Source organism: Mobula hypostoma, unplaced genomic scaffold, assembly GCF_963921235.1.
Source record: "Mobula hypostoma unplaced genomic scaffold, sMobHyp1.1 scaffold_45, whole genome shotgun sequence".
Classification (NCBI taxonomy): domain Eukaryota; kingdom Metazoa; phylum Chordata; class Chondrichthyes; order Myliobatiformes; family Myliobatidae; genus Mobula; species Mobula hypostoma.
Window position 1 is genome coordinate 245,968 of NW_026948238.1, and position 61,533 is coordinate 307,500.

Consider the following 61,533-nt stretch of genomic DNA (forward strand, 5'->3'; position numbering starts at 1 on the left):
CAGCCAACCTACTGGTACACCAGCGAGTTCACACTGGAGAGAGGCCATTCACCTGCTCAGACTGTGGGAAGGGATTCACCTTGTCATCTCAACTGAAGGTACATCAGCGAGTTCACACAGGGGAGAGGCCGTTCACTTGCTCAGTGTGTGGGAAGGGATTCACTCAGTCATCTAATCTACAGAGACACCAGCGTGTTCACACTGAGTAGAGGCTGATCTCCTGCTCAGACATTGGGAAGAAATTCTCTCAGCCAAATCAACCAAATGTGGATCATTGAGTTCACACTGGGGAGAGGCCGTTCACCTGCTGTGAAAGTGGAAAGCGACTCACTCAGTCATCTAACCATATGTAACTCTCGCCTCGGCTAGCAGCTTAATATTGGGGGTGATAGCCCCCCCATCCCGGCCAAACTTAAGAAATCTCGTTTGGTCACTGGGCATGGGAGGAGTTTCTTCTGCTGCACATTCACTTTTAATGTGACTAGAGTTTAATATTCTGGATCTGAGACAAATAAATCAGTTCTATTTTAATCTCCGGTACTCAGTGAATTTATAACACAACTAGTGTACGGTAGAGAGTCAACTCAGGCCAGCTGGACCCTGCCAGTGATTCTGTTCCATAACAGTCCTTTTAAATCCTCCCCTGCTGTTCCTCTCTCACTCTTCCTGTGGTGACGGGTTCCAAACAGTCACCACTCTGTGGGTGAAGAGGCTTCCCTTGAATTTTCTGCAGACTGAATAAGTCGAGCTGGCTGTAGTTCTGTCTAAGATGTGCTTCGCCCCTCTGATCTCTGGGCTGAGGAACAATGACATTGGTAGTTCACCTCCTGATGCACGGCTCATTTCCAGATTATTGGTCATTTTCCCTGCTTCTCAAGTGTTGCTGTAAACATCACTGTCCTTGAAAAACTGAAAGCAGAATGGGAAACCATCAGTTGGATGTTCAACGGAGCAGGGTCAGAAACCAGAGGCCGGTCTGCACAGGGCAGAGTTTGGGGCTCTGGACGATGGTCAGGGTAAGAACGTATAATGAGGAGAAGGGAATCAGGAGCGGGGCATGGCAGAGAATGTCAGAGTAGCAACATTTGGAAGCTGATTGACAGAGGAAGTCTTTCAGTTGTCTGACTGATGACACAAACAATACGTGTGGTGAGGTGCTCCACTGGTCGAGGAACGTGTGTGCTGGGAATGTTTTTATCTATTGAGGGAGTTGTTCCTGCTTGTTTATCCTGTAATATTATATCCAAATGGTTATTATGGATTGTCCTATCTGAAATAATGTATTGATTATCATGTAATTTGTAAGATTTTGACACTAAAACTGTATCAGGCTTGAATTTATGGTGCCCTTATGAAGTGATGGAAGGCATTCATGAGTTTGTATTTTAAAGCAAGATTTTGGTGAATGATATTTTCCACTTAATTGTACCTCTCTAAGTAATCAGATTGAGTTAAACTGCTGCAGGATCCCTGAATGTGTTGGATTGTGTCTGGTTTCTCTTGGCATTTTCTGCATTTACTGCCTTGTTTGTTTGTATTTCATGCATTTTCAATTTTTTTTCCCCCTTTGTTAACCACCTTGTCCTGTATTTCTGCATGGAACTCCTCTGTTTCTGGGAAGAGGTCTCCAACTCTCAGTCAGGTGCTCAATTCCTCCTTGTCACCATCTCGTCTGCTCAGATCATTGGGATGTCTCCCATGGAGGGTCATACTCATTCCACTGGTTAATGTTTTCTTCCACAGTGATTATTCATTTTTCCGAGTTGGCCTCTCATTGAAGTTTTCTGGTCTGTATTTCTTATCACGATTGCATATACACACATGGAGTGCTGAATTCTGTTCATTTTTGATGAAAATATACACTCAGAAGTTTTATCTGACTGTTGTGTGATTTTCTCTTTCATTTGTGTTATTCCACTTCCTCCTTCTGTCCAAGGTAGTGTTAATCTAAGTGGGTTTGAGTGTAAATAGTCATTTCTAAAGCTGTCATTTCAGTTCTTATTGATCTTTGTAAACTTTACTGATTGAAATGGGACCAACATATTTTCATTAAAAAAAGTCAATGTCGGTTTTGATGAAAGTGTTTATTGCCATTGTTGTATTTGTCAACTATTGAGCTCTATTTGTCAGGTTTTTTTTGAGCCTTGAACTAAATTTTGTCAAAGGTTTTCCCAATTTTGCACTACTTTCTGTTGTCTTTGCTTGTTGATATTCTAGATACATGGGTATAAAGAGTCCCGATGAAGGGTCTTGGTCCGAAATGTTGCTTCCCAACCATAGATGCTGCCTGACATGCTGAGCTCTTCCAGCACTCTAGATTTCTAACATCAGCAGGTCCACTTGTTTCCCAGAAACTTATCTGTTTCTTGAAAGAACAAGCTGGTAGTGGGGTTGTGTGGCTCTGTTGGTAAAGTATTAAATAAAATCATTAGAGAGAAGTGGCATAGTGTTGGAAGGTGTGGAATCTGTGGGTAGGATAAAGGAACAGCAAATTAAAAACAAAAAATCCCTGATGGGAATTGTACAGAGACCTCCAAAGAGTAGTAAGTATGTGGTCCACCAATTACAATGGGAGGAAGAAAATGCGTGCCAAAAGGGCAATGTTCCAATACTCATGGGGGATTGTCATGCAGGTGATTAGGAAAATTAAGATGGTGTTGGTCTCAGGAGGAGGAATTCCTAGAATGCCTACAAGATGCCCTTTTAGAGCAGCTGGTGGTTGAGACCACTTGGGGAACAACTATTCTGGATTGGGTTTTGTAATGAACCGGAATTAGGTCACTTAAGTTCAAGGAACCCTTCGGGGCAAGTGATCTTAATATGATCAAATTCACCCTGACATTAGAGAAGGAAAAGCTCAAGTCAGGTGTGGAGAATTAGAGAGGCATGAGAGAAGAATTGGTCAAAATTGGTAGGAAAAGATGGGATACATAGGTGAGCTAGCCAGTAATATTAAAGAGGATACCAAATGTTTCTTCAGGTACATATAGCGTAAAAGAGAGGTGGAAGTGGATATCGGACCACTGAAAAATGATGCTGGAGAGGTAGTAATGAGGTGGGTGTGCAAGGTGATGGCAGATGAAATGCATAAGTATTGTGCATCACTCTTATCTGTCGAACACACTGGCAGGAATATGGAAGTCCCAGAAGTCAGTGGTCAGAATGTGCAAAGTTATGTTACTCGGGAGAACGTTCTTGGGAAACAGAGATGGTCTGAAGGTAAATTGATCACCTGGATCAGATGGTGTACACCCCAGAGATCTGAAAGAGGTGGCTGAAGAGATGTGGAGGTATTAGCAATGACCTTTCGAGAATCGTTAAGGAAATTATATCCTAAGAAGTTTTTTCCTTCACTACTCCCCCTCTCCCAGTTTCACTTATCACCTACCACTTCTTCAACCGCTCTTGCCCCCACACTTCTTCATCTGACATCTCATCTTTCTTTTTCCCCAGTCCTGATGAAGGGTCTCAGCCTGAAACGTCAATTGTTTACTATTTCCCATATATGCTGCCTGGCCTCCTAGGTTCCTCCAGTGTTTTGTGTGTGTGTTGCTTGGATTTCCAGCATCCACAGATTTTCTCCTGTTTTTGATAAAAACAAAAGTGGGGTCATATAATATCGCAAGAAAATGGTGGGAAGTTAGAGGATTGGAAAGCTTTTACATAACCAACAGGAGACAACTGAAAAAAACACACTGGAGTGACAAGGTGAAGAATTAATGTCAGTGAGCCAATAATATCAAGTTGTTCAAATATATAAAGAGTAAAAGAGAGGCAAGAGTTGATATTGTACCACCGGAAGATGATGCTGGAGAGTCAGCAATAGAGCAAAGAAATAGCGGCCGAGCATAATGTATTTTGTGTAAGTAGCAGTATAAGACCATAAGACATAGGAGCAGAATTAGGCCATTCAGCCCCACCGAGTCTGCTCCGCTGTTCTATCATGGCTGATCCCGGTCCTCACTCAACCCCATGCACCTGCCTCCTCAGCATATCCTGTAATGCCCTGACTGATCAGCAAACTACTAGCTTCTGCCTTAAATGTACACACAGACTTGGCCCCCACTGATGCCTGTGTCAGAGAATTCCACAGATTTACTGCTCTCTGACTAAATAAAATACTCCTTAACTACTCTAAAAGGTCGCTGCTCAGTTTTGAGGCTGTGCCCTCTGTTATGGCTACCCTCACCATACAAAAAGTCCTCTCCTCATCTACCCTATTGAGACCTTTCCACATTTGGTGGGTTTCAGTGAGATTTAACACCCCCCGCACCCCCCGCAACCTGCATTTATTAAACAGGTCAGTGCTGGAGTACAGGCCCAAGGCTGGCAAACACTCCTCATATCCTCTCCTTCTTTCCTGTAATCATCTTCTTGAACATCCTCTGGACTCTCTCCAATGACAGCACACCTTTTCTGAGATATGGGTCCAAATAAGTGCGGCCCATGTAGTGTCTTATAAAGTATCAGCACTATCTCCTTGCTTATATATTCTACTTCACTTTGAATAAATGCCAGCATTGCACTTGCCTTCTTTACCACAGACTCAACCTGTAAATTAACCTTCTGGGAGTCTTGCCCGAGGTCTCCTATTTCCTTCTGTACTTCTGTTGTTTGAACCTTCTCCCCAATCAGATAATAGTTCACTATTGTTCCTTTTGCCAAAATGCATTATTGTACATTTCCCAATATTATATTCCATCTGCCACTTTTTTGCCCATTCTTCAAATTTGTCTGTGTCCTGCTGCAATCATTTTGCTTCCTCCGCAGTACCAATGCCTCCACCTATCTTTGTATCATCTGCAAATCTTGCCACAAAGCCATCAGTTCCATTATCCAAATCACTGACAAACAATGTGAAAAGTAGCGGACCGAATACTGACCCCTGAAGACCAGTTGTCACTGCGACCCAACCAGAAAAGGCCTCTTTTATTCCTACTCGCTGCCTCTTGGCTGTCAGCCATTCCTCTATCCATGCTGGTATTTCTTCTGATTATTATCCTGTTAAGCAGTCTCATGTGTGACACCTTATCAGATGCCTTCTGAAAAGGCAAGTAAATGGTATCCACTGCCTCTCGTTTGTCCATCCTGCTTATGACTTCCTCGAAGAACTCTAACAGATTTGTCAGGTAGGATTTCCCTGTAAGGAGCTATCTTGCCTTTGACTTATTTTATCATTAGTCTCCGAATTTTGTTACGTCCCCATAACATGTTAAAAAACCAGCAGAAATGCAAAACCACCTGGAGTCTGGTATTTCTTTTAACTAAGGCTACTTGTATTAGTGTGGGCACATGGCCAACTGGTTAAGGCATTCGACTAGCGACCTGAAGGTCACGAGTTCGAGCCCCAGCTAAGGCAGCGTGCTGTGTCCTTGAGCAAGGCACTTAACCACACATTGCTCTGCGACGACTCTGGTGCCAAGCTGTATTGTCCCTTGCCCTTCCCTTGGACAACATCGGTGTCATGGAGAGGGGAGACTTGCAGCATGGGCAACTGCTGGTCTTCCATACAACCTTGCCCAGGCCTGCCTCCTGGAGAGTGAAGACTTTCCAGGCACAGATCCATGGTCTCACAAGACTAACGGATGCCTTATATATATTATATTTTATTAGTGGCTAAGCAAAACAGTAATATATAACCAGATAAATCAAACAGGTTAGCAAAGTTCATGGATATATAAGTGTGGAAATATATAAAAGCCAAGATTCTTCCAGCTTAGGAGGTAATTGGATACAGTCTTATGATGGAATGCAAGATAGTTCAGTTCAATGTCAGGTTAATTAATGCAAGATGTTTGTAATCCAAAGGCGAATGTTGTGAGAAGGCAATTATGTCGATATTCCACAGATTCCATGACAACAATACAAAATAACAATAGTAGTAGGTTTTATCTCCGAAGTTGTTCCACTCCACACACGAAGTACCACCAACAGTGATCTTCAACAAATATCCTTTCAACTAAAGTGGTACCACACCCGAATTCAGCTACGGGTCACCCCAAAGTGGTGGCCACAGGATACTCAAACAGAATCCACGTATGGATTATCACCAACAGTAGTTTAACACAAAGGGGACCCTCTTCAAGGGAACCACCACCCAGGCACGGGTCGACACACCGGTAGATTCTACAAGGTTACCCCAAACACACAATGTGATAGCCACTTATCCAGTTCCACGACATATGAAATAACTCCAATAGTGATTTACCACAGGGGTGCCTTTCTCAGTGAACTACCACACCCAGACAAGGGTAACACACAAGTGGTATTCACAAAGGTTTCCCCTCACCAGAGAACCCTCTCCTGTGGATTAACTACGTGACAGTCACACCGTCGTATTCGAATGGAACTCAAACTCACCCTTACCCTTACGGGCTACTTAGAGAGAAAGTCCAAACAGTGACCTCTTTGTCACTAGGTTTCTTCTGTTTCAAACCTTCCTCTACTCTCCGCCGCGTTTTTTTCTGTTATATACCCTCAGGGTGCCTTTTTGCTGTGGACTGTCACTTTAAGGCACAAGAGAGAACTGAGACTAATTTTGGATTTCTGCTGAGAGCGAGGGGGCGGAACTGCCTTTCAGCTCGTGTTTACACTTTTATAAGGACGCTGTTAGCTTGTGGGTTGCCACGGAAAGAGAGAGGGGGAGAGAGAGAGACAGACAAAGAGCAGCTTGTTGGTTGCCATGGTGACCAAGGGCGGCATTACTTGATGGACAGCTGCTGTTCAGTCTGCTGAGATAAATAGCAACACACATCAAAGTTGCTGGTGAACGCAGCAGGCCAGGCAGCATCTCTAGGAAGAGGTACAGTCGACGTTTCAGGCCGAGACCCTTCGTCAGGACTAACTCAGGACTTACAGTAAACCTTGCACTTGTGCGTCGCATTAGACAAAAATGTAACGGACGAATATATATTTTAATTTTTATTCCCTCCCCTTTTCTCTCCCTCTGTCCCTCTCACTATAACTCCTTACCTGCTCTCCACCCTCCAGGCTCCCCTCCCCCTCTTTTCTTTCTTTCTCCCCAGTCTTCCCATCCCATGATCCTATCCCTTCTCCAGCCTTGCATCAGTTTTCCCGATTAACTTTCCAGCTCTTAGCTCTATCCCTTCAGCCCACAATGTTGGGGCGCCCATGTGTCTTACTCTATAATTTGCCTGGAATTTCCCTAGTTCATGGCGCTCTATTTTTTCTAAGCTCTATGTACCTATCTAAGAGGCTCTTAAAAGACCCTGTTGTATCTGCTTCCACCACCGCCGCCGGAAGTGCATTAAACCCATCCACCACTCTCTGCATGACAACCCTAACCCTAACCCTAATAGACATAGAAAATAGGTGCAGGAATAGGCCATTCGGCCCTTCGAGCCTACACCACCATTCAGTATGATCATGGCTGATCCTCCAACTCAGAACCCTGTACCAGCCTTCCCCCCATACCCCCTGATCCCTTTAGCCAGAAGGGCCATATCTAACTCCCTCTTAAATATAGCCAATGAACTGGCCTCAACTGTTTCCTGTGGCAGAGAATTTCACAGATTCACCACTCTCTGTGTGAAGAAGTTTTTCCTAATCTCGATTCTAAAAGGCTTCCCCTTTACCCTCAGACTGTGACCCTTCATTCTGGACTTTCCCAACATCAGGAACAATCTTCCTGCATCCAGCCTGTCCAATCCCTTTAGGATTTTATATGTTTCAATAAGATTCCCCTTCAATCTTCTAAATTCCAACTTTCATCATATGAAAGTCCTGTCATCCCAGGAATCAATCTGGTGAACCTTCTTTGTACTCCTTCTATGGCAAGGATGTCTTTCCTCAGATTAGGGGACCAAAACTACACACAATACTCCATGTATGGTCTCACCAAGGCCTTGTACAACTGCAGTAGTACCTCCCTGCTCCTGTACTCGAATCCTCTTGCTATGAATGCCACAGCCCCTCGGTATCTATTTCGAAGCACCTTAAAACTATGCGCCCTTGTGTTAGCCATTTCAGTCCTGTGAAAAAACCTCTGGCTATCAACACGATCAATGCCCCTCATCATCTTATACACCTCTATCAGGTCATCCTCCGTCACGCCAAGAAGAAAAGGCCAATTACACTAAACTATTTTCATTAGGCATGCTCTCCAATCAAGGCAACAACCTTGTAAATCTCCACTGCACTCTCTCTATTGTAACCACATTCTTCCTGTAGTGAATCTTGAACCCACCCAAACACTGTTTTTTTGCCCCTAAAGCCCCCTCGGGACACGTAACCGCCCACAATGCAAATCACTGCTTAATGGTGATTTTTTTCATATTTCTGGACTGAACTTTCATTTCTGGTCAGTGGTGTGTATTTCTTAACAGAATAGCACATGGCAGCCCTGAGTGTTGATTGCCGTTTTTGTTGATGAAAATATATCCTTAGGGAGGGGGAGAGAGGAGTGTAGAGAGAGGATAGCGGAACCACAGAAAGACAGGAAGAGTGGTGGTAGAGAAAGATTGGGAGAGAGAGACTTGGGGAGAGAGCGAAAAAAGGAAGAGAGAGATTAGGTCAGCGGCACAGACTGAGGAGAGATGGGAGTGGAGAGGCAGAGGCGAGAAACAGGGATGGGAGAGAGGTTGGGCAACAGGGAGGGAAGAGAATAACGGGAAATGAGGTGGCCGTGAGTGAGAAATGAACGGGGAGCAAGAGACAGGGAAAAAAGAGGCATGGGAGAAAGAGAGTGATGGAGGAGAGAGGGGGGAAGGAATAATGGAGGGAGAGAAACGAGGGAGTTAAACTGAGTTAAACTCGGCTTTGGCTCAACAGGCAGAGGCCAGGGTAGGTTCCGGTATGTTTTTTGTTTTGTCTGTTTAGAGGAGAGAGAATGCCAGGCAGGATGTTGGAATGCTCCTCTTGCAGGATGTGGGAAGTCAGGGAGCCCTCCGGTGTCCCTGACAATGACACCTGCAAGAAGTGCATCCAGCTGCAGCTGCTAACAAACCGTGTTAGGGAACTGGAACAGGAGCTGGATGACCTCTGGATCATTCGGGAGAATGAGGAGATTATAGATAGTAGCTACAGGGAGGTAGTTACACCAAAGGAGCAGAGCACAGGAAATTGGGTCACTTTCAGGTGAGGGAAGAGGAAAGGGCAAGCAGAGCAGGGTTCCCCTGTGGCCATTCGCCTCAACAGCAAGTATACCGCATTGGATACTGTTGGGGGGGATGACTTACCTGGGACAAGCTGCAGTAGCCGGATCTCTGGCACTGAGTCTGGCTCTGCAGTGCAGAAGGGAGGATGGAAAGAGGATAGCGGTAGTGCTAGGGGACTCGATAGTTAGAGGTGCAGATAGGAGGTTCTGTGGTCGTGACAGAGAATCTAGGATGGTTTGTTGCCTCCTGGGTGCCAGGGTCGAGGATGTCTCTGATTGCTTGCATGACATTCTGAAGTGGGAGGGTGATCAGCCAGATGTCGCGGTGCACATCGGTACCAATGACATAGCAAGGAAGAGTGAGGAGGTCCTGGAGAGAGCTTGGTAGGAAGTTGAAGAGCAGCACCTCGAGGGTGGTAATCTCAGGATTACTACCTGTGCTACGTGCCAGTGAGGGTAGGAATAGGATGCTCTGGAGGATGAACAAGTGGCAGAGGAACTGGTTTCGGGGGCAGGGTTTCAGATTTCAGGATCATTGGGACCTCTTCTGGGGCAGGTGGGACCTGTACAAGAGAGACGGGTTACACTTGAACTACAGGGGGACCAATATCCTTGCAGGGAGGTTTGTTAGTGCTATTGGGGAGGCTTTAAACTAGATTTGCAGGGGGATGGGAACCAGAGTGCCAGAGTTGATAGTGTGTCTGGGGTGAAAATAAATGATATTAAAAGTTTAAGCAAATCCACTGATAGAAAGGTTGTGAGTGGTGGTAAAAATCTTCTGAGGTGTATATATTTCAATCCTAGGAGTATTGCGGGGAAGGCGGATGAGTTGAGGGCGTGGATTGACACGTGGAATTATGATGTTGTAGCAATTAGTGAAACTTGGTACAGGAGGGGCAGGACTGGCAGCTTAATATTCCAGGGTTCCGATGTTTCAGATGTGATCGAGGCGGAGGAATGAAAGGTGGGGGAGTAGCATTGCTTGTTAGGGAAAATATTACAGCAGTGCTCAGGGAGGACATATTAGAGGGCTCGTCTACTGAGTCCTTATGGGTGGAGCTGAGAAACAGGAAAGGTATGGCCACATTAGTGGGATTGTATTACAGACCACCCAACAGTTAACGAGAATTGGAAGAGCAAATCTGCAGGGAGATAGCAGGCAACTGCAGGAAACATAAAGTTGTGGTGGTAGGGGATTTTAATTTTCCATATATTGATTGTGACTCCCATACTGTTAGAGGCCTAGATGGTTTAGAGTTTGTAAAATGTGTTCAGGGAAGTTTTCTAAATCAATATATAGAGAGACCAACTAGAGGGGATGCAATATTGGATCTCCTGTTAGGAAACGAGTTCGGACAAGTGGCGGAAGTCTGTGTAGGGGAGCACTTTGGTTCCAGTGATCATAACGCCATTAGTTTCAAGTTGATCATAGACAAGGATAGATCGGGTCCTAGGGTTGAGGTTCTGAACTGGAAGAAGGCCAAATTTGAAGAAATGAGAAAGGATCTAAAAAGCGTGGATTGGGACAGGTTGTTCTATGGCAAAGATGTGATCGGAAGGTGGGAAGCCTTCAAAGGAGAAATTTTGAGAGTGCAGAGTTTGTATGTTCCTGTCAGGATTAAAGGCAAAGTGAATAGGAATAAGGAACCTTGGTTCTCAAGGGATATTGCAACTCTGATAAAGAAGAAGAGGGAGTCGTATAACATGTATAGGAAACAGGGAGTAAATAAAGTGCTTGAGGAGTATAAGAAGTGCAAGAAAATACTTAAGAAAGAAATCAGGAGGGCTAAAAGAAGACATGAGGTTGCCTTGGCAGTCAAAGTGAAGGATAATCCAAAGGGCTTCTACAGGTATATTAAGAGCAAAAGGATTGTAAGGGATAAAATTGGTCCTCTTGAAGATCAGATTGGTCGGCTATGTGTGGAACCAAAGGAAATGGGGGAGATCCTAAATCGGTTTTTTGCGTCTGTATTTACTAGGGAAACTGGCATGAAGTCTATGGAATTAAGGGAAACAAGTAGTGAGATCATGGAAACTGTACAGATTGAAAAGGAGGAGGTGCTTGCTGTCTTGAGGAAAATTAAAGTGGATAAATCCCTGGGACCTGATAGGGTGTTCCCTCGGACCTTGAAGGAGACTAGTGTTGAAATTGCAGGGGCCCTGGCAGAAATATTTAAAATGTCGCTGTCTACAGGTGAGGTGCCGGAGGATTGGAGAGTGGCTCATGTTGTTCCATTGTTTAAAAAAGGATCGAAAAGTAATCCAGGAAATTATAGGCCAGTAAGGTTAACATCGGTAGTAGGTAAGTTATTGGAGGGAGTACTAAGAGACAGAATCTACAAGCATTTGGATAGACAGGGACTTATTAGGGAGAGTCAACATGGCTTTGTGTGTGGTAGGTCATGTTTGACTAATCAATTGGAGTTTTTCGAGGAGGTTACCAGGAAAGTGGATGAAGGGAAGGCAGTGGATATTGTCTACATGGACTTCAGTAAGGCCTTTGACAAGGTTCCGCATGGGAGGTTAGTTAGGAAAATTCAGTCGCTAGGTATACATGGAGAGGTGGTAAATTTGATTAGACATTGGCTCAATGGTAGAAGCCAAAGAGTGGTAGTAGAGAATTGCTTCTCCGAGTGGAGGCCTGTGACTAGTGGTGTGCCACAGGGATCAGTGCTGGGTCCATTGTTATTTGTCATCTATATCAATGATCTGGATGATAATGTGGTAAATTGGATCAGCAAATTTGCTGATAATACAAAGATTGGAGGTGTAGTAGACAGTGAGGAAGGTTTTCAGAGCCTGCAGAGGGACTTGGACCAGCTGGAAAAATGGGCTGAAAAATGGCAGATGCAGATTAATACTGACAAGTGTGAGGTATTGCACGTTGGAAGGACAAACCAACGTAGAACATACGGGGTTAATGGTAAGGCACTGAGGAGTGCAGTAGAACAGAGGGATCTGGGAATACAGATACAAAATTCCCTAAAAGTGGCGTCACAGGTAGATAGGGTCGTAAAGAGAGCTTTTGGTACATTGGCCTTTATTAATCAAAGTATTGAGTATAAGAGCTGGAATGTTATGATGAGGTTGTGTAAGGCATTGGTGAGGCCGAATCTAGAGTATTGTGTTCAGTTTTGGTCACCAAATTACAGGAAGGATATAAATAAGGTTGAAAGAGTGCAGAGAAGGTTCACATTTATCCACATTAAATTGCATCTGCCATGAATTTGCCCACTCACCCAACCTATCCAAGTCACCCTGCATCCTCTTAGCATCCTCCTCACTGCTAACACTGCCACCCAGCTTCGTGTCATCCGCAAACATGGAGATGCTGTATTTAATTCCTTTGGCCTTTATTAATCAAAGTATTGAGTATAAGAGCATGGTGAGGCCGAATCTGGAGTATTGTGTTCAGTTTTGGTCACCAAATTACAGGAAGGATATAAATAAGGTTGAAAGAGTGCAGAGAAGGTTTACAAGGATGTTGCCGGGACTTGAGAAACTCAGTTACAGAGAAAGGTTGAATAGGTTGGGACTTCATTCCCTGGAGCATAGAAGAATGAGGGGAGATTTGATAGAGGTATATAAAATTATGATGGGTATAGATAGAGTGAATGCAAGCAGGCTTTTTCCACTGAGGCAAGGGGAGAAAAAAACCAGCGGACATGGGTTAAGGGTGAGGGGGGAAAAATTTAAAGGGAATATTGCGGGGGGCTTCTTCACACAGAGAGTGGGGGAGTATGGAACGAGCTGCCAGACGAGGTGGTAAATGCAGGTTCTTTTTTAACATTTAAGGATAAATTGGACAGATACATGGATGGGAGGTGTATGGAGGAATATGGTCCGTATGCAGGTCAGTGGGACTAGGCAGAAAATAGTTTGGCACAGCCAAGAAGGGCCAAAAGGCCTGTTTCTGTGCTGTAGTTTTTCTATGGTTTCTATGGTTTCTAAACCAGGGATGGAGACGGGGAAGATAAACGAGGGAAAATGGTTTGATATCTCTCTTGGTAAGAGAGCCACCACAGGAATCGATAAGGGCCGCTCATTTTAACTGGAGATGGATGGAAATTTCTGGAATTCTACATCATCCATATAACTTTCTTTGGGATTAATGATGTGTCTATCTATCTATCTAGCTGAGTATACAATCTTTGGGGTTTGTAACCCCCAGGGTGTGAAGGACGCTTGGCTGGGTATATTTAAGGTGGAGATAAATAATCATTTAAGATAGCTGGGGGAATGAGCACAGGAGAATAGATCAGCCACGATCATTAGATTCAGCAGAATTCCTTCTCATGTTCTAAAATGAGGTCCCTCTATTCTGAAGGTGGTCCCCCTGATCTGCACTGTAGGAAACATCCTCTCCACATCCATTCTGTCTCGGCTTTTCAGTATTTGAGAACCCCACCCACCCACCCCACCTCACCTCACCTCATTAAACTCCAGCGGGAACAGGCCCAGAGACATCAAATGCTCCTCGTGCTTTAACCCTGTCAGTCCCGGAATCATTCTTATGAACGTCCTCTGGACCTTCTTCAAATCCAGCACATCTCTTCTGAGATAAGGGGGTCACATCACTAAACTCATAATCACCAAGTTTGGTCTAACCAATGCCATTTCAAGCCTTAGTATTATACCCTGCCTTCTAGTCCTCTCGAAATGAATGCTAACATCACATTTACATAACTTTAAAGGTGAAAGGCCAGAGTGGGGAGGCAAGAGGGAATTATTGGCGTAAGGAAGCCATTACTATTCTACCATTGGTGTCTCCTTCCAATCAACTTTGGTGAGCTCCTCTCTCGTGAATCTGCAGTTCATCTCAACCCACTAATCATGATGAATCTTTTTGAGCTTTGCCTCTCAAACTGCAGAGTGAATTCTATCATATTGTGATTACTGACTCCTCAGTGTTCCCTTACCTTGAACTCCCAAATCAAATTAGATTCATTGCACAACACCCAATCCAGAATTACATTTTCCATCGTGGCACAACCACAGGCTGTCCTAAAAAGCCATTTCATTGGTATTCCCCAAATTCCCCCTCAAGAACAAACACCAGCCTGATTTCCACAATCTCCTTCCACCCTCCCAGCTCATGGACAGCTTGTCCCACGACCATCAGGGAGGAGACTACATAGCATGAACATCAGGACTACCAACTCTGAAACACCTAATTTCCCAAAGCAATAACGCTGATCAACAACTCCACCCACTTATACACCCTTCCATACCGATAAACCGCTTGTTTATCATTTCCTGTCAGTCCTCTTATGGACAGGCATCCTGTGCCTTGTGTCACTTGATGGACATACAGTCCATGTGCAGTATATCAACTGTGGATATATATTTTTATTATTGTGTTTTATTTTGCTGCACTGGAGCCAGAGTAATAATTATTTTGATCTCATTTACACTTGTTTGCTGGAAATGACGTTAAACAACCTCGAAACTTGAATAAACATTTCTTTATATATTGGAGACTGACCTGTTAGATACTATTATGAGTATGAACCCTTCGATGGGGGGTTTTATTGGAAGAATTTATGATTTATTATTACAATGGGATAAGCGTCCTTTATCTAAGATTAAACAGGATTAGGAAAAAGAACACAATTTGACTTTTATGATGGAGGATTGGACGTGGATTTTGAAGTTGGTTAACTCTTGTTCGAATTGTGCTAGTCATTCACTGATTCAATTTAATATTGTACATTGTTACCATTTGACGAAGGAGAGACACTGAAATATTTTCTAATGTTGATAGTTATTGTGATAGATGTAAAACTGAGATAGCTACACTGACACAAGTTTTGGTCTTGTTCTATATTGGAACGGTTCTGGAAGTCAGTTTTTTCAACAATTTCTAAAACACTTAAAATGAATCTACAATGTAATAAATTAACTGTGCTTTTTGGAATAATTCCTCAAAATATTAATGGTATTTCTGTGTCTGACCAACATGCTAATGCATTTGTTACTTTGATAGATAGGACTGCCATTTTGTTGAAGTGGAAGGATACATCAGATCCCAGTTTGTCACAATGGTTCTCTCAAGTTATGCTATCTCTTAGTTTGGAGAAAATTAGAAGTCGAACCTTTGAATCTTTATTTGATTTTGAGAAAAGATGAGGCTCATTTGCTCGTTATTATCATTTGAGCTAATTGTTAGATTGTCTCCACAGTCTAACTAAATTTTTTGGTATATTTTTCTTGCTGGCGGTTTGATGTTTATTTTTAGAAACTTTATGTATGACGCATGGCTCTGGGGTTGTACACCTAATGGGTGCTTGTCTCCACTTTTTCTGTTTAGTAGGGTTTTTTATTATCATAATTTTTTTTCAATCTTTAAGATAATGTTTTTTTTCTTTGAGACATTGTAAGTGTTGTTACTTCGATGTACTTGTGTTATTTCTTTTGTATAATATAACAATAAAAAGATTTGAAAGGAAAGAACATTTCAGCAGGCTGCAATACCAGATTTCTCTCTCTCACCATTAATATGGCAGAGCAGAACCTGGTGACAGCGGTGTCCAGAAATCACGAGGGCCTGTTATCATCACCAAGTGGCAGTGTTGTCAACAAAAGGGAGAGGTTTACAGCGCTAAGGAGGGGTGTAGGGGGCTGGAAGCCAACCTGGAAGTGGCTGAAGTGCTAGACCTGCCCCAAACCATTCTCCTCACCTCCAGTCAGGGTCCCAAACAGTCCTTCCGTGTGAGGCAGCTCTCCAGCTTCATGCCTGTCGGGGTCATCTACTGTTTTCTGTTCTCCCGGTGTGGCCTCCTCTACATGAGTGAGACCCGATATAGTCTCTGCACTCTGACCCAATGAGATGCTGGAGATGCAGAGTAACATACACAAATTGTTGGAGGAACTGAGGAGGTCAGGTAGCATCTATTGAGGGCGGGGGGAAGCATAGCAGACATTTCTTGCGAAGACTCTTCCTGGGAAATGAAAGGGAAAGGGTGGGGGTGTGCGGAATAAGACGTTGGGCGGAGGAGAAGGAGAACAAGCTGGCAGATGATAGGTGAAGCCAGATAAGAGTGAAGGTGAGTGGGTGGGGGAGGGGGAGATGGAGTGAGATGGTAGGCGGAAAATACGAAGGGCTGAAAATAAGGAATCTGAGAGGAGACGAGAGCCGACCGTGGGAGAAAAGGATGGAAAGGAGGCATCATAGGGAGATGATCGGCAGTGGGTAAGAGAGGTGGTAAGAGTGGAGACAGAACTGAGAGGGCGGGGTGTGGGTGGAAAAAAGGTGGAGTAGAAGTTAAAGATATCGATGTTCATGCCGTCAGGTTGGAAGCTACACAGATGTATTATGAGGTGCTGCTCCTCCAACCTGGGAGTGCTGCCATTGCGTCAGTCCAACAATGATCCGGCATGTTGGAATGGGAAGGGAGAGTGGATTTGAAATGATTGGGCACCGGGAAATATGTTTTATTGCGGAATGAACAAATACGCTTGATGAGGAGGTTTTCCAATCAACGCCAGTTCTCACTGAGGTACAGAAGGCCGGACTGGGAGCGTTGGATACAGTAGATGAACCTGGCAGACCCGCAGGCGAAGTGTTGCTCACCTGGACGGACTGTTGGTAATCCTGAATGGTGCTGACAGAGGAGGTAAGTAGGAACGTGTAGCACTTCCCTCGCTTTGCAAGGATACATTCCAGGAAATAGATTAGTGGGGGGAGACGAATGGACAAGGAAAGCAGAGATTTATGGCGGGGTGTAGGAAAAGATGTGTTTGATGATTGAAGATGAGAGAAATTGTGGAGGTGACGGGAATATGGAGTGAAGGCGGATTTTCAGGAAATAGAGCAATTGGGTGTGAGATCGGCATCAATGGTGGTGGAAGGGAATGTGTATTCTTTGAAGGAGGAGGACATCTCTGACGACCTGGAAAGGGAAATCTTATCCTGTCAACAAATGTGGTGGAGACAAAGGAACTGAGGAAAATAAATAGCTTTTTTTACAGGTGGCAAGGTGCAAGGAGGTTTAGTCAAGATATCCATGCAAATCGGTAGGTTTATGAACAAAAAGCGTGAGGGTGTTTTATGAGCCCTGCCATCTGCCACGGGCAGTATCTTTCTTGGGTCAGCTGTCGCCTGAATGCACCTGGGTGGATGGTGGAGGGTTTTGCAGAGATGGCGAGTGCTGTAGGGGTCGGGGGGTTTACAGAAATGGGGTGCGGTGTCTAACTTCCCACCATTGCTTGGTCTGTTACATGTCCTCTTTTTGGCTTTTATGTTGGCTTTGCCTTCTGTTTGACCACAGTTGCATCATTTTGTCTTTAGAATACTTCTTCCTCTTTTGTACATATGGTTTATCTTGTGCCTTCCGAATTGCTTCCAGAAATTCCAGCCATTCTGTTGTCAACCCTGCCAGTGTTCTTTTCTAGAAAAAAAATTGGACAATTCTTCTCTCTGTAATTCTCTTTATTCTACCATTATACTGACACATCTCACTTTAGCTTCTCCTTCTCACATTTTAGGATGAATTCCCATATTTTAAGATCACTTGCCCCTGTGGTTCTTTCACCTTAAGTGTTCTAGTTAATTCCTGTTCATTGCACAACACCCGGTTGAGAATAGCTGATCCCCAGCTAGGCTCAACCAAGAGTTGCTCTAAAAAGCCATCTTGTGGGCCTTCTAGGAAAGCCCCTTTTGGGATCCCGCGCTGACCTGATTTTCCAAATATATCTGCATGACTATCTCTCATGACTCTTGTAACTTTGCTGTTTTGGCATGCATTTTCTTTCTGCCGTTCTAATTTGCAGACAATATACTTACTACTGTTTGGGGGTCTCCAAAAAAATCAAGATCTTTTCACCCTTGCTGTTCCTTAGTTCTATCCACGATGGCTCAACACCTTCCAACACCATGTCAACTTTCTGATGATTTGATTTAACTTTTTTTACCAACAGAGCCACAGCACCCTTTCTGCCTATTTGCATGTCCTTTTTGGAAACATACAAGAATATGGGACAGAAGACATACTGCAGATGCTGGAAGTCTTAAGCCATACTCACAATGTGCTGGAGGAGCTCAGCAGGTCAGGCATCTATCGATGGGAATCAACATTTTGGCTCAGGTATCTGGAATATTAACCAGCAAAGAAAACAGAAAATAGCGCGAAAACGAAAAAAAAACTTTTGACAAAATTTACTTCAGGGCTTAATAAGATTTCCCAAGCAGATCTCCATGGCAGAGCAAACACAACAAAGGGAATATACACCTTTGTTATACCCATATTAGCGTATTCTTTCAGCAAAATATCTCGGTCCATTCCAATCTGGAAACTTCACAAATAAAAATAAGAACTTAAATGACAAATTTAGAAAAGACTATTTACACTCAAACACATTTAGATTAATATGACTGAGATCATAGCTATAGTCATACTTTATTGATCCCGAGGGAAATTGATTTTTGTTACAGTTGCCCCAACCAAGAATAGAGTATAAATATAGCAATGATCCCCTGGATGGAAACAGGGGTCACCAGTGCCTTAGCCCTCCTCAGGTCCACCACTAGCTCCTTAGTCTTTTTCACATTAAGCTGCAGATAACTCTGCTCACACCATGTGACAAAGTTTCCTACCGTAGCCCTGTACTCAGCCTCATCTCCCTTGCTGATGCATCGAACTAAGGCAGAGTCATCAGAAAACTTCTGAAGATGGCAAGACTCTGTGCAGTAGTAGATCAGAAGGAGGAAGACATTTAAGAAAATCAACCAACTATCTGATAATATTTCTAAAGTATATATTTTCATACAAAATAAACAGGATTCAGCACTCCATGTAGGTATATGCAATTCTGATAAGAAATACGGACCAGAAAACTTAATTGAGAGGCCAACTCAGAAAAATGAATCATCACTATGGAAGAACACATCAACCAGTGGAATGAGTATGACCCTCCATGGGAGATATCCCAATGATCTGAGCAGACTAGCTGGTGACAAGGAAGCATTGAGAGCCCCACTCAGAGTTGGAGACCACTTCCCAGAAACAGGGTTTCCTTGGGGAAATACAGGACAAGGTAGTTAACATTTTAAAATATAAAAAAATTTCTTCGGCTGTCCATCGATTTTCGATGATGACTGCTGCATGGGCAAGGTTGCATGGAAGACCGGCAGTTGCCCATGCTGCAAGTCTCCCCTCTCCACACCCCTGATGTTGTCCAAGGGAATGGCATTAGGACCCAAACAGCTTGGCACCGGTGTTGTCGCAGTGCAATGTGTGGTTAAGTGCCTTGCTCAAGGACACAACACGCTGCCCAGATGAGGCTCGAACTAGCGACCTTCAGATCACTAGACCGATGCCTTAACCACTTGGCCATGTGCCACACATATATCAAAAATATGTAAAAGACAAACAGACCAGGCAATAAATGCAAAAAATGCCAAGAGAAACCAGACACAATCCAACACATTCCAGGTTCCTGCAGCAGTTTAACTCAATCTGATCACTTACAAAGGTACAATCAAGTGGCAAATATCACTCACCAAAGTCTTGCTTTAAAATACAAACTCATGAAACGCGCCTTAACTTCATTAAGGCACCATAAATTCAAGCCTGGTCCAGCTTTAGAGTCAAAATCTTACAAATTATATGATAATCAATACATTATTACTTATAGGACAATCCATAATAACCATCTGGATATTACAGGATAAACAAGCAGGAACAACTCCCTCAGTAGATATAACCATCCCAACACACACATGTTCCTCGACCAAAGGAGCACCTCACAACAGGCATTGCTTGTGTCATCAGTCAGACAACCAAGTTGTTTTCCCTGTCAATCAGCTTCCAAATGTTGCTACTCTGTCATTCGTTGCCACGTCCCACTGCTGATTCCTTTCTCCTCATCATACATTCTTACCCTGACCATCGTCCAGAGCCCAAAGCTCTGCCCTGTGCAGACCTACCTCTGATTTCTGACCCTGCTTTGTTGAACATCCAACTGATGGTTTCCCATTCTGCTTTCAGTCTTTAGAAGACAGTGGTGTTTTCTAACAACCCTTTAGAAGCAGGGAAAATGACCCAAAATGTGGAAATGAGTCGTGATTAAGGAGGTTAACTACCAATGTCATTCTTCCTCAGCACAGAGGTTAGAGGGGTGAAGAACATCTCAGACAGAACTGCAGTCAGCTCGACTTCTTCAGTCTGCAGAAAATTCAAAGGAAACCTCTTCACCCACAGAGTGGTGACTGTTTGGAAGCCATCATCACAGGGAGATTGAGAGGGGAACAACATGGGAGGATTTAAAAGGACCGTTGTGGAACTGAATCACTGGCAGGGTCCAACCATCCTGAATTGACTCTCTATTGTACACTAGGTGTGTTATAAATTCACTAGTACCAAAGACAGAGTTTAAAATAGAACTGATTTATTTGTCTGAGATCCAGAATATTAAACTCCAGTCCCATTAAAGGTGAATATGCAGCAGAAGAAACTCCTCCCATGCCCAATCACCAGGGTGCAGAACTGGGTGTGGTGAGCACCAGCAATAATTGCAGAGTTCAGCACCAACAGTCACTCTCGAAATTGCATTCAGCAACGGTGATGGACAAATATCCAGCATGCAGCTCATTGAAACTTTCTCCCCAGTGTGAACCCAGTAGTATGTCACAGGTGTAATATGCTGTGTAATGTTTCACTGCTGAGGTAATGGTTTCTCTATAGCAGCAATGCTTAGGTTGCGACTAGAGATAACAGGGTTTTGGAATGTGGCGCTATCCAATGACAGAAATGTTGTTCTTTCTTGTGAGTCGGGAAGAGAGATTTTCATGGTCTTTTGCTAGGGGCAGATGAAAAGATGCAAATGGAGAGAATGGACCATTTTTCTTTTTTTTTGTATTCTTTACTAACCCTATAGTCAAAGTAAGAATTATAAATCTCAATCGTTTGATCACATATTGTGTACTGTTTATTATTTTGGGGTACTGATTTGTAACAGGGGACACATCATGCAGCATCCACCCAAACGAGATTTCTTAAGTTTGGCTGGGCTGGGGGGCTATTACCCCCTATATTAAGCTGCTAGCCAAAGGTTAGAAAACTGAATGAATCCCTTCCCACGTTCACAGCAGGTGAACGGCCTCTCCTCAGTGTGAACTTAATGATGCACATTTGGTTGATTTGGCTGAGAAGTCTCTTCCCAAAGTCTGAGCAGGTGCTCAGCCTCTACCCAGTGTGAATTCGCTGGTGTTTAGTAGATGAGATGACTGAGTGAATCCCTTCCCGCAGACTGAGCAGGTGAAAGGCTTTCCTCCAGTGTGAACTCGCTGATGTAGCTTCAGATTAAATGACCTAAGAATCCCTTTCCACAGACTGAGCAGGTGAACGGCCTCTCCCCTGCGTGAACTCGCTGATGTACCTTCAATTGAGATGACGAAGTGAATCCCTTCATACAGTCTGAGCAAGTGAAAGGCTTCTCTCCAGTGTGAACTCGCCGATGTACCTTCAGTTCAGATGACCGAGTGAATCCCTTCGCACACTCTGAGCAGATGAACGGCCTCTCCCCAGTGTGAACTGACTGGTGTACTTGTAGGCTAGATAACTGTGCGAATCCCTTCCCACAGTCTGAGCAGGAGAATGGCCTCTCTCCAGTGTGAACTCGCTGATGTACCTTCAGTTGAGATGATTCAGTGAATGCCTTCCCATTGTCTGAGCAGGTGAATGGCCTCTGCCCAGTGTGAACTCGCTGATGTCCCTTCAGTTGAGATGACCTAATGAATCCCTTCCCACAGACTGAGCAGGCGAACGGCCTCTCCCCTGTGTGAACTCGCTGATGTAACTTCAGTTGAGATGACAAAGTGAATCCCTTCCCACAGTTTGAGCAGGTGAATGGCCTGTCCGCAGTGTGAACTGACTGGTGTGCTTGTAGGCTAGCTAACTGTGTGAATACCTTCCCACACAACGAGCAGGAGAATGGCCTCTCTCCAGTGTGAACTCGCTGATATACCTTCAGTTTGGTTGAGCAAGTGAATCCCTTCCACAGTCTGAGCAGGTGAATGGCCTCTCCCCAGTGTGAACTCGCTGATGTACCTTAAGTTGAGATGACCGAGTGAATCCTTTCCCACAGTCTGAGCAGGTGAATGGCCTCTCTCCAGTGTGAACTCGCTGGTGAGCCATTAGGTCAGATGACCGAGTGAATCCTTCACCACAAATTCAGCAGATAAACAGCCTCTGCCCAGTATGAACTGACTGGTGAGTCCACAGGTGGGAAGACTGACTGAATCCCTTCTCACACAGAACAGGTGAATGGCCTTGTCCCAAAGTGAACTTGCTGATGTACCTTTAGTTGAGATGACCCACTGAATCCATTCCCACTGTCTGAGCAGATGAGTGGGCTCCCCCCTATGTAAAATGACGGATGTGCCAGTCGGTTAGATGACCGAGTGAATCCCTCCCCACAGTCTGAGCAGGAAGGATGATCTACTGAATCCCTTGCTCCACTTCTTAAATATCTGGGCAGAGACAGCAAAACTGGCGTGTTGTGTTCAAGGTTCCCGTAGACAAATTCCTTGACATTATTAACCTGTAAAAAAGATTTACAAAATCCATCAAAGGTTGTAGGACAATATTTCAGATGAGATCACTTGAGTTGTCAAGGTGTGATCTGGAATCACATTGTTACAGTGAAGTTCAACCCAAGTTGGAGAAAGATATCATCTTCTAACTGGGTACAGTGCTGGTTTCTGGAATAACCATCAAATTCTGTGATGCTCTTCCTGTCTGTATAAGAATGGGGCATTTCTGCCATCTCCTATCTGTGACCTGGCTCAGTCTGACTCTCTCCATTTGTATTATTCCCTGTTCCCACTGAGCTGCATGGGTTCCTGGCCCCACAGTAACTGAAACACTCTCACACAAATAGCTGGTAGTACATTGCACACACCCACCACTCTGTGTAAAAAAACTTATCCCCTCGGTATCTATTTCCAAGCACCTTAAAACTATGCCCCCTCATGTTAGCCATTTCATCCCTGGGATAGAAACCTCTGGCTATCCACACGATCAATGCCACTCATCATCTTATACATCTAAAAAAGGCTCTAAACATAAATAAGAAAATTATACATTGCTTTGAGGATTTGTTAGAAGTATACGTATAAGATCCTAAAGGGATTGGACAGGCTAGATGCAGGAAGATTGTTCCCGATGTTGGGGAAGTCCAGAACGAGGGGTCACAGTTTGAGGATAGAGGGGAAGCCTTTTAGGACCGAGATTAGGAAAAACTTCTTCACACAGAGACTGGTGAATCTGTGGAATTCTCTGCCACAGCAAACTGTTGAGGCCAGTTCATTGGCTATGTTTAAGAGGGAGTTAGATATGGCCCTTGTGGCTACGGGGGTCAGGGGGTATGGAGGGAAGGCTGGGGCGGGGTTCTGAGTTGGATCATCAGCCATGATCATAATAAATGGCGGTGCAGGCTCGAAGGGCCGAATGGCCTACTCCTGCACCTATTTTCTATGTTTCTATGTTTCTATACACAATTATGAGAGTATAGATAGGGTAAATGCAAGCAGCTTTTTCCACTGAGGTTGGGTGGGATGACAACCAGATTCATGGGGAAGTGGGAAGGTGAAAATTAAACGGAAACATTTGGAAAACCTCTTTACTGAAATGGTCATGAGAGTGTGGAATGAGATGCCAGCACAAGTGGTGAATATGAGTTCAGTAGTTTCACCTTTCAAAAGAAGGTTGGATGGGAGCCCGGATGATAGGGGTATGGAGGGCAATGGTTCCGGTGCAGGGAGTTGCATTAGACAGCTTAAATGTTTTTACGGCATTGACTAGATGGACCAAATAGCCTGTTTCCGTACTGAACTTCTCCATGTTTCCATGACAAAGAAGCTGGCCAAACCTGTTTGGAAGGGAAAAGGTAGGAGTGACAAGGAAGCAGCAATGGCTGTAGTTTCTGGGAGCAATTTGGGAGCCGAGAGATCGATACATCCCAAAGAAGTGGAAACATTGGAAAGATAGGAGGACACAACCATGGCTGAAATGAGAAGCCAAAGTCAACATAAAAGCGAAAGAGAGGGAAAATGATGAGCAAAAACTATTGGGAAGCTTTTAGAAACCAACAGAAGACGACTGAAAATAAGTCAGTTGAGCTCAGGGGGTGGAATTATGATATTGTAGTCATTAATGAGTCTTTGTAGCACCCAACAGTCTGAGGCATTTAGAAGAACAAAATATCCAGGGCCTCAATATTTCTGGAAAACCAAGGTTCCCTGCACCAGTTACCTTTCAACCTTTATTTTGGCAGGCACACACAAACTCTACATACTCAAAATTTCTCTTCTGAAGGCCTCTCACTTACCAAGTACTCCTTTGCCAGAAAACAGCCTGTCCCAAACCACACTTGTCAGATCCTTTCTGATACCATCGAAATTGACCCTTCTCCAATTTAGAATCTCAATCCGTGGTCCAGACCTCTCTCTTTCCAAATTTACTTTGAATTTCATGGCATTATGATCACTAATTTCTGTCACCAGACCTGGATCATTTCCTAACAGCTAATTGCACACTTCTACATCGGGAATTCTACGTACTAATTAAGGGCACATTTGACAAACTCTACCCCATCTAGTCCTTTTACAGTATGGGAGTCCCAGTCAATAGATGAAAAGTTAAAATCACTTACTGAATCAACCTTTGTTTCTTGGCATGGTCGGCAATCTCTCTACAAATTTGTTCCTCTGAATCCCTCAGACTGTTGGGTGCAACCAAGTCCCAATAATGGCTACAATATCATAATTCCCTGCCCTGGGCTCATCTGGCTTTCCTACGATGCTTCTTGCAGTGTGATATACACAACTCAGCACATTCATCGCACTATGCTCAGCCATTTGATTGTTAACTCTATCTGAGGTCTGAACAACATCTGACTGGTGTCAAGAAAACAACCTCTCCCTCATCGTCACAAAAACAAAGGAGCTGATTGTGGATGACAGGAGGAATGGCGACAGGCTAACCCCTATTGACATCAATCGATCTGGGGTTGAGAGGGTGAACAGCTTTAAGTTCCTTAGCATAAACATCACCGAGGATATCACATGGTCTGTGCATACCAGCTGTGCTGTGAAAAGAGCACAGCAGACCCTCTTTCACCTCAGATGGTTGAAGAACTTTGGGATGGGGCCCTAAATCCTAAGAACTTTCTGGAGGGCCACAACTGAGAGCATCCTGACTGGCTGCATTACTGCCTGGTATGGGAACTGTACCTCCCTTAATCGCAGGAACCTGCAGAGAGTGGTACAGACAGCCTAGCGCATCTGCATATGTGTACTTCCCACTATTCAGGACATTTACAGAGACAGGTGTGTAAAAAAGGGCCAGAAGGATCATCGGAGACCCAAATCACCACAACCACAAACTGTTCCTGCTGCTACCATCCAGGAAACGGTACCACAGCAAAAGGACCAAGAGGTTCCGGGACACCATCTTCCACCAGGCCATCACACTGTTTAATTGATTACTATGTTATATTCACTGTTCTTTGTACAAACTATCTATTATAAATTACTATAAATTCCACATTGCTCATTTAGATGGAAACGCACCGTGAAGATTTCTACTCCTCGTGTATATGAAGGATGTATGTAATAAAGTCAATTCAATTCACCCTCTCCACTGTCTATTCTGTCATTCTGGCTCCCATTCCCACGAAAACTTATTTTAACCACATCACCACCCCTCCCCCCATACTAGCGCGAGCAAACCTTACCACTGGGATATTAGTAACCTCTTGTTCTGTTCCGCTAACTAACAAATCTCATTTCACCCCTTTGACTTTCCTCTGTCAGTAATCCCCTCCAACAGTTTCTGAAGTGGCCCACCTGTTGTTTTGCGGGATAGCAACAAGAGTACTCTGTGATGACTATTTAACCTCATTCCCCTTCCTGACTCTCACCCAGTCTCCTGTGTCCTGCACCTTGGGTGTAACTCACCTCTCCTCATGTTCATATCTATCACTCCCTCCAACTCCTGGATGATCCGGAATTCATTCATTTCAAGTTCTAACTCCTTAAAGTGCAGGGTTACAAGCTGCAGCCGGATGCACATCTGGTAGGTGAGGGCATCAGGGACACTGGAGGTCTCCCCACCTTCCCATCAATGTCCACTCTAATTTGTAATGACCAGTGTGCACATAAATCTTGTACTGTGCGTTTTTTTACCCAGTGACAAAATGTGCACAGTGTATTTTATATAGAGAGGTGTTCATTTTAACAGCTAGCAAATAACTGTCGATCTCCTCTGGGTTCAATGGAGTTAATCTGCACTCTCACACAACCTATGTAGCAGGCCTGTAACAGGTAATGAAAGATTTTCTCACCAGAGCTTTTGCACACTGTCCATACGTGGTTTTCTTGCTAAATTATGCTTCAAATAGTCAGATTTCCAAATATCGCTCCACTTCTTCCCACTTGTAAATTCTCCAGAAACTTTTGCATCGCCACAATACACACAGGTAACACCAGTTTCTATATTAGACATAAATATTTCCCCTGAATCCTCCAGGGGAATTGAGGATATATAAAAAAATCATTTTGAACCTATGTAACCTCTGGGTAAAAGAATAATAGGGACTGAATTGGAATGTTTGAGCTGAAGTCAGTGGTTAGCTAAGACAGGCTCATTACCAGTTCTCTGCAGCTTGCAGAGAGACACAGTGAGAGCTGACAACATTATACGTTGTATTCTCATTAGTTGATAACATTATACGTTGTATTCTCATTAGTTGATAACATTATACATTGTACCCTCGTTTGAGTAAAGGGAGGAGGACTCGCCAATAAAAACAGGAATGAACATCTGTCTGTAAGTAAATCAGGGCCTTGCAAAGGGAATGACTGATAAAGACTGGACAGTACATCCATCTGTAATTAAAACCTTGATTTAGTGAACTCTCTTATCTAATTAATTAAATTTTGCACCAACAGACTTTGTGGGCGTAACAGTTCAAATAACATCTTCCAATAGTAATGTATGGGGCTACTATGTATAAATATACGGCTGTAACCTGACTAAGTCATTCCACTTGTCAGTTGGTGGATGTGCTTACATGCACTTTGACAACTGGGTCTCAAACCCCTGCAGGAGAATACGCAATAAACTGTGGTGATGATAAGATGCTGGTCTCCCGAGTTTTATTCCGATTCAACTTTAACATTTGGAGTCACAAACAGGATCCCAGTATAGGGAGTGCCAAGCAGACTGTGGTGGGATATTACCTCACGAGAACAAGCAGTAAATTTGATATGGAAAAAGAACTGTGGAAAGAAGTGGAAATTGTTCAAAAGGGAATGGAAGGAAAAGGCAGATGTAAAGTGGAACAGTATATTATTAGCAAGTTGGAGGAATAAGGCATGTGACAAAGGGATACCTCTGTATGTACTGCAGAAGGAACGCCAAAGGTTGGGAGATGCTAAAAGTGGAGCATGAATAAGTGAATGGGCACTGAAAACAAGAGCAGGAAAAACAATGTAAGCTCGAACTGATAGGGAAACAAGGGATCCCGAACCCATGTCTGGCATACCGACCCTGTTTGAGGACAGTGACCGTGATGAGGAGTGGGCACCCATCATACACCCCCACCTTACCAGGGGTCAAGTGCACCTAGTGCTCCCGAACCCCAATACTCAGATACGGTGGCCCCTCGGGTAAAACAGCTGCGACAGGGAAGGGGAGGCTCTCGATACCCTGAGATCCAGGAAGGGAATACAGAGGATTATTCTGAGACGGAGGGAAGAATCCAATAAAACCCCAGAGTTAATGGCACCACCCAGACAATTGTCCACCCAAATGCTGCCCAATCCACGAGCAGGAGGAGGGACAACCCTCAGTGATTCCTGTGTATGCACCCTGGAAGCCTCAAGAAATGATAATGATCATGAATCAGGCCCCAGATAGAAAAGAAAAACCAGCACAGTTTGCTCAGTATGTCTGCAGTACTACACAAATGTTTAAAGTGACCCCGCAAGATTTATTCGGTCTCTGCTGCATCATTCTCTCAGCTGATGAGGGGCGGAAATGGAAGGCTGAATTGAGATACCAAACCTATCAGGACTTACAGGCGGGAAACCATAATGAGAATAAACAGACAGACTGGATTATTTAAGCCTTGGAAAGGGCTCTCCAGCAACCTGTAAACACCACGAAAGTACTTGAATGAAAAGCTAAGCCTGGGGAACTATTGGGAGTGATTTGTGGCCTGCTACGGCACTTTCACAGGAAACCAAGCCTCTAATGATGGGAATCCGTCCCCCCAGTTTAATGCTTTACTGCTCCAATGCTTACCAACTAAGTTAGCCAACATGATTAAAACAAATAATATGGATTGGCCTGACAATGACCGAAATCGAATGTAATAAGCTTTGTCATATTATTGGGACCTGACTTTCAAACACGATCAACCCTGAAGGGAACTAATATTAAAGCTGAATATGTTCAGCAGGAAGCAGGGCGCAAGCGGACTATATCTGGGGATCAGAAATGGGAACAAAAACCTACCAAGGGACAGGCGGGGACAACAACCTGTTTAGTAATTGACAAGCAAGGATGCTTCCTACCGTGAGCACCACCCGTCAGGAAATGAAATATTGCAAGTTGCTGGAATTCTAATTCTGTTTATGATATGGGGGCAACTACAACTACTCTTAATCAGGAAATAGTATCAGAAAAGGAATTCCAGCTACCGGATGGTACAATCACTCTGTCTGGGTTCAAAGGCACGGAATGTATGTATTCATGTACCCAGTCACTGCAGGTGGAATTCCAGGGGAACCAGTGTGAGGTTTCATTTCAAGTCACCACCAGTCGGGGGTGTAATCTAGCAGGAAGAGACTTGCTCTGTCCGTTGGAAGTCGAGGTTCTATGCACGGACAAGGGTATTACCCTGGGACTAGTGAACAACCGACAGCTTCCCCAGTTTCCAACCCCAGTGGTGGGCACTTAATATGGTCTCCACTGCCTTTGAACCCCTTCTGCCAGCGGTCGACCCCCATGTGACTCTGTGCTATGACCCTACGGGGTGCTCAACTGAGGAAAGCCAATTCTATGCTCCCCTTGAGTGACAGAAGTTCACAGTCATGATGACTGGAGAGGTGAAAGGAAGAGAGGGCCGTGCAATACTGGCCAAAGTTCCGGATTTCCTTTGGCGACAGACCACCATTAGGGTTTGCCCTGGGTTCAAGCCAAAGAGCCTGGAGTTCCAAGCCTACACCCTGACAAAACAAGCCTCCAGCACCAAGTGAGACTGGCAAGACTTGGCCGCGGGCCAACTTCGATACTGAAAGGAGTCAGACGTGTAGACGGAACATCTGGTAAGACACTCTTTTAATATTGACCAAACCCAAGATATTGTTCCCCACCTCTGGGCAATTTCAGGCCATGAAGTCGGCAGCACCAATGGCCCCCCTGTCTGGATCACCGTGAAAGAAGGACAGACTTTCAAAATCCATTCTGCAATACCCCCTCAAGCCCGAGGCGACGTTTTATGAGGATGGAAGCTCTTTTGCGGATCCAGCAGGAAAACAATATTCTGGCTATGTGATAGTGACGGACAGTGAAATAGTTGAGCAAGCCTCTTTTGAATCAGCTGTTTCCGCCCAGAAAGCTGAGCTGTTTCTCTAGGAAGAGGTACAGTCGATGTTTCGGGCTGAGACGTCGACTGTACCTCTTCCTAGAGATGCTGCCTGGCCTGCTGCGTTCACCAGCAACTTTGATCTGTGTTGCTTGAATTTCCAGCATCTGCAGAATTCCTCGTGCGAAGGCTGAGCTGCTTGATCTGACTCGTGCCTGTATCCTAGCAACAGATTGAAGTGCGAACGTTTTCACAGACTCCCGTTATGCACTGGGAATTGTACATGACTATGTGGTTCTCTGGGAACATGGGGATTCCTGACTTCCTCTGGCCACCCCATTAGTAATGCCACCTTTGCAAACAAGTTACTCACTGCTCTACAGCTACCTTGAGTTTTGGCTATTATTAAATGTGCAGCCCACACCTGCATGTCTGACCAGGTTACTAAAGGCAATGCTTTAGCAGATTAGACATCGAAAAGTGCGGCACAATCCTAAGTAGTTGTAGTCCCCTCGGATTCCCAGAAAGTCTACCAGCAAAATTGGATATGCATACCCTAGGGGAAGAGATGAGGAAATATATATGCCAAATAACCAAAATTTTCCAAGCATTACATTCACAGGTACGAAAGGCTTACAAGGAAGAGAACTACACCGCAGAGAGGAGTGACTATCCCACCACAGAACCTAGGAATTTTGTCTTGATCAAGAACTGGGATCGAGGGAAACTAGGACCTCAGGTAGAGAGGACCATATCAGGTGTTACTGACCACTCCCATGGCTGTGAAATTGAAGGGGCAATCTCGGTGGATACATCGAACAGACTACAAACGTGTTACTGAAGGAACTGAATAGGACTCTCTCAGTCTGAAAGAAAATGTATTCGTTCACAGTGGAGTGATGAAGCCTTAGGTTTCTTGGCGTGGACTGTCCTTGTAAGAGACAGTGCCTAAGTAACATCAACCGCGGGCTTTCTTGGCTCTTGTTTGATAGAGTGCGAGAGAGAGAGTGTGAGAGAACTATTTGACTATGCAGTGTGTTTACACTTGCTGGCAGCTTGTGTTTACATAGCTGGCAGTTTGTTTTATTGAAGCAAGGACAGTCACAGACACACAGTCAGATGGAGAGAAAGAAAGAAGATGGAAGGTTCGAAACAAAGGACCTAGTGGCCAAAGGTCACTGTTTGGACTCTCCTATGTCCACAAGGGTGGGTTGATTATTGATCCAGCATATACCGAATGTGTGATTGTCATTTCATTTGATCCATTGAAGTGGATCTTTTGGTTTGGGAGTATCCTGTGAAGACCACTTGTGCGAACCCTTGCCTGGGTGTGGTAATTCACTTGAAGAGGTACCCCTGTGACAAATCACTGTTGGTGATAATTCGTAAAATCCATATATGGATTTTGTTGGCGTATCCCATGGCTACTCCCTTAGCTGGATTTGGGTGTGTTATATGGTAACCACTTGTGAGAAGGGATATTCTGTGGAAATCACTGTCGGTCATACTTTGTGTGTTGGATCTGGATTGGGACTACCTTGTGGAATCTACCTGTGTGTTAACCCTTGCCTGGGTGGTAGATCCCTTTGAAGATGGTACCCCTGTGATAAGCTACTTTTGGTGATAATTCATATGTGGATTTGGAATGACGACAGATAAGACCTTCGGCGACTGTTATCCTGTTTTACCACCATGGAATTTGTGGAATTCAACATAATTGCCTTCTCTTGACATTCACCCTGGATTACAAATCTCTCTCTCTCTCATATCATTTATTCCATGGATGAACTGAACTTTCATACTTCACCAACTCAAGACTTTAAGCTTGGAATTCCTTGAGTTCAATGGTTTGGGAGTTACATTTACACATATGTATACTCATAACACTGTTAACATTTGATTATTTTGCTTAAGTTGTTATATTATAAGCAGATACTAATAAAGATAGTGCTTTTAACATCAAAACCAGACTCCAGGTGTGGTCCATTTCTGCTGGTTCATTTAAACCGTTACGGGTACGTAACAGTGGTGTTCGTGTTTATGTCTTTGAGAGGGCTCAGCCCAGCATCCGGGGGCCCCACGTTAACACCTTTCTGTCTCTCTGTCACACCTATGCCAAACAGGTAGAACTAGGGGCCTGCTGGGTTTGTGCTGAAATTCCCCAGCATGATAAAACTATGATTCCAATGTCAGTAATCCTGCTCAACCAGAGTGAGGAACTCTCAGCCTGGGCTTTCTCAAATAACACCCGGGGAAGTGAGGTGAGGAACTGTGGTTTAGTCAGAGATGACTGTGGCTGTCAGTGTTTTGAGGGGGGGATGCCCAGCAGCAGAGAGGAATAACTGAGACTGAGCGATTTTGGATGATCACTTTTCTCTCCTATGGAGTAGCCAGGAATTCACGAGAGATCATCAATTTGACTACAGCACTTGAGGAGCTGGCCACAATACTCCAGGGGCCCTGACAGAAACACAGGCCCAAGTAACAGAAATATCCACTGAAGTGACTTCAATCTGGCAAACAGTCTTACAGAATCGTATGGCTTTAGATTTTATCCTGGCTGAGAAAGGGGGAACCTGTGCTATTATTGACACAGAATGCTGCACCTATATCCCTGATGACTCTACTAACATTACATCCCTCTCCGAGCACACTGCCAAGGAGATTGACAGCATCAAGAAAGTAGGGCAGGATTTACATGGGTTCACCGAAGGGTCGAAATGGTGGTCTTCGAAGGCCTGTTCGGTAATATGTGGGGCGTTATATTGCATTATGGCCTAATAGTTGTACATATCATTGTTATAATTACTGCTGTACGCTGTTTTTACCCACTGATATGTCAATGTTGTACTCAGTTGCTTTCTCTGTAAGAAAAAATTACTGCTTTGTTGATCATGTAATGATCAAAAGGAGGGAATGATAAAGTATGTAGAAGGGTTAACACTTCGTTAAACAATAGCAGTCTGTTTTTCTGAAAGAAACTGCTGATGATCAACAGATGTGCTAAGTCACGCTGAGCCATATTTCTTCTTGAGGGTCACTAACTAGGGTTTCAGGATGCTTATCTCCTTGAACACTCATGCGTAGGGATAGGACAGCTTCAGTCTGTTCTGTGTGTGTAAGCCATTATGACTACTTTGTAATTTGTCTTTAGGGGCTGTCGTGTAGTAAATAACTTTGGCTCCAGCCTGTCTTGTGTGGCGGGTATCTGGACGCATATATATCTGTGGTGTAAGGGGAATTGTTACTCAGTTAGTGGATTGGGCGGACACAGTCATAGACTGTTCCTGTTTGAGTGACTAACTAAGGGTACGTCCACACTACGCCAGATAATTTTGAAAACAAAGCTTTTTCTCTTTGTTTTGCCCTCCCGTCCACACTGAGCCAGCGTTTTCAGCCCCTGAAAACGGAGATTTTCGAAAACACTCTCCAGAGTGAATAAATCTGAAAACGCTTAATATCCGGCGTAGTGTGTACGGGGTAACCGGAGAGATTTTAAAACGCTGTCATGACAACACCACAACAACAATGCTTTTTTCTGCTTCTGCTTGGTACTGTGCAAGCTGTTATAACGCGCAGCCGGTGTGAACGGCGTGGGAGTTAAATTGTAAAGTGAGCTTTTCTGACTATTTAAAAACGCTGTCATGACGTGCCGGAAGAGATGTTTGTTGTTTTCTTGAACGCCACCACCTAAAAATGTCAGAACAGACGGACGAGACTGAAGCCAGTTGACCCATAGCTTACTGAATAAATAAGTATACTCACTTCGCCCTGTTTTTTGTCCTTGCTTGTATGAAGGTGGTTTACCTATTTATGCAAGTACTTCTCTGACAATAGATGTGTAACAGCCTAACATAACATTGTATGGAAATACAAGATAATGCTGATGCAGACGTTTTATACATTTAACAAGGTGCTTTATTAATGTAACAGAGTTAGTTTTTCAATGTTCGTCGTCAGCTGGGTCATACTGTCCGTGAACTCCCTGTCGGTTGCCTCCATACGCTCCAGTATTTGTTTTTTTTAAGTTTTAAGTACTCCTGTGTGAGAGCCAAGGGCAATTCCTTTAAAGTTTTTCTACTCTGTAACTGGACAAACGCGCACCAAGTGTACTGTTTCCTCTTCGCTTGTTTTCTGTGTGTCCTGCGCATGCCCAGTAGGAGGAGATTCACCCAAATATCCGTCTAATGTGGACGGAGATATTTTGAAAAACGCTTGGTGTGGACGCTTGTCGTTTTTACTCAAAACTGGCGTTTTCAAAGTTATCCGGCGTAGTGTGGACGTAGCCTTAGGTGGTAAAAGATACAGTCTTACGATGGAAGGTAAAACCGTTCAGTTTAATGCTCAGGTTAATTCATGAGAGATAGTCCACCCCCTAGGAGTACATATCAGACCTCAAACATTTTGACTTTTTAGCGCAGATCTCCAGCAACTTGAGATTCTGCTTGATTTCCATGGAATGACAAGTGACGGGGGGGGGGGGGGATTTCCAAACACAGTTTGAACACCAAACTCACGGGTCTATTTCTACTGTTGTAAACATGGAACAGCCCATTTACTCGTAGCCTCTCCCTGTCAGGATGGAATGGGAACTCATCCTCTCCTCAGATTAGCAGTCATTGCTTCCAAAGGAACTCCAGAAACAAACATCTGATCCCAGACCAGAAATACTCGCTCAACACCTCATAAGCCCAAGCAGCTTGACCCCGGGTCCATTTTACCTGGATCAAAAACTGTGATATCCCAGGAACCAACCTCACAGAGTCACACAGCTGAATCTGCCACTCACCGATCCTGAGAGTCTCACACATCGTCCCTGCATCTCACACTGGGTAGTGCAATCCGGAATTTCCCCTCACAATGTCCAGCTGCTCGAAATTTCTGCTTCATTGCAGAAGGACGACCATCCAGCACCATCTGTAGAAGCACTAACCAAAGTCAAAGCCAAAACACCAACACTTCCATATGCCTGGAATGTAGATCACAGGATTATAGCCCAAGCACCAACGCTCCCAGTACTCTTTGCTGCCAGTAAAATGCTGCAGTGTGTCAGACAGTCACAGTTCAAAAACTAGCACCTCCACACCAATGCACAACAGAACTGGTACCTGATGACCCTCAGGCATTCCAAAAAACAATTCTGGAAATAACTCAGCGAGGCCAAAGGTGAAAAAGAACAGTTCACAATGAAGACAAAGGTTAGAAGAAAGATTGCTGAGGAGGTGGGATACAGGGTGGACTGAGATTGACCCATATGTTTGATGGATATCACTGAAGTGGGGTGGGGGGGGGAGGTGGGTTAGGAGACTGGACCGAGGTTGAACAAAATGGCAGGGATGAGCAGATGGAACCAGGTGGGAGAAGGGATCAAGGCCAATCACTGATGGTCGTCCAACAATACACAGATACTGAATGAATAGTACATACTACTGCACAAAAGATCCTAAAATGACAAAATTAGAACAAACAGTAAGAACTTTGGCATATGAACTTTGACCCTCACCAAATTTTTATCAACACACCATAGAAAATTTCCCATCCGGACACTTCACGCATTTGCATGGTAACTGCTCTGCCCGTGACTGCGAGGAATGGCAGAGACCTTTGGGTACAGATCAACACTTCAGATCCCCTTCACCCCAACCCCCTCCCAGGTTGGGAATCACAACTAACGGATCCCACAGCCCAGCTCGGGCGCAAAGCTAAAACAAGGCCTGCGGGACCGGAGAGCCCGGAGTCTTCAGCCGTCCGGCAGAACTCGGTCCTTGGCCTTCCCCACTGCACAAGCCCCCGATTTACACAATTCCGGGATCAGATCCTTATTCACCGCCGCCCGAATGGGAGAACCGCCAACACACATCAAAGTTGCTGGTGAACGCAGCAGGCCAGGCAGCATCTCTAGGAAGAGGTACAGTCGACGTTTCGGGCCAAGACCCTTCGTCAGGAGAACCGCCGCCGGCGGCCAGAGGCCCGAAGGACAACGGAGAGATAACTCACAAACATCAGAAAGTCTGCAGATGCTGGAAATCCAGAGCAACACAAACAAAATGCTGGCGGAACTCAGCAGGCCGGGCAGCAACTATCGAAAAGAGTCAACAGTCGACGCTTCCGATTGAGGCCCTACTTCAGGACCGAGAAGTAAGGGGAAACATATCTGAGTAAAAACAGGACGGGTGAGGAAGGGGTATCTATGGTTCACACTGTCAGGGTGTTGAGTTTACCAGGAGACAGAGACTGCAGGGACGAGAGGTTTTCTGTTCACTAATACACTGTGTGTGGACCCCGCTGGCAATTCTGGTGTTGTGACCTGAATCGAGACAAACACCACGCTGCCCACTCCACCAACAACATGGCACAGCCGGACACATAACAGGGGACTTTACATCTCACAACACTGGATTCAGTGATGAAACCCGTGATTAATGTTGTGTCCCACTAAAATCACAAGAAACGTCCATGAAGGTGTTTTTAAATACAAGCGCTCCCCGCATCTGCATCTGCTGTCACGTGCACTGCGCCTTACGTCACACACGCGCTGCCGTGCTCGAGCTTGGTCAGTTTAATGGCTGAGCAACTGAGCACGAGCCCACACCCCACCCCGACTGACGATGGAGGATTTGAGAGCTGCGATACTCCCATTGGTGCTGAACGATGTCAATCACTGGTTACAACCAATAGCGACGCGGATCAACCAAGAGGGTGTTACCCTCACTTAACCCGATTCCCAATGCGGCATCAAACTCCTCATGGGAGCGGAACAAATCTCAAAGTAAATGTCCGCTTTCTGATTTATTTCCATTTCCCTCCGAGGGAAGTTGGGGCGTTTGTGAAGCGTCTCCTGCGGCCGGAGTCTGATGTGTCGCTGAGAGGTAGGAGGAGACCGCTCGGCCCGTCGGTTTGATGCCGGTTCCCCGGGGAGGGAGAGGGGGATTTTATTGAAAGGATGAAGACGGTGAGAGAGGGGGCGGACAGGATGTTTGTCCCGGTGGGGACAGGAGGGGCTCATCTGTGGAAATGTCTGAGCCCACGGTGGTGGCGATTCACCACATTGGGGGGCAAACACCGGCAGACTGTTGCCCTGCAAGTGGGGCCAATGGTCTGGGAAAAGTGGGGATGGGAGTGGTGTTTGGGGGCCCGGGGTCTTATTGAATGACAGAACGGCGTGGGGGGGGGGCGCGAGTGGCCTGCTGCTGTTCCCGGTGTCTGTGTGTTTAAATACAAGGAATAACCAGACCTTTCCCGGGCCTGCAGGATGTCCCAGTCGGTGTTGCAGGGACTGGTGCTTGGAGCTCAGTTGTTCCCAAATTGTGATTGTCCTCACATAAAACAGAGGCCGGTAGATGTGTGGAGACCGAAGGGATCGAGGAAATGAGGATCTGACAGAAACATGTGGCTGAGATGGGAGAGCAGCCGCCATCTTGTTGATGGTTAGAGGGGCTGAATGACCACCTCCTGCTGTTTCTCACATGATGTTTCAGTGTTCCTGTCCAGTGAGGCCGGAGGAATGTGAATAGAAATGAGTGTTTATGAACATAGAATGGATTTAAATGAAACCTGCACATTTCTGGTTTGGGTCTGAATTGTGTGTTGGATCGGGATGGGAATCAAGCCCTTAACTCTGTGAGCTGGAGGTGGAGGGAAAGGGAAAGGGAAGATATGGAGGGAAAATCTAAATACTTATCTGGTGTAAATATGGAATAATGATGGAACTGCGGCGGATGGGGCGGGGAGCGTGTGAGGGGCAAGGAGGAGAGTCACCGGTTCAGGTAGGAGACCATCCACCCATCACCTGATCCCGTTTCCTGTTCACATTTTCCCCGCAGATCTGCAGCATCTGCCAGTCACTGCTCTACGTGTCTGTGTAGCTTCATCTTTCGCCCGTTCAGACAAGGCAGTGAGATCCGGATCTGTCACGAGATCTCGTTGTGGGTGGACAATATGTTTTTATCTAAATATTTTCGGCATGTTTCATTCCATTGTTTTTACCTGCTGAAGTGCAGCCAATGTTTCTGTGTGTATGACCCATTTATGTGAGAATTTAGCCTGGAGGAACTTCTGAAATGCCCGCTTCGCTGCCGCTGCTACTGTGCGATCAAGAATCTCCAGAGAGGAAGGCCCCAAATCCTCGGCTTTGCCTGTTGCCCGGGCCGGGGTCAAGGCGCTCGGCAGAGATGGTGCTCGGTGCTAGATGTCAAAGGGCTGGTCGGAGGCTCAGAGTTTTCGGACGGACTTGGAGTCGGACTGTGGTCAGATGCTTCCAGTGTGCTGCATCGGCAAGTTTGCGGCTCTGGAGGTTTACCGTCTGCGTGAGATGATGGGACTTTAGAGAGACTTTGAGACTTTTACCGTGCCCATGGTCTGTTCTTATCAAATTACGGTATGGCTTTGCACTGTTGTAACTATATGTTACAATTATGTGGTTTTTGTTAGTTTTTAAGTCGGTTTGTCATGTGTTTTCATGATATCATTCTGGAAAAACACTGCATCATTTCTTAATACATGCATTACTAAATGACAATACAAGAGGACTGCATGTCCTCATAATCTAATCTAATCTGATCTATTTATCTGAGCTGCTCATAAATGTGTAGTTTAGTTAAGCTTCACTCCAGAATTTCCAAAGTAACAACCCAGTCAGTCAAATGGTTCCACACAATTAAAATAGTTTATTACATTTTTAATTTTTTTAATTTTGTACTATTTATACAATTTAACTATTTAATATTACAGCAGTGTTCAGGCAGGACAGATTAGAGGGCTCGTTTACTGAGTCCTTATGGGTGGAGCTGAGAAACAGGAAAGGTATGGCCACATTAGTGGGATTGTATTACAGACCACCCAACAGTCAACGAGACTTGGAAGAGCAAATCTGCGGAGAGATAGCAGGCAACTGCAGGAAACATAAAGTTGTGGTGATAGGGGATTTTAAATTTTCCATATATTGATTGGGACTCCCATACTGTTAGGGGTCTAGATGGTTTAGATTTTTCTAAATCAATATATAGAGGGACCAACTAGAGGGGATGCAATATTGGATCTCCTGTTAGGAAACGAGTTAGGACAAGTGACGGAAGTCTGTGTAGGGGAGCACTTTGGTTCCAGTAATCATAACACCATTAGTTTCAACTTGACCATGGACAAGGATAGATCTGGTCCTAGGGTTGAGGTTCTGAACTGGAAGAAGGCCAAATTTGAAGAAATGAGAAAGGATCTAAAAAGCGTGGATTGGGACAGGTTGTTCTCTGGCAAAGATGTGATCGGTAGGTGGGAAGCCTTCAAAGCAGAAATTTTGAGAGTGCAGAGTTTGTATGTTCCTGTCAGGATTAAAGGCAAAATGAATAGGAATAAGGAACCTTGGTTCTCAAGGGATATTGCAACTCTGATAAAGAAGAAGAGGGAGTTGTATGACATGTATAGGAAACAGGGAGTAAATAAGGTGCTTGAGGAGTATAAGAAGTGCAAGAAAATACTTCAGAAAGAAATCAGGAGGGCTAAAAGAAGACATGAGGTTGCCTTGGCAGTCAAAGTGAAGGATAATCCAAAGAGCTTCTACAGGTATATTAAGAGCAAAAGGATTGTAAGGGATAAAATTGGTCCTCTTGAAGATCAGAGTGGTCGGCTTTGTGCGGAACCAAAGGAAATGGGGGAGATCTTAAATAGGTTTTTTGCATCTGTATTTACTAAGGAAGCTGGCATGAAGTCTATGGAATTAAGGGAAACAAGTAGTGAGATCATGGAAACTGTACAGATTGAAAAGGAGGAGGTGCTTGCTGTCTTGAGGAAAATTAAAGTGGATAAATCCCTGGGACCTGACAGAGTGTTCCCTCGGACCTTGAAGGAGACTAGTGTTGAAATTGCAGGGACCCTGGCAGAAATATTTAAAATGTCACTGTCTACAGCTGAGGTGCCCGAGGATTGGAGAGTGGCTCATGTTGTTCCGTTGTTTAAAAAAGGATCGAAAAGTAATCTGGGAAATTATAGGCCGGTAAATTTAACATCGGTAGTAGGTAAGTTATTGGAGGGAGTACTAAGAGATAGAATCTACAAGCATTTGGATAGACAGGGACTTATTAGGGAGAGTCAACATGGCTTTGTGCGTGGTAGGTCATGTTTGACCAATCTGTTGGAGTTTTTCGAGGAGGTTACCAGGAAAGTGGATGAAGGGAAGGCAGTGTCTTTTGTCTACAAGGACTTCAGTAAGGCCTTTGACAAGGTCCCGCATGGGAGGTTAGTTAGGAAAAGTCAGTCGCTAGGTATACATGGAGAGGTGATAAACTTGATTAGACATTGGCTCAATGGTAGAAGCCAAAGAGTGGTAGTAGAGAATTGCTTCTCTGAGTGGAGGCCTGTGACTAGTAGTGTGCCACAGGGATCAGTGCTGGGTCCATTGTTATTTGTCATCTATATCAATGATCTGGATGATAATGTGGTAAATTCGATCAGCAAATTTGCTGATGATACAAAGATTGGAGGTGTAGTCGACAGTGAGGAAGGTTTTCAGAGCCTGCAGAGGGACTTGGACCAGCTGGAAAAATGGGCTGAAAAATGGCAGATGGAGTTTAATACAGACAAGTGTGAGGTATTGCACGTTGGAAGGACAAACCAACGTAGAACATACGGGGTGAATGGTAAGGCACTGAGGAGTGCAGTAGAACAGAGGGATCTGGGAATACAGATACAAAATTCCCTAAAAGTGACGTCACAGGTAGATAGGGTCATAAAGAGAGCTTTTGGTACATAGAAACATAGAAAATAGGTGCAGGAGTACCTTCGAGCCTGCACCGCCATTTATTATGATCATGGCTGATCATCCAACTCAGAACCCCGCCCCAGCCTTCCCTCCACACCCCCTGACCCCCATAGCCACAAGGGCCATATCTAACTCCCTCTTAAATATAGCCAATGAACTGGCCTCAACTGTTTCCTGTGGCAGAGAATTCCACAGATTCACCACTCTCTGTGTGAAGAAGTTTTTCCTAATCTCGGTCCTAAAAGGCTTCCCCTCTATCCTCAAACTGTGACCCCTCGTTCTGGACTTCCCCAACATCGGGAACAATCTTCCTGCATCTAGCCTGTCCAATCCCTTTAGGATCTTATACGTTTCAATCAGATCCCCCCTCAATCTTCTAAATTCCAACGAGTACAAGCCCAGTTCATCCAGTCTTTCTTCATATGAAAGTCCTGCCATCCCAGGAATCAATCTGGTGAACCTTCTTTGTACTCCCTCTATGGCAAAGATGTCTTTCCTCAGATTAGGGGACCAAAACTGCACACAATACTCCAGGCGTGGTCTCACCAAGGCCTTGTACAACTGCAGTAGTACCTCCCTGCTCCTGTACTCGAATCCTCTCGCTATAAATGCCTGCATACCATTCGCCTTTTTCACCGCCTGCTGTACCTGCATGCCCACTTTCAATGACTGGTGTATAATGACACCCAGGTCTCGTTGCACCTCCCCTTTTCCTAATCGGCCACCGTTCAGATAATAATCTGTTTTCTTATTTTTGCCACCAAAGTGGATAACTTCACATTTATCCACATTAAATTGCATCTGCCATGAATTTGCCCACTCACCCAACCTATCCAAGTCACCCTGCATCCTCTTAGCATCCTCCTCACTGCTAACACTGCCACCCAGCTTCGTGTCATCCGCAAACTTGGAGATGCTGTATTTAATTCCTTTGGCCTTTATTAATCAAAGTATTGAGTATAAGAGCATGGTGAGGCCGAATCTGGAGTATTGTGTTCAGTTTTGGTCACCAAATTACAGGAAGGATATAAATAAGGTTGAAAGAGTGCAGAGAAGGTTTACAAGGATGTTGCCGGGACTTGAGAAACTCAGTTACAGAGAAAGGTTGAATAGGTTAGGACTTTATTCCCTGGAGCGTAGAAGAATGAGGGGAGATTTGATAGAGGTATATAAAATTATGATGGGTATAGAGAGTGTGAATGCAAGCAGGCTTTTTCCACTGAGGCAAGGGGAGAAAAAAACCAGAGGACATGGGTTAAGGGTGATGGGGGAAAAGTTTAAAGGGAACATTAGGGGGGGCTTCTTCACACAGAGAGTGGTGGGAGTGTGGAATGAGCTGCCAGACAAGGTGGTAAATGCAGGTTTTTTTTTAACATTTAAGAATAAATTGGACAGATACATGGATGGGAGGTGTATGGAGGGATATGGTCTGTGTGCAGGTCAGTGGGACTAGGCAGAAAATGGTTCGGCACAGCCAAGAAGGGCCAAAAGGCCTGTTTCTGTGCTGTAGTTTCTATGGTGTCTATGGGTCATACTCATTCCACTGGTTTGTGAGATCCAATCTGATGTTGAAGTCCTAATAATACCATTTTTCAGCATATATTCAATTTCAAGCTCAGCCAATTTACACTTTCCTACATTCAGCGATATGGCTGTTGTTGAATCTGTTTGGCTTGACCAATATCTACGTCATGTACTGCGACCGTGGTTTGCTTGTCAAAATAAGGCTTTATCATATTTATGTGTACCACCTGTGTTAGTTTACATCGGTCGGGTGTTTCAATAACATAATTCGTATCATTACTTTGAGATACTATTTCATACGGTGCATTGAATTTCGCCTGAAGTGGATTCGTCAACACTGGAAATAAGGCAAGCACCTTATCCCCCACCTGGTATTTTCTTTCACAAGCCAGCTTATCAAACCAACACTTCATTTTGTTTTGAGAAATCTTTAAGTTTTGTCTCGCTGGACTACAGGCTTGGTGTAGTTTATTTTTGAACTTCAAAACATAGTCTAACAAGTTGACATGTACATCCCCATCAATCCACTGTTCCTTTAACAAGGCCAAAGTTCCCCTCACTCTATGACCAAATACAAGTTCAAATGGACTAAAGCCCAGTCATTTCTGTACCGACTCTCTTATCGTGAACAAAAGGAAATGTATTCTTTCATTCCAGTCTTTTCCTTTTTCAACACAGTATGTCTTAATCTTTTTGAGGGTAGAATGAAATCTTTCTAAAGCCTCTTGTGATTCCGGATGGTACGCAGACGATATAATTTGTTTAGTTCCCAGTTCACAAACTACCTGCTGGAACAATCCAGATGTAAAATTACTTCGCTGATCAGACTGGAATCTTTAGGCAAACCAAATAAAGTAAAAAAAAACCTGGTAAGAGCCTTCGCCACAGTTTTATCTTTAGTATTTCTGAAAGGTATTGCCTCTGGGAATCTGGATGCAGTACACATAATAGTTAGCAAATACCGATGGCCAGCTTTAGTCTTTGGCAATGGGCCAACACAATCCACTATAACTTTGGAAAAGGGTTCACTGAAAGCAGGTATAGGCCGGAGTGGGGCCACTGGGGTGAACTGATTGGGGTTACCCACAACTTGACAAGTGTGACAGGTTCTGCAAAAGGTCACAACATCTTTTCTCAAGTTAGGCCAGTAAAATTCTTTCATAATCCTGTTTACAGTTTTATTCACTCCAAAACATACAAGATATACAAGATATTAAGTGGAATAGATAAGAGTGGACAGCCAGCACCTCTTCCCCAGGGCACCACTACTCAATACAAGAGGACATGGCTCTAAAGTAAGGGGTGGGAAGTTCAAGGGGATATTAGAGGAAGGTTTTTTACTCAGAGAGTGGTTGGTGCGAGGAATGCACTGCTTGAGTCAGTGGTGGAGGCAGATACACTAGTGATGTTTAAGAGGCTACTAGACAGGTATATGGAGGAATTTAAGGTGGGGGGGGTTATATGGGAGGCAGGGTTTAAGGGTCGGCACAACATTTTGGGCCACAGGGCCTGAACTGTTCCAGGTTCTCAATGGCCACCTGAGGGCATACTGTGGGCAAAGTTAAAATTTCAGTCCTATAAACTTAAGGGACTACAACTTGGTGAACAATTGCCCATTCCTCACTCACAGGTATAGCAGGTGGCCTCCAATTCCTCATTAATACTCCATCCTTGAAATAATACCCTACTGGCACTTTCTTATTCACATCATCTGAGAGAGCTGTTTCTTTTAAAGCTTCAATCTCAGGGTCTCGGTTCTGTTCTGCTATACGCTCCTTCCTAGGGATAAATCTTCCTTATCAGACTTATTACCTGAATCCTTTTGAAACAATAAAGGCAGAAAAGTCCCTTTCAAGTCATCGTAACCCGAATCCCGATTTTGGCTATCAATGGTATCAGAATCATGCTGCACAGAACCGTCTGCGTTGGCAGACTTTTTAGCCATACTTCGAGTTACTGCACAGGAAGGATAAATGTTAAAATCCATCTGTGGGTCGTCAGTGGTTGGCTTAGTTGTCAACTGCACTGCAGGAACAACTTTACCATCTGCCAGGTCATTCCCTAACATCAGAGTAACATCTTCCACCAGTAAACTGGAGCATAATCCAATCTTAACAGGTCCCGAAACCAACTCTGACTGTAAAGCTACCTTGTGCAACAGCACAGAAACTATGCCGCCCCCAATGCCTTTAATAAGATTTACCTCACAAGTGTTAGTCTCATCACCAAACTTCAGAACGCAGTCTAACGCAAGTGATTGAGAAGCCCCAGTATCTCGAAGAATTTTCACTGGTACCGGGGTTGACCCTTCCTTTACTAATACAAACCCAACTGACATAAAATGATCAAATCCCTTCTTAACTCAGTCAGACCTCTCAGTCCATTACTGAGCCTCAACAGAATGTTCAGAACCCTGTGGGTTTATAGATGCTTCAACATACTGATCACAGGCATTTGGGACTGCCTCCTTTTCCTTTTTATTCTTCAGGACGGAACAATCAGCCATCATATGACCAGCTTTCTTACAATAGTAACAAGTAAGACCAGAATATTTCTCCTTCAACTGCTTGCCTTCATCCTTACTCTTGTTACTAATACCAGCTTTAATTTCTGGTTTACCCTGGTTATCCCTGCTACTCTTTTGGAAGCTCTTATTCGGGGTAAACTTAACCTTATGAGTTAAGGCAAACTCATCTGCTAATCTAGCAGACACCTGCAAAGTGGCAGCATCCTTTTCATCTAAACACATCTTTTGAATTCTTCAATTAAAACCAACTCTTTCAAGCTGTTAAAATCATCATTTACATTTTTATATGTGTACCAGTGGTGAAGACACACAAAGCTCTCATAAGCAAATTCCATATAACAGATTTCCTCAAATTTCTAAACTTTTGCTTTTGGGACCAACCCGTATGCTTTGAGCACAGCCTGTTTCACTATGTCATATGTTCAGCTGCTTCATCAACTGTCAAGGTAGAAAAGGCTTGCTGAGTCTTCCCCTGAATTACACTTTGTAAGAGAATAGGCCAACCCTCTTCTGGCCACTTTAAAATCTGAGCAACCTTCTCAAAATGCTGAAAGTATTTATCAACTTCTGCCTCGTCAAATGGAGGTACCAATATAACTTCCCGACTGGCATCAAACTTATCACCAGAGTCTAACGCCAGATCCCTTTGCTGCAATCTCTCTATCTTTTCCAGCTCAAACATCCTCTGCTTCCTCCCTCTGTTTATCTGCCTCTCTAGCCTCAAACTGCCTCTGCCTTTCCGCAGCCTCCATCTTTAATGTTTCTAACTTGTACGGGAGCTCAAGCTTACTAAGTTTACTTTCAGGAAACACCTCCAACTCCTCCACTTTAAACACACCCTCAGATACATAATGCTCAGCTATTATCCTCTGCAACTATGCCCTCCTCGTTGTTGATTTCACCTTAGCAAATTTTAACCTTTTAGCAATACTCAACAACTCAATCCTTCTGGCGTCCTCTAATGCCTCAGAGGTTGGCACTTCGAAAAATCTATCAACATCCATTGCTGCTGATTTTCCACACACAAGTAAATCAAAAAGGATTTCCCCAATGAAATCGATAATTAATCAATCAATACGCCCCCAAATTTGTTCATATCCCCGACACACGCCCAAATTTTGTTATGAACTATAATGCTTTAGAAATGAACCAGCAGCAATAGACTACACCTGGAGTCTGGTTTTGATGTTAAAACCACTGCCTTTATTAGTATCTACTTATAATATAGTAACTTAAGCAAGATAAACAAAAGTGAACAGTATTATGTGTATATATGAGTTTAAATATAACTCCCAAACTATTGAGCTCGGGGGAAACAAGGCTTAGAGTCTTGTGATGGTAAAGTATGAAAATTCAGTTCATCCATGGAATAGGTGATGAGAGAGAGATATTTGTAATCCAGGATAAATGTCGAGAGAAGGCAATTATGTCGAATTCCACAGGTTCCACGGTGGTAAAACGAGAGAACAGTCGCTGCAGATTTTATTCGTTGTCGTTCCAAATCCACGTACGAATTATCACCGAAAGTGACTTGTCACAAGGGGTATCTTCTTCAGGTGAATTATCAGACCACACCCAGGCAAGGGTTAACACATAAGTGGTCTTCACAGGATACCCCAAATCCGATCCACTCCTATGGATCAAGCGAGATGACAACCACACATTCGATGTTCACTGAATCGATAATTAACCCACCTTTGTGGGCATAGGGAAGTGCTAAACAATGACCCTTGGCCACTAGTTCCCTTCTTTTGATCCTACCATTTTTCCTCTTTCATCTCCCTCTGACTCTGTGTGTCTCTGTCCTCGGTTAAATCTAAACAAGCTGCAAGTTGGACTGATTTCCCTTCTAAATCTCTCTCTCTTGCTCTTAAAATGACAGCCCACAGCAAACGAAACCCAGGGGTTCATAACAATGGCCACTCCCCATTGTGAACTGACTGGTGTGCCAGTAGTTGGGATGACTGAGTGAATCCTTTCCCACATTATGAGCAGGTGAACGGCTTCTCCCCAGTGTGAACTTGCTGATGTCTCTGTAGGTTGGATGAATGAGTGAATCTCTTCCCACATTCTGACTAGGTGAATGGCTTCTACCCAGTGTGAACTCGCTGGTGGGTCAGTAGGTGAAATGACTGAGTGAATCTCTTCCCACAGACTGAGCAGGTGAACGGCTTCTCCCCAGTGTGAACTCGCTGATGACTCTGTAGGTTGGATGACTGAGTGAATCCCTTCCCACATTCTGAGCAGGTGAATGGCTTCTCCCCAGTGTGAACTCGCTGATGACTCTGTAGGTGGGATGACCGAGTAAATTTCTTCCCACAGACTGAGCACGTGAATGGCTTCTCCCCAGTGTGAACTCGCTGATGACTCTGTAGGTCGGATGACTGAGTGAATCCCTTCCCACATTCTGAGCAGGTGAACGGCTTCTCCCCAGTGTGAACTGACTGGTGTGCCAGTAGATGGGATGACCAAGTGAATCCCTTCCCACATTCTGAGCATGTGAATGGCCTCTCCCCAGTGTGAACTGACTGGTGTGCCAGTAGATGGGATGACCAAGTGAATCCCTTCCCACATTCTGAGCACGTGAATGGCCACTCCCCAGTGTGAACTGACTGGTGTGCCAGCAGTTGGGATGACCAAGTGAATCCTTTCCCACATTCTGAGCAGATGAACGGCCACTCTCCAGTGTGAACTGACTGGTGTGCCAGTAGTTGGGATGACCAAGTGAATCCCTTCCCACATTCTGAGCAGGTGAATGGCTTCTCTCCAGTGTGATCTCGCTGGTGTCTCTGTAGTGTGGATGACTGAGTGAATCCCTTCCCACAGAATGAGCAGGTGAACGGTTTCTCCCCAGTGTGAACACGCTGATGTACCAGTAGGTTAGTTGACTCAGTGAATCTCTTCCCACAGACTGAGCAGGTGAATGGCTTCTCCCCAGTGTGAACTCGGTGGTGACTCTGTAGGATGGATGACTGAGTGAACCCCTTCCCACAGACTGAGCAGGTGAACGGCCTCTCCCCAGTGTGAACTCGCTGGTGACTCTGTAGGGTGGATGACCGAGTGAATCCCTTCCCACATTCTGAGCAGGTGAACGGCTTCTCCCCAGTGTGAACTCGCTGATGACTCTGTAGGTCGGATGACCGAGTGAATCTCTTCTCACAGACTGAGCAGATGAACGGTTTCTCCCCAGTGTGAACTCGCTGATGACTCTGTAGGTGGGATGACTGAGTGAATTGCTTCCCACATTCTGAGCAGGTGAATGGCTTCTCCCCAGTGTGAACTCGCTGATGACTTTGTAGGTTGGATGATTCAGTGAATCTCTTCCCACAGACTGAGCAGGTGAATGGCTTCTCCCCCGTGTGAACTCGCTGATGACTCTGTAGATGGGATGACAGTTTGAATGCCTTCCCACATTCTGAACAGGTGAATGGCTTCTCTCCAGTGTGAACTCGCTGATGACTCTGTAGGTTGGATGAATAAGTGAATCTCTTCCCACAGTCTGAGCAGGTGAACGGCCTCTCCCCAGTGTGAACTCGCTGATGTACCTTCAGTTTAGATGAGCAAGTGAATCCCTTCCCACAGTCTGAGCAGGTGTACAGCCTCTCCCCAGTGTGGACTCGCTGGTGAGCCATTAGGTCAGATGACCGAGTGAATCCTTCCCCACAAATTCAGCAGATGACCAGCCTCTGCCCAGTGTGAACTGACTGGTGTGTCCACAGCTGGGAAGACCGACTGAATCCCTCCTCACACACAGAACAGGTGAATGGCCTTGCCCAGTGTGAACTTGCTGATGTACCTTCAGTTGAGATGACCGAGTGAATCCATTCCAACAGACTGAGCAAATGAATGGCCTCTCCCCCTGTGTAAAATGACAGGCGTGCCAGTCAGTCAGATGATCTAGTGAATCCCTCCCCACAGTCTGAGTAGGAAGGATGATCGATTGAATCACTTGCTCCACTTCTTAAATATCTGGCCAGAGATAGAAAAACTGGCGTGTTGTGTTCGAGATTCCTGTAGATAAATTCCTTGTAGTATTTAACCTGTAAAAAGATTTACAAAATCCATCAATGGGTGAAGGACAACATTTCAGATGAGATTACTGTAGTCACTAAGGTGTGATTGACATCACACTGTTACAGTGAGGGTCAACCCAGGTTGGAAGGAGAAATCATCTTCTAACTGGGCAGAGTGCTGGTATCTGGAATTAAATGGTATCTGGTATCTGGAATTAAACACTCTGATTCTCTTCCTGGCTCTATAAGAATGGGGCATTTCTGCCGTCGCCAATCTGTGACCTGGCTCAGTTTGACTCTCTACACTGGTAATATTCCCTGTTCCCACCAAGCTACATGGGTGACTGGCTCCACAGTAACTGAAACACTCTCACACAAATAGCCTTTGTTGACCTACAGCTCGGATTTTCTTTTATGCCTGTTAATTTAAAGTGCCACAGTTTTAACGCCATATAAACATTTTCTGCTGACATGAATGTTTGGTCTTTTAAAAGGAATTAGAGTGAACATTAGTCTTATTTCAGGTTTTTGTCACAATCATAGAAAAGTACAGCACAGCAAGAGACTCTTCGGACTATATAGTTTGTGCTGAACTATTTAAATCTTTCTACTCCCATATCCCTACCATCCAGGTACCTACACAAACCTCTTATATGTTGAAATTGAGCTCACATTCACTACTTGTGCTGGCTGCTCATTCCACACCCGGATGACCGTCTGTGTGAAGAAGTTTCCCGTCATGTTCCCCGTAACGTTTCACCTTTCACATTTAACCCATGGCCTCTTGATGTTGTCCCACCCCATCTCAATGGAAAAAGCCAGCTTACATTTACCCTATCTACACCCCTCATAATTTTGGTAAAACTCCATCAAATCTCCCCTCAATCTTTTACATTCCAAGGAATAAAGGCCTGACTTGTTCAATCTTTCCTTATAATCAAAGTCCTCCAAACGTGGCAACATCTTTGTGAATTTTCTCTGAACTCTTTCAACCTCTTTTACATATTTCCTGTAGGTAGGTGACCAAAACAGCATGCAATGGTTCAAAGTAGGACTCACCAATGTCTTACACAACATCAATATAACATCTATCTCCTGTACTCAGTACTTTGGTTTGTTACGTACCTTGTAACGGGTTAAAGAACCAGCAGAAATGGAAAACACCTTGGAATCTGGTATTGCTGTTAACTAATGCTCGTTTATTAGTAACTACGCAATACAGTAATATAAATTCAGATAAATCAAACAGGTTAGCAAAGTTCATGCATATATAAGAGTGGAAATATAAAAACCAAGCTTCTTCAAGCCTAGGGGATAAATGAATACAGTCTTATGATGATGGGTAAATGAAATCAGTTCAGTTCATGGTATTGAGTTGAGTAGTGAGGGAGAGGGAGAGGGAGATCTAGTGCCTCAGGTGAGCTGATGCCGTTGATCTTCTCGTTGTCCTCCGAGACTTCCAAGTTAGCCAAACTTGACCAACTTAAGAGCACTGTCTTCAAGTGATAGTCTACCAATCTAGGCAAAAGTTAGACACACTGGTAGACTACACAGGGTCGCTCTAATAATCACAGATTGATCCCTCACCATTGATCCTCAGTCCCACACTCGTGGGCACCTCAACAGGATAGTAGTAACTTCACCTTACCTTAGTGCGTCTGCGTGTCCTATGGAACAAGCAATTACGGTAGTTCAAGTACTGTTGTGCTGAACACCAGCTGTCCATCAAGTAGCTCCTCCCTTCTCTCTCTGTAGGAACGCAGAAGCTGGCAGTGTCCTTGCAGAAATCCCAAACAAACTGTGAGCACCATCTCTCTCTCTCTCTCTTTAAAAGCACAGTCCATAATGAATAACTCAGGATATCGTCACAGATTTATGAACGCTAATGTGCCAAAATCAGATCCCTTCCTTCTACAGCAGTCCTCAGAGCCCTACCAGTCACTGTGTAAGACCTTGGTTCTACCAACATGCAACACTTCACACTTGTTTGCATTAAATTCCATTTTCTGTTTCTCAACCCATTTTTCCGGTGGGTCCAGATCGCTCTGCAAGCCATGATGGTCGTCCTCACTGTCCACTACACCCCAATCTTGGTGTCATCCACAAGTGTGCTGATAACCATGTTATCATCCAGATATCTGATATAGATGACAAACAGCAGCAGATCCAGCACCGATCCCTGTGGCACACCACTAGTCACAGGTCTCCAGTCAGAGAGGCAACTTCTTCCATTGACTTCTCCCAAAACCTGTGACTCATCCAATTTACTCTCTCATCTTGAATGCTGAGTGACTGAACCTTCTTGACCAAACTCCATATGAGAGTTTGTCAAGTGCCTTGCTAAAGTCCATGCAGACAACATCCACTGCCTTGCCGTCATCCATTTTCCTGATAACATCCGCATGAGACTCGATAAGTTTGGTTAGATATGACCTACCACACACACACCCATGCTGCCTATCCTTAATCAGGCCACATCCATCTAAATACTTATGCAGGGTTCTCAGTAATATCAACTGTAATGTTAACGGTTAAGGCTAACAAAATGGCGTCTCTATAGCATTATAATGAAATGGCTTCTCTGTAATGTTACCTAATGATGTAATGGGTCACTGTAACTGAAATGTTTGGGTTATAACTGCAGATAAGGGGGGAACTAACAAATGGAGTGTTTGTTATGTTATCTCGTATGGGTGAACTGAGCTAGTTTGCAGTCTTCTCAGGAGGCGAGCGAAGAGGATGGACATGTGGGCAGCGGATGGCGGCTACCGGGGCTCGGCGGTTCGAATGACGGCCCGAGGCTCGGCTGGTCGTTGTGGATGGAACCGGTGGTGTGAGCTCCACCGTATTAAAATCTTTTGTGCACAAAACTGATAAATATACTGATTTTGTGCCTTTATTTTATCTGTTTCTACGAACCCACCACTAAGAAATAACTATAAGGTGTAATCATTTACTCACTCATTGTGTATTGTTTGATATTTTGTGTTGCGGGCTTGTACTGGGGTGCATCACACCATATCCACACCAAAGCAATCTCACTGTTGGTGGGGTTGACGGTGGTTCACGCTACGGGAGTCAACTAGGGCATAGACACTACATTGTGGGGTTACTCGTCCACTATACTTATATAACCGGTTCCTGCACATGCGTTCCAAAAACTTTCCCACTACTGACATCCAGCTCACCACCGTATTATTTCCTAGTTTACTTTCAGAGCCTGTCTTGAGCAGTGCAACAACATTGGCTGTCCTTCAATCCTCCAGTACCTCACCTGTCACTAGTGATGATTTAAATATCTGTGCTTGGGCCCCGACAATTTCTGCATTTGTCTTCCACAGGTTCCTCGGGAACAACTTGTCAGGCCCTGGGGATTTATCCACGGTAATTTGCCTTAAGACAGCAAACACCTCCACGTCTGTAATCTGTACAGGGTCCATGAAGTTGATGCTGCTTTGCCTCACTTCTATAGACTCTGTGTCCATCTCCTGAGTAAATACAGATGCAAAAATACTATTTAAAATCTCCACCATCTATTTTGTCGTCTCATACAGATTACCATTCTGATCATCCAGAGTGGGCATGTTTCTGTACTGAACTTCTCCATGTTTCTATGACAAAGAAGCTGGCCAGTCTTGTTTGGAAGGGAAAAGGTAGGAGTGACAACGGAGCAGCAATGGCTGGAGTTTCTGGGAGCAATTCGGGAAGTGAGTGATAGATACATCCCAAAGAACTGGAAGCATTGTAAAGGCAGGAGGGCATAACTGTGGCTGAAATGAGAAGCCAAAGCCAACGTAAAAGCCAAAGAGAGGCAAACAAAACAGCAAAAATTGCTGGAAAGCTTTTAGAAACCAACAGAAAACAACTAAAAAGAATGTCAGTTGAGCTCAGGGGTGGAATTATGATATTGTAGTCACTAATGAGTCTTGGTAGGACCCAACAGTCTGAGGCATTTAGAGGAACAAAATATCCAGGGCCTCAATATCTCTGGAAAACCAAGGTTCCCAGCACCAATAACCTTTCAACCTTTATTTTGACAGGCACACACAAACTGTACACACTCAAACTTTCACTTCTGAAGGCCTCCCACTTACCAAGTACTCCTTTGCCAGAAAACAGCCTGTCCCAAACCACACTTGTTAGATCCTTTCTGATACCATCAAAATTTACCTTTATCCAAATTAGAATCTCAACCCATGGCCCAGACCTCTCTTTTCCATATTTCCTTGAAATCTCATGTCTTTCTGATCATGAGGTGCAATGTGTTCCCCTACAATAATTTCTGCCACTAGCCCTGGATCATTTCCTGATAGCTTATTGCACACTTCTACAATGGGAATTCTACTGATGGAGGGCACATTTGACAAACTCTACCCCAGCTAGTCCTTTTACAGTATGGAAGTCCCAGTCAATATATGGAAAGTTAAAATCAGTTACTGAATCAATCTTTGTTTCTTGGCATGGTCTGCGATCTCTCTGTAAATTTGTTCCTCTCAATTCCTCAGACAGTTGGGTGCAACCAGCTCCCAGTAAAGGTAACAATATCATAATTCAATGCACTGAGCTCATCTGGCTTTCCCAAAATGCTTCTTGCATTTGATCTACACAGCTCAGCACATTCGCCGCACCAGGCTCAGACATTTGATTGCTAACTTTGTCTGAAGTCTGAGCAACATCTGACTGGTGTCTGTTACGTACCCCATAACAGGTTAACAAACCAGCAGAAATCGAAAAACAGCTGAAGTCTGGTATTGCTTTCAACTGATGCTATTTTTATTAGTAATTACGCAGTACAGTGATATATAACCAGGTAAATCAGACAGGTTAGCAGAACTTTTGCATATACAAATATGTAAATATAAAACCCAAACTTCTTCAAGCTTAGGTGGTAATTGGATACAGTCTTACGATGGAAGGTAAGACAGTTCAGTTCAATGCGCAGGTTAATTAATGAGAGATGTTTGTAATCCAAAAGGCGAATGTTGTGAGAAGGCAATTATGTCGATATTCCACAGATTCCACGACAGCAAAACAAAATAACAGTAGTAGTCAGTTTTATCTCCAAAGTTGTTCCACTCCACACACGAAGTATCACCGACAGTGATCTTCAACGAATATCCTTTCAACTAAAGTGGTAGCACACCCGAATTCAGCTACAGGACATCTGAAAGTGGTGGCCACAGGATACTCCAACAGAATCCACGTATGGATTATCACCAACAGTAGTCTATCACTAAGGGGACCCGCTTCAAGTGGTAAAACTACCAACCCAGGCAAGGATTATCACACACAGGTAGTTTCCACACAAGGTTACCCCAAACACACAACTGTGATAGCCACTTATCTAGTTCCATGACATATGAAATAACTCCAACAGTGATTTGCCAGAGGGTGCCTTTGTTCAGTGAGCTACCACACCCAGACAAAGGGTAAATACACATGTGGTATTTACAAAGGTACTCCCCTCACCAGAGAACCCAGTCTTGTGGATTAACTATGTGACAGTCACACCTTCGTATCCGAATGGAACTCAAACTCACCCGTATGAGCTACTTAAGAGAGAGTCTAAACAGTGACCTCTTTGTCACTAGGTTTCTTCTATTTCAAACCTTCCTCTCCCCTCTTCTTTTCCTTTAAAGTCACCAAATGTGACCACAAAAAGGAGACCGTCTTCTGTGGTGAAGTTATCAACCCAGGCAAGGGTTGGAAACAGTGATAACTTCCAACCGGACAACCTTTGCCACACTGTGAGAGCCACTTATCGATTCTCCCGATTGATCCTCCAAAAACCCACCCTTCTGTGGAACAACAAAGCTCACCCAGTGTCCGAAACCATGTGTGTCTACGTGTGTCTGGCTAACAACCAACTGAGCTTGTATTTATCAGCATGCTGAGCGCCAGCTGTCCATCAAATATCCCCGCCCTCAGTCATCATGACGACTCACGAGCTGCTGGTCGCTCTCTCTCTGTAAGAACTCACAAGCAGGCAGCGTCCTTGCATCAGTGTAAACATGCTTTAGAGTTCGTATAACACCATCTCAAGGCAGGCTTCGTCCCTCTCTCTCTGTAACAGCTCAGTGTCCAAAAGTCAGTCTCATTCTACCAACGTTTTAAAGTGACAGTCCACAGAAAATATGAACCCTAGGAGTACATAACACCTCCCCACAAGAAAGCAAAATTTTGATCAAAGATCAAAATGTTTTAACTGCACATTACAGAATATAAAGAAATACATATGTGATTATCATGTAGCGCATTACAGAAGTGTATACAAATACTAGTTTCTATTTCACTTTTAAACTTAACATTCAGGCAATCAGTCTACCATGATATTGTCTTTATCTTTCACATGCTTTGGTACAAAAAGTCAAATTCCTGCAAAACCAGATTCAGTTATATTCAAAATGGTGATTGATCACCCATTGTCCCTTGTCCACTTCGAAGCAGAACCATTAACCATCACGTGATCAGCTTGCTTATCAGCTCGGACATCTGCCTGAACTTCACACTGTACGGGTGCTAGCTTATCACCAATGTTTTCCAAACTAAGACCATTTGCTGAACTTCTAAACAAGTCGTTAATTCCAAACAAGTCATTAATTTTATCTCCAAGATCCGTAATTCTATATGTTTCCATAATGACAACTGCAGATGGTCCCTCCTGGTCAAAACAACACTTCAAATTTTGTCTCTCCACACCACAAACTCGACAAGGAACCCCACATTGTTTATTCCTAAATTCTGAAACAAACAGTAACAGACTAGCAGGCACCTTGTTACCAAACCACTGTCCTTTCAGCAAGGTCAACGGTCCTGAAACCAATCCAGACTGTAAATTTACCTTATTCAAAGGTTCAGAAACAACACCCTTCTCAATATCTTCAATAACATTTACCTCACCAATTTTCATCTCATCACCAATTAACACAAGTGACTGAGAAACCTTAATTTCCACTGGTACCAGGGTTAACCCCTTATTCACTGAACCAAGTGTATGTGACACTAAAGGACTGCATTCCTTTTCAACCAGACTTTAACTGAGTTTCAACACAAGGTTCAGTACCCTGTGAATCCACAGGGTACTGAAAACAACCTGAATGTGCCCCCATATGCGAAGAACTTTCTACAGGGACACAACTGAGGTCATCCTGACTGGCTGCATCACTGCCTTTTATGGGAACTGTAGTTCACTTAATTGCAGAACTCTGCAGAGAGTGCTGCTGATAGCCCAGTGTATCTGTAGACATGAACTTTCCACTATTCAGGACATTTACAGTGACAGGTGTGAGGATCACTGAGGACCTGAGTCACCCCCAACCACAAACTGTTGGAGCTGCTACCATCTGGGAAATGGTACCACAGCATGAAAGCCAGAACCAACAGGCACTGGGACAGCCCCTTCTACCAGGTCATCAGACTGATGAACTCATACTGATACAATTGTCTTTCTATATAATACTGACTGTCCTGTTATACATACTACTTATTATAAATTACCATAAATTGCACATTTAGATGGAGATGGAACAGAATGATTTCTACACCACATTATATGAAGGATGTAAGTAATAAAGACAATTCAATTCAATGGCTCCACTATCTGTTCTGGTATTCTGGCTCCCATCCGCCCTGCAACTTTAGTTTAACATCCACCAGCACTAGTAAGCATGACCACTAGGATATTAGTCCCCCTTCTAGTTCTGTTCCCCGAACTAACGAATCACCTATCACCACTGTGACTTTCCTGTGCCAGCTAATTCCCTGCCAACAGTTTCTAACGTGGTCTACCTGTTGTTGTGTGGGATGGCCACAAGAGTACTCAGCGATGGCTATTTAACCTCCTTTTCCCCTTCCTGACCCTCACCCAGTTTGCTGTATCCTGTACCTTTGGTGTAACTCACCTCTCATCATGTCATATCTATTATCCCCTCAGGCTCCCGAATGATCCGGAATTCATCCATTTCCAGCTCCAACTCCCTAACGTGCAGGGTTACATGGAGTCAGGGACACTGAAGGTCTCCCCGTCTTCCCACCAATGTCCCCTCTAATTTGTAATGACCCGTGTGCACAAAAATCTTGTACTGTGCAATTTTTACCCATTGGCAACAACATGTGCACACTGAACTTTAAATAGAGAGGTATTTATTTTAACAGCTAGCAATTCACTGTCAATAAGAACTTTGATCTCCCCTGGGTTCAATCAAGTTCATCTGCACTCTCACACAACCTATGTAGCAGGCCTATAGCGGAAGGATTGAAGGATTTTCTCAGCAGAGCTTTTGCACACCGCCTATATATGATTTGCTTGCTAAATGATGCTTAAAAAAGTCAAATTACAAAATATCTCTCTGGTTCTTCCCACGAGCAACTTCTCCAGCAACTTTTGCAACACCACAATAAATACAGGATAACACCAGTTTCTGTATTGTACATGAATATTTCCACTGAACCCTCCCCCAGGTCACTAACAGTGCTGAACTCATTGATGGCAATGCCAATGAATATGAACAGAAGGGCAGTAGTCGGTCTCATTGGAGTCTGACACATTTGTGATGTGAAAGCTACTTGTTGCCCAGGAAAAAAGGTGTTTGATATCATTACGTACCCAGGGTCAAAACATATGAGTAGGTCAAAACATGTTCTCACAGGGAGGAGGACGAGGACGAGGACAAGGAGAAGAAGAAGAAGTAGTTGTTGTTGAAGTTGTTGTTGTTGCGGAGCAATGAAACACAGTTTAGCAGCTCAACGTTTTGCAGCATGACAAAGAATAAATACATAAAATAAACTCTAAAACCTCAGGAATGCAGTCCAAAATTAATATTATATGGATTGGGGGTGGGGTAGGACTATTGCACACCTGCCATTCCTGGAAGTGTGATGCATTTAGCTGCTGTCGTCTTGGTGGGGGGGGGCAGGAGAAAGGAAGGGGGTGTTATACATTTCACTGCTTGTGGGTAGAAGCTGTTAAGGAGTCTCTTTGTTTTTCTCCTTAATGCTCTGTATCTCTTCCCAGAAGGTAGAGGGGAAAACAGGTGATGTCCAGGATGAGTGGGATCCTTTGAAATACAAGTAGCCTTCCTTTGAAGTCTGTCAGTATAAATGCCTCTGAGGGAGGGTAATGTTGTGCTCTGCTACCCTCACCACCCGCTGCAAGTCCTTCCTGTTCTGTTCTGTGCAGCTGGCAAACCACACTGCACAGCAATACGTCAGGAGGCTCTCTATAGTTGTCCGATAGAAGTTGATCAGCAGGTGATGAGGGAGGAGAGCGTGCTTTAGCTTCCTTAGGAAGTAGAGCCTCTGTTGGGCCTTCCCCACCTGATAAGAGATATGGTGAGGTCAGCCGAGATGTGGACGCCGAGGAACTTGAAACTCTCTACTCTCTCCACCGCTTTCCCGTATATGTGCAGAGCAGAGTGCTCGACGCGCTTTGATTTCCTGAAGTCTACTATCGGCTCCTTGGTTTTTGTGATGTTCAAGTCCAGGTTATAATGACAACACCATTCTGTCAAATGCTGTACCTCCTCCCTAGAGGATGTAAAACAAGCAACACACACAAAATGCTGGAGGAACTCAGCAGGCCAGGCAGCATCTATGGAAAAGAGTACTAATGCTAAATTCCTCCAGCAATTTGTGTGTGTTGCTTGGATTTTCAACATCTGCAGATTTTCTCTTGTTTGTGATAGGAGGCAGAACAAAGGTGATTTTCTCAACAGCTGATGTAAAAGATTTTGTTCCCTTTCTCCGAGTTCCCAATCCTTGCATTTAGACAGCTGGAGCTCAGCTCTGTCTGAGAGATCCATCGGTTCCCATTCCCTCATCAGCCGGAAGCTCCCCGGGGTCCGTGTACGGATCGTGGGGCTGAGAGAGAGGGACGAGAGCAGGACTGTCCCGGGATTGCGGTCACGGTGTTCGGAGTCACAGTAAATGTCCCTCAGTCGGTGTTGAAATTCTTACCTCTGCCGATCCGCCCAAGGCCTTTCGTGTACGGCGCGCACGCGTGGTATTTATGACGTCAACAACCTTGACGCCTGCGCATTTCATCAGTGCTTCAACGACGGTGAAAGTTTTATCGCAAGCCTTTATGGGTAATCACACCGCCATTAACAGTTTCTTCCAGCCCCAGTTCCACGTCCATACCTCAGTTTTTTTTTGTGTGTGTAAAGAAAATTCAGCAGATGTTTTAACGCAGAAACAATATACTCAATATCAACGTGTATCTAATGCCAAAGTACAATTCTCTTACAAATGCAAATATGAAACACAAGAGATTCTGCAGTTGCTGCAAATACAGAGACGCACACAGACAAAATGCTGGAGGAACTCTGCAGTTTAGGCAGCAAATAAGCAGAGGAGTACACAGTATAGGCATTCTGAAGGAGCTCGGCCTAAGCGTTGTTCATTTATTCCTCTCTACATTTGTTGCCTAATCTGTTGATTTCCACCAGTAATTTGCAGAAATTAAACACCTTTTTTTTCGGTCAACCAGTTTCCAAATGCTTCTGATCTTTCATTTACCAGCCATATCCTGTTGGTCTGATTCCTCATCCTCTTCGTAAACTCCAGACCCCATCTCTCTCTGGAGCCCCAAAGCCCTGACTCAGGCTAGCAACTCTATCGACGCCATGGCGATGTATCCAATCAGATCACGGACATGGACACGTGATCGGGCTCTCCTTGCAGCGAGTGGGGCGCTGTCTTCTCCAGCATCTCCACCTCCACATTCAAGGATCGGCGGCATTCAAGCGCTGGTGAACTGACAGATACAGCGGAACGAACGTGCTGTTGTGTTTGTGATCCCCATACACAAATCCTTTTACTTTTCTACACTGTTAAAAGTTTACAAAGTACTTCAGTGGGTGAAGGACAACATTTCAACTCAGATAATTTTAGTCTCCATGGTTCCTTCTGATAAAAATACTGTCACAGCTCAAAACCATTTGGAGGAACCAGACTTTATCTTCTAACTGGCTACAGTTCCGGCATCAGGCACAATATCAAACTCTCTGCTTCCCTCTCTGTATCAAAATGGATCATTCCTGCCCTTCATCAGTCTGTGACCTGGCTCAGTTTGTCTGTCTCCTTCGCATTCTGAACATGCGCCACACACCAACTGAGATCACGTTTTATATACACGGCTGCGACTAGAGACATTTCTGATTATTAAGTCCCTCCTGGCATTTGGCGGTGGTAAACTCAGATTCAGCAATGGTATTGAACCTCAGGCGTAGGTTATTAGGCTTTCTCGTTGGAGGTCAATAATCTGCCGGTAGTGTGTGGCTGGATGAGTGGGTCGTTTTCAGACTGGAAGGGAGTAGCATTTGGAGTACCCAGAGATCAGTCCCTGACCACAGTTGTTCACAGTTTAATGGCCTGGCGGAGGCAGCGAGATGTGAGATGTCCCAGTCTGCCGATGATGCAGAAACAGTGGAGTTTGGGGATGGGAGGCTATTCACATGCAATCTCGTAGCTTTGCAATCAGTACATGGTGCACTGTGGGGCTGCAGTGGCGGGTTCCACTGCTGGGACCAGTGTACAGTCACTGTGGGCTGTGAGGATTTTGTGAATAAAGCGCCATTCTCCAATTTGGAATCTCAAGGCAGGGAGCAAGCCTATCGTTTGTATATTAAAGTTGTAAGTTATGACATTGTGATAACCAGATACTATAGGCCTCCACGACCTCTCTATTCAGTCATTTCAATATTGGACTTCCTGCGTAAACAGGACCATCAATACTGTCATCCGATGCATTGACATTGAACGCAAACAGAAACGTTGCCAGCACAGACCCCAGAGGACCTCTGGGGTAGTAATCTAGGATTGCTGCCTGTACCACGTGCTAGCGATGAAAGATTAACACGATCAGGCATATTAATGTGTGGCTGAGATACTTGTGTAGGGGGCAGGGCTTCAGATTCCTGGATCACTGGGGTCTCTTCCGGGGGAGGTACGACCGGTACAAAAAGGTCGGGTTACACCTGAACCCAAAGAGTCCAATATCCTAGCGGGCACATTTAATAAAGCTGTTAGTGAGGGTTTAAACCAATTTGGCAGGGGGATGGGAACCAGAGTGATTGGGCTGAGGAAGGAGAAAACAGAAATAAATCAAAGATAGCATGCAGCAAAGATTATAGAAAGTACAGGCAGGAGATAAAGCTTAATCAAAACCAGTGGCATGAGTTACAGGGCAATAGAGTCGTGGTGCAATTAAAACAGAAAGTAAGCCTGGTGGTACGCGCTTTAAGGCCTTTGTATCTCTTCCCCGATGGGGGAGCGGGTTTGAAGCACGAATGACCGGGTTGTGAGGATCTTTGAGTACATGGCCTGCTTTTCCGACGCAGGGGAAGTGTAGGAAGAGTCCATGGAGGGGAGGTTTGTTTCTCTGATGTTCTCTGTTCTCCAAAGTTCTCTGCAGTTCCTTGCAGTCATGGGCAGAGCAGTAGCCATACGAAGGCGTGAAGTATCGACAAGAAGATCAGAGACCTCGGCCTTCACCCTGCCTTGTGTAGCTGGATCCTGGACATCCTGTCAGATCGTCGGCAGGTGGTAAAAGTGGGCTCCCTCACCTCTGTCTCTCTGACCCTCAGCACGCATACCCCACAGGGTTGTCTCCTTGGCCCCCTCCTTTACTCTCTGTATACCCGTGACTGTCTCGCCACCCACAGCTCTAATCTGCTAATTAAATTCGCTGACGACACTACATTGATTGGTCTAATCTCAAATAATAACGAGGCAGCCTACAGAGAAGAAGTCATCACCCCGACACAGTGGCGTCATTTAAACAACCTCTCCCTTATTGTGACAAAAACAAAGGAGCTGGTTGTGGACTACAGGAGGAATGGAGACAGGGACCAAATTCAACATTTCCAACTCACATCAAAGTTGCTGGTGAACGCAGCAGGCCAGGCAGCATCTCTAGAAAGAGGTACAGTCGACGTTACCCCTTGCCCATCCTCTGGGTTTCCCCCTCTCCCCCTTTTCCTTCTCTTTGGGCCTCCTGTCCCATGATCCT

General features: G+C 44.5%; 2 protein-coding genes across 2 annotated transcripts; both read right to left on the reverse strand.

Moving 5' to 3' along the window:
- Window positions 1-21,412: 21,412 nt before the first annotated feature.
- Window positions 21,413-36,349, reverse strand: LOC134342109 (zinc finger protein 239-like). Its single transcript, XM_063040046.1, has 2 exons — window positions 36,234-36,349; window positions 21,413-22,142 (listed from the first exon to the last, which is right to left on the reverse strand). The coding sequence occupies exons 1-2, from the start codon at window positions 36,347-36,349 to the stop codon at window positions 21,413-21,415; spliced, it is 846 nt and encodes a 281-aa protein (XP_062896116.1).
- Window positions 36,350-41,015: 4,666 nt separating this feature from the next.
- On the reverse strand, window positions 41,016-58,487 carry LOC134342120 (zinc finger protein 226-like). The gene is made up of 2 exons (XM_063040060.1): window positions 57,130-58,487; window positions 41,016-48,551 (listed from the first exon to the last, which is right to left on the reverse strand). The coding sequence occupies exon 2, from the start codon at window positions 48,141-48,143 to the stop codon at window positions 46,602-46,604; it is 1,542 nt and encodes a 513-aa protein (XP_062896130.1). The 5' UTR covers window positions 48,144-48,551; window positions 57,130-58,487; the 3' UTR covers window positions 41,016-46,601.
- Between the last annotated feature and the right edge of the window lie 3,046 nt (window positions 58,488-61,533).

Bases quoted from the DNA above. Each gene is read 5' to 3' on its own strand.
- LOC134342109 (XM_063040046.1), bottom strand. From the start codon at position 36,349: ATGGGAGTATCGCAGCTCTCAAATCCTCCATCGTCAGTCGGGGTGGGG. The intron at 22,143-36,233 runs GTAAGGCGCAGT...GAGTTCACACTG, and splicing joins CACGGCAGCGCGTGTGTGAC to GGGAGAGGCCATTCACCTGC.
- LOC134342120 (XM_063040060.1), bottom strand. From the start codon at position 48,143: ATGGCTCACCAGCGAGTCCACACTGGGGAGAGGCTGTACACCTGCTCA.